The following is a 72089-nucleotide window of genomic DNA, read 5'->3' as shown; positions in this document are numbered from 1 at the left end:
GATCTCTTTTTACCACCATACAGCTTGACAACATCGAATACAGAGTTGTTTATCTTGGTCTCATTAGAGACAAAAAGAGCAAAGATATGGATTGCTAGAACCATGTTGTGTGGTCTTATGACAAAAAGATAAGCATTATTTATTAGAGAGAAAGATAGATCGATAGAAGGGGTATCCTGTCAACACAAGAAATAAATACAAAAAAGCATATAAAGGAGGGAGGTTTTGCACTGTACGTCACAGAAAGCCCAATGAAGGGCTCATCGGCCAAACCTGATGTCACATGAGTGCCACACAAAGAGAGAAAACTCCTCTGGGAAAAATATTATTGCAATGATGTTGCACTGTTTTCACGCAACGCTTGACAATTCTTGACTTGTGTGCTTTGAAAAACTGCTGCTTTCATGCTATGACTGTGTGTGTGTGTGTGTGTGTGTGTGTGTGTGTGTGTGTGTGTGTGTGTGTGTGTGTGTGTGTGTGTGTGTGTGTGTGTGTGTGTGTGTGTGTGTGTGTGTGATTATATCACTGTGTCTCTGCAGTTCTGTTACTGCTGTTCAAATTGAAATGATGACACCACTCAGTAATCAACATTGCCATTACATTCAGTTAATAGTCATTCACATGTGCAATTCAATTGTCATTAACACTATTTCCACTGAAACATCTCAAACAGAAAAATCCCATAATCGCTGATTAAATATCTCCATGGCATCATACATCCACATGCATATGCATCAGCGGATGTTTGCCATGTAAACAGAAATCCCATGATGACCATGATTACACAACAGGAAACAGCAGCAGTAGCAAGAACAACAACAACATCGACAACAATAACAACTAGATTGCATTATCACAGAAAATGTTGGAAGTGGGCTTGCCTTTTGGGGCAGAGATGAGCAGTTTTATTTTTGATATCTCTATCCCTAAATTAAAAACAAACAACTATTGAGAAAACAAAGCTAAAAGAAATGTTGTAAAAATTCATCCACCCAGTCAAAAGTTATGGGCCAAACAATTCAGCTATCTTGGATTCAGCCATCTTGAAATTGTTGTAGCTCCACGTTTTGGGGATATACTAAATGACATACATGGTATCTTAAGTTGGCTAAGGAACACTGCATATGATATAATTTTGAAAATCAACATGGGTCCGAGTGGGATTCGAACTCACAACCTCCATATCTCTAATCCAGCACTTTTGTCATTGATACTAAATGACATACATGGTATTTTTAGTTGGCTAAGGAACACTGCATATGATATAATTTTGAAAATCAACATGGGTCTGATGGGATTTGAATTCCCAACCTCCATATCTCTAATCCAGCACCATTACCATTGAGCCAAGCAGCTGGCTGTCATTATTATTCCAGCAAGACAATATCAGATTGCATTGAAGACCTGAACAATAGACTTCTAGAACTGTAGTTGCAGGTGCTCGTTAAGAACAGAATGTTGAGAGAAAGTGACAGTTGTGATGGAACCCTATATTGGCTGCACCTGTTCTGATTGACTGTATGGCAGTTAGTATGGTGCTCTAAGTCAGAGGGCAGAATCAAAAACAGTTTCAAGGTATTTAGCTTGCTGTTGTTAAAAAACTAAAAAGAATTGGCACATGTCCTGTGCACAGATTGAAGTCATAAATGTGATCTTTCAACAGTCTTTGAATGAAGTTTATAGGTTAAACGGTTCAGTCACAAATGGACCTCTTGTGGAAGATGTGCTGACCTCTTCAGAAAGGCACTTCAAGAGTCAATGGGAAAAGCCATTGGGCCAGCCCTGCCGTTTTTACACACCTGCCATTTAAAAAGTAATGGGAGTTGTGACATGATACTTTCACAGTTTGGAGACATCTCATAGAGCTCGCTAACAACGCGTCAACTAAACTTCTAGGTGAAAGTGTTGATGTTTTATGAACAAAAAAAGCTTCCAGCACTCTGATCCCTAGAGGGTTGGAATGCCTAGCACGAAGGTTCTTCGTATTTACAATGTCACAATGGAACAATAACGTTTAATACGTGAAGGTCAAGCTATTGTAAGCATGAAAATGTGTGCATTTAAAAAAAAAAAACCTAACTCTGTTTAAATGTTCTTACCTGGTATGTGGGCCAATCAGAGAACAAGGTCATAAGTTGAGACATGGAGAGAAGAGAAGAAAGTAAGACAACCGATCTGCAAAGTTATTTTGCATTTTCTGTATATTGTGTCACACAGTTATGCAAGTAGTGAGTCATGCAAGTACAGTATATCCTGTTTGAACATACAGGAGAAGTGATTATATGCGAGTGAAGGGGAATCTTTTAACAACAGTCTTCTGTGAGTTCAACTCCATAGGGCTTACAGACTGAAAGCAGGATTACATTTTGCTTAGGGCCCCATGAAGGCTTGGGCCCGCCCTGTTTTCATATGCCTTACATTTGGAAGAACACATTACACACATCGCAGCTAATTTTCACATTCTTAGCTTATTTTCTGGTAACAGCAAATGTAGAATTATAGCCCTGTATTTTAAACGATTTTAATGCTCTGCTCTGTGCCTACAAATGGCCTTCATCAGCCTGACTAAAACCCAGCAATTCAACGTTGACCTTTGCCTCTTGTCACCCAATATCCCACGGATGCTGTCCTGTAATCATTGCGATAATAGGTCTGCTGATTGTCGACCAATTTCCATGGCTTGTAAACAAACCCAAAGGCCACTGCAGTCGTTTAGCAGTTTACTTTTTCTCCTCTCACTATTCAGAAGACTATTTTAATTAGCACATTTGTAAACTTGTCATCTACTTTCCATACACAGTCTGTGCAATGGCAAAAAATGCATTGAATTCATATTTTTGCTGTGTCGATTAAGTCAGGATAACAATCTGACAAATACATACAGTTGCCAATTGGTGCAGTGAAGACACAGACTGTCTACTACAGTATGTCAACCAATTGTGAACAGCCAATAATAGTTTTCTTTTCTTTATATATTTTTTACAGTGCCCTTGAAGCTGCTTTGCGTTTGCTTAATGGGAAGGACAAGCACTTGTTATACACAGGACGTGGAACTCCAGAACTATCTGCACATAAATCACAGGCAGGAGCTCTCTCAACTCCCCCTCTCATACTTCATCTTTGAAACACAGCCGAGGCTAATCACGTTACTCAGATACTTGGATGTGCCCTCTTTCCCTGTCCTGTTCCTCACCTCCATCCGACAGCCCATGGCATGCATATCCAGTAGCTGTTACATTTCTCAGCTGAATAAATTGGACAGTTGAACAAAAGACAATCCATCACGCTCCAATGGCAGCAAAGCATCCAATGGTTAGCATTGCACTATCAGTTTTTGTCCTGTTGTGGGAGTTGTTGTGGGAGCATGTAGCAAATGTATGTGAGGCAAGAATAATAGATCTCCCATTCTTCTACATCTAGTTACAGACTAAAAGTTAATTGCTTGTCCCGCCTTGTGGATTGCAAGTCTTGTTTGGCAGGCGGCAGGAGAGGTAATCTACAAAGTCCCTTGATTGAGTTTGTGGGCTTCAGTGAATCGGCAGTAGAGATTCATGAGGTTCAGTGCCTGAGACAAAGGCTTGTTCCCGTTCTCCATAACAGGTGAAATTAATGGCACATTTGAACATGAAGTATCTGCGGTGAGTGCTAAAATCAGATAAAATCAGAGAACGGAAATTTAATCAAGATGGGAAATGTCATTCAGGCTCAGTGGCATTTTCAGCTTTGGTTGGAAAAATGTGGTTAATTCATTGGATTAAGTTTTAAAGGGACTACACTTCAAAGCAGTTTGAAATATAATATAGGGCAGTCATAATCGGTTAGGACGTCACACTTGTAACTCAAAGGTTGCCAGTTCAACCCCCAACACGCCCAAGGTTGGTGGGGGTAGTAATTAACCCTCTGGTTGTGTTAGAAACATGGTTACGTTCATGGTGTTAACGGTCAAAATTGCAAATCCAATGTGATTTAAATGTTATTCTGCTTTGTTTTAGTGATTTGTAGGCTTTTTTTCTCATCTTGCACCAATTCGTTTTATTAACCCTCTGGAGTCTAGGGCCTCTCAGAGGGTTTCAGGTCGTTTGGAACACCTTTACTTTTTCAAGTATTTCAACTAACTGTAAGCATCTATACTAATGTGGTACATATGGTTGTATTCTGAAAAGCCTAACAAAAACGAATATGAGGGTACAGTGAATGTAATATAACTACAGTATATATAACTTTGGGAGATGTAAACTAATGGTCCGGTCATTTTTGACCGAAACACCATGAATGTAACAAGTTGGGGTATCCTCCACAATTCTTTAGGAATTTCATTGTATTTCATTTTGACCATTTGAATAGGTTAGCTGGAGGATATCATGAAGTGTCATTTGTGTATGATGAAAAATAGAGAAGTTATTTAAGAATGAAGTTTCAAAACTGTCATTTTTGACCGTAACACAACCAGAGGGTTAACCAGTGCTCTCCCCCATCCTCTTCCATGACTGAGGTACCCTGAGCATGGTACCATCCTGTCGATTGCCCCCTTCCGGATGTCCTTTCGGGCCACTATTGGCCCCCTTGCACGGGTGAGGCATAAATGCAATTGCATTGGGTGTGGTGTGCATCTGTGTGCTGTGGAGTGCTGTGGCACAATGACAATGGGAGTTTCCCAGTTGAGCTTTCACTTCACTTTCACTTATAAGTCAGTGAGTTCCAAGATCTTCTATCCAAGTGAATAAATGTGTAAACAAGCCAATGCATAGAAGTATGTACTAAGTATCACAGTCTAAAGGGCTCTGCATACTTCACGTGCGCACTTTGGCGCGTTTGGCGCAAGAACCATTAATGACGTCATCACTTGCGCCAGACTATTCATACTTCAAAAGCGCCCTTACAGGCTTTCGTTAGCATTGTCGGAAGTGCCCTCTGCTGTTCATGAGAGAAACGGCAGTATCTTTCGCAACTCGCAGCGTGAGTTCTACGGATGTATAAAATAGAAAGCCAAACACGGCTGCTGTAGGGCTACTGAACGTCTGACTTGTGACTTACCACATTGAAACATATATTTTGTGTTGTAGCCTACATTGCCAGATCATTCCAAGACCATGTGAGAGCATTGTTCTGGCGGCAGAATTTATAAATAGATCGCCGAACACAACGTGCTTCTGAACAAAGTAAACAATTGTTTCACTGAACAACATTTAAGAGAGAAGATAAAATGACTCTCTAGGACATTTTATTATCCTCAAAATGGTGCAGGGTCCATTCTGTAGTAGCCTAACAGTAGTTGTAGCCTCTCTTCGCAACTCCTGCTTTGTCTGCCTACCTGCATGGTCGCTGGTGGCGCACGACAAGTTACAAAAAATGTGGGGTGCACGACGTCGCGCCATGGCAGCTCGCGCCACGGTACGTGACGTCATTTTGGGTCACGTGACGGCGCGAGTGAGGTCACGAGTGAGGTCGCGAGTGGAGTATGAAGGAGGGTAGCGCCAGTCACGACAAGTATGAATCCCCCTTAAGGCAAAGAGCCTGAAAGATGATGTGGATCAAGTTGGATGAAGTTCATCTGTGTTGATGTTTTCTGCTCTACTTGGATGACATTAAAGTGTACAGCTGTTGTGTTTTCCTATGTCTGTTGATTGAATTCCTTTTTTTAAATCGTTATATTCTCCTCCCCTTTTCTGCACTAGTTCCGTAAGGTCAACTACAAACAGAAAACAGGATTCAGTTGTAGTAATGAACACACCCCATGGACAGATACCAGGAAACAAGGTGTGTTTAAATTCACAGTTCATAACTCACCCTGATGTGCTGTGTTCCCCTCGTATGTACCAGCCCATGGGTATATCTCAACATGTGTTATTGCCTCTTTAAACTTAAAAAGTTTTGTGTTTGCTCTCTTTGTTTACTTCTCTTACATTTTGAACCTTCATGAACCGAGTGGACAAATTCATGTTGCTCTTGTGAGCTAAAGATGTGCTGTGTCCAAGTTTTATGGTGTTCTGCAAATATTTGAGGATGTAAAAAATCATTTGAGTTTTCAATTTCCAAAAAAACAGGACCTATCTATGATTTTAATTTTCTATTAGAATCCTATCAGAAAAACATTTTACAGGAACTTTTCCACAGCCGAACACATCTGAAAACAGCCCTAACATCACAGTATTGCAAACAAATGAGTGGATCTTCTCTCGTATGGGCACCCTTACAGCATGTGGAGCTCTGCCAATACCAGAGGACAAGCTTCTATACATTCGTACACAAAACACCACCACCGGACTGCCTGCTGTTCACTCCTACCTATAGGCGGTCAGTCCAGTTGATTTTCCTGCTGTGAAATAGCAGTCTATTTTCTTTGACACAAGTCAGCATAACATACAGAGTATACTGTCTCCTAATTTGTTTTTCCCCTCGGAAGGATAAAATACTTTCCTCTGAGACTATTTCTGTGACTTAGCTCAGCAGGAAATGTGTTTTCCCATGTCATGTTGTTTTTATTGACCATGTTTTCATTGACCATCAACCATTATTTCGCCTTGTTTTGTCAAGATTCATTTCAATTACTAATAATATACATTAAGTATTTATAATGTACATTTAACATCCATTATTCTCTTCAATGCCTGGCATACAGTAGACCACATCCTGCTTCATGGGACAAATTTTAATAATTTAATGTGAGCATATTATTCAGCCGTCATTTTGAAGCATTAAAAAGTTAATCAGCGCTCTAAGAAAGTAATGAACCATGATACCACTTTTATGTAAGCTTGAACTGCCCAGAGAGTGTTTGCTTTTATGCTTAATCTCATTTATGGAAGGAAGGGCCTCCTCATACAGAGAATGAGTGAGAAAGGAAATATCTACAGTTTTTGTTTGAACACAATGCTGAGAAAGAATCTATAGAAAATCTAAAGAAATCTAAATTAACCACTCTTCTTTGGCCAGGTTGAAATTACTAACCCATTCATCTGTGAATGCGTTCCTCTTAGCTAAATATATACTGTACATTAGCAGTTGGAGACCAACTCCATATACTCTCATTACTTCACCTTAGAAATCTAGCCTAACATCCATCCACATCAGTATAGAGGAACATTTGATGGGGTATGACCAGCTGAAATGAAATAGATACAAAATCTATATAAACTCTTATGGTCCACAGAGCTGCATTGATTTTCACCTTATCCCACTTAATGAAGATTAGATGTGATATTTTAATTAAGGCGTTTTGGTGTGCTGGGCAAGTGACCTGGCTCCACCTCTTCCAACTGCTATACACTAGACTGGTTTCAGCCATGAACAGCTATAATTGGCAGTACTTGTTTCAGCCCTCAAGTGTGTTGAGTCAAAATCAAAGATGCACTGTATAGGATGGTGGCCAGAGTAGATATTGCAACTATGCTGCTCAACTGTGCTGCCTATTGCCAAATTTGACTTTCTGAGTCATAATGAATACTTAGAATCTCATGTGGTGGTAAGTATTTGTAAAAAAAAAAAAAAAAAAAAAAAAGGTAACATTTGTGTGTGGCCAGCCATCTCCTATGCTTCTGTAACAGCCTCTTCCCTTTCGAAATAGCATAACATGTACTTTTCTCTCTATCTCTAGGGTAGAGATCAACAAACAACATACATGCTTCAAGATGGCAGGTCTTCTCTCTTTAGGATGTGCCCTGTCTGTTTGTGAGTAAGCGTGTTCACTGACGGTTTTACATACAAGCCTCCCCACTCCCTATTTTAACCATGCATGCAGTTCACCTAGGGCGCTGTCGAGAGAGCGCAGCCCATTCATTCTAAATGTAGTCTGCACTCCTCAGTTGGCGCCCATAGAGTGCAGTACCACCCGGAAGAGTGGAGTCTCTCGTAATACACTTAAAAAACCTCTCTGCTGTATTTGAATCAACAATGGCCAAGCATTCAGTGAGGACGTGAATTCAGGTCAATTTGCTTTAACTGTAACACAACTAATCAGTGGAGGAGCAAGTGCATACAGGGCCCCAGGGCATGACACTTAATGGGGCCCCATATGTTTTGCCAAAGTCATAATAAGGCCCAATACAGGAGGTCCCTGGGTTCCGTTGCACATGCCCTGCTCACTCCTCCTATAGCTCCGCCCCTGCAACTAATAAATATTGTATAATGCACTATGTTAACGACTGAACAGGAACAGTTCCATTTCAAATGATCATTTTCTTGTACTATATGCATGAATGCCATTATGGAGAGTTTGTCTACATGGTTGATTTTGCTATTTCACATCACCACATGCAATGTCTAAAAGCAAGTGAGCAAGTATTGGTCATGCAGGAAGAATCCATACCACATTTCGTGTTTGTGAAAGTAATGTTTTTCCCTTCAATTACCCTGAAACACTCAACGGTCAATCTCACCAAGACAGTTGATAAATGAGGCTGTGCATTTTCACCAGAAAGCAATCACGAGGGAACAAAAAACACAAGAGAAAGCGCCAAGTCAATATCCTTTACTTATTACTGGAAACGTGCGGCCCTATCTAGCTCTGAGGCAAATTAGGAGTACCGGTAATCCATTGAAAGCATGTGTATAGTGCTCTTTGCTAAGGGAAGACAAACAGGTGAATAATTAAGCATTGAGGTGATTACTAACTTGTGGTTGACCAAAGTAGTAGGAGCAGGGGCATAGCAACACATTCTGGGCCATATTGAGTGTTGTGTTTTCAGCTAACCAACTGGAAATGTTGAGTGAATATATTCCTACTTCTATAAATCCAAACAAATCCATGACAACATCCACTGTATACACACAATTTGGGTTGGTACTAGAAATATAGGGCCTTTAAATATAATACTATGTGGGGCACCCGCCATAGTATTATTAGGGTTCTCAATGACCCCGCTGGTATCTTATGATATCACTGGAAAACGTTGGGCCCTTTGGAATCACCTGTCTTCCCAACTGTTGGCACCCCTGAAGCAATTTCTTTGAGCACTTGTTGCTATGAAAGATAATCAGGCTCAATAATCAGACAAAACTGTACATTCTGTAACCTGCTAAATGAGTGTATTCGATGAAATACCTTTTTAAGCATATCATGATTTCAGAGATACAACCCATGGAGGTGATTGACTCACCTCAAGCAGCTTCCATTGACAAAAAATGTGCTCTGTAGCATGCCACACAGCAAAATATACAGACCAAATGATCCTGAATGTTTCATGAATCCTACTAGCAATGCAGCAGAACCATTTCGAAGAACAAATTGAACACTTCAAGACTTGGGCTCTGCAGTCTAGTGCTGGGACAAAATCCTGTCTAACATTCTGGCATACAGCGCTAGGAATGTTGAACTGGAACCACAATGTTATGTGGACAGTTTCACAATTGTCTGGCAGTCTTTAGGAGTTTATCCAGTGTAACGCTAAATGTAAAGTGTATTTAACCCACAACAATCATTTCAGTGGACAGCATTTTTTTTTCTTTTTTGTCAGCCCAAAACAAGGCACTCAATTCGGCAGTCTAACATTATTCATACATTGGTCATCACACTTTGTTCCCCTCAATATAACCACGCTGTATGAAAAAAAGGTCTGTTACACATGGTACCCCAGACATGTGTTAAAAAGTCAATTTTATCCCTCAACATGGGTCTGTTAAAGTCTGTGCCCTTCATTATATGTAATAATGTCACACTTGACCCACACCATATGCAAATGCCAATCTGATAAACCTGGTGACTCACAGCATCTGCAAAAGGTCTGATACATTTGGTGACCCACACCATCTGCAAAAGGTTTGATACACTTGGTGACCCTCACCATATGCAAAGAGAAGTTTGATACACTTGGTGACCCTCTCCATATGCAAAAGAAAGTCTTACACACACACTTTGTGACCCTGGCCATATGCACTGTACAGAGGCACAGTGACATACCCTTACAGTAGAAATTAGGTTTCAGCAGAAAAATCTTCCTCTCCTCTCCAACCTCTTGTCCCAAGATGCCCCCATCCACCCCCACCCCAGTGTCACATCAAGACAAATGGCACAATTTGCATTTAGAATGGATATTACCTCACCTCAAAAATGTGCAATGGCATCTTTTCTACAGCTCTTCACTAGAAGTCAAAGGTGTTTCCTTTTTTGTAAGTGATAATTTCATTTCATTTCTCCCTCCATGTCCTCGGGGTTAGGGGGAGGTTTTGTTTACTTTCTAAGTGTGTATAATTTCAGGGCATTCTCAATCTAAAAGGGAAAATCAGAAGAACATGTCACCAATCACATGTAATCAGTTGGTCGGACAAGAGTGGGCAAAAAGTCTTGAAAACGGACCAGAGTGCAGCCTGGAGAATGAGCCCTTACCATGGCCGTAACTATCATTGAGGACACAGAGGTCATGTCCTCTATAATTTTTTTCAGAAATGTAAAATGTATCTATGATGAACATCGATATATGATCAACAATGATCAATTCAGTCTGTATACGCCACCCCCATTTATCCGCAAGGCAGTGATTACTGAAAACAAACTCAAGAGTTTGACGGAAGAGTTTGAAGCATTCGAAATGCACAGTATGCAGTACAACATGCTGTATTTGATCTCTGTATTTGAAAATGTCTCGGTACGGCCCTGGCCCTTACCAGCAGCAGAAGAGGGTAATGGCCATGCTTTATGGGCCTAATTATGGAAATCTACTTTCAGATGAAACAGCAATTTCAGCTCATTTCAAGTGACTAATTAGCGCTAATGTCAGAACTGCCATTTTGTGTTCACCAGGAATGGCTCATTGTAATGAACATAAACACTACTTATCTTATTGAATTAATTTCTGAGCTATAGAAGTATGACATACACACACACACACACGACTATACTCTTTTACCTCTACTTTTCAATTGGACAAGCACCAGGCCTACCTTCAAGAGCAAGCCTCTCGGCTTCCCCTCCTCTTTAAGTAATTATCATTCAGCCCACAGATTCAGTTCAATACATGCATGTCTCATATGTAGGCTACACTTTGGAATTAGGTGCAACATATTGTTGCCTTTGTAATATTAATGAGTGAAAGATAAAAAAATACTTGAAAATATGTGAAGAACTGATCCCATGTTGCCACCAATATAATATAATATAATATAATATAATACAGGGCCTATTTTCTGCATCTCACACTTCAGGCAACAGAACCACGGAACTGGTATCCAGCCACTAGTGAGACTGATCTCCTAATCACTGGTCTCGTGGTAGCTGAGAGACACTTAATTAACGTATGGGGGAGCACCGCATGGATTGGAGACTAACAAATGCACTGGACACGGAGATTGAGAACTGAACTGTTACATGGGTGTAATAAATCATAGATTGATCCAATAGTGAGCGGCAATCTGTCAAGGTCAGGCTTCTATTCAGTATTGGGAATCACAAACAGTGTGTGTGCGTGTGTGTGTGTGTGTGTGTGTGTGTGTGTGTGTGTGTGTGTGTGTGTGTGTGTGTGTGTGTGTGTGTGTGTGTGTGTGTGTGTGTGTGTGTGTGTGTGTGTGTGTGTGTGTGTGTGTTTTCACATGCACGCTCTATGTGTTTGCATCACCCAGTCCCTGAATATATATCAAAAGCAATCATACATTAACTAGTCACGTAGCCTTTCACCTCAATAACTGCAGCTGTCAAAACTGCTAATTACCTTTGTAACCACATTAGCATTACATACCTGCCACAGGTGTTGTTAGCGATATGCATTTGCTTAATGTACGCATTAGCAAGACACAGTTCTGCATGAAAGATTGCACAGCTATTACACAATTTTCCATCGATTACACCAATACAGAATAATGGCTCATAGTTAATCGAAGCAATAATGAGTACTTGTTACATCGTTATCTTCTCCTGTCATTTGGGTGTCATTACAAACACAAAGCATGATTCACAAGGGGGTTGTGATGGCATGCATATAAATATGTCACAGGTGGCTCTCTGGACAGCTGAGTGCATCTGGCGATCTCCCCCTCCAGTTGCCATTTGATGTCCAGATGAATTCATCTGATCATCATGCTGGTGTATATTCAAATGTGGGCATTAAATATGTAAAAAAGAAAGGGAGGGAAAGGAATCAGATGGGACCTATTCATTATGTGCTGCCTGTACAAAAAATGGTGAATCCGTCATGGGACTTTGATGCTTTCTCCGTCTCCGTCTCTGTCTCTGTCTCTCTCTCTCTGTCTCTGTCTCTGTCTCTCTCTCTCTCTGTCTGTCTCTCTCTCTCTCTCTCTCTCTCTCTCTCTCTCGTTCTCTCTCTCTCGCTCTCTGTGTGCACATGCTGTGTTTGTGTGCAAAAAAGACAGAAAGGGAATGAAAGGGTGGAAGTGAAAAATGAGAGAGACAGAACAGAAGAGTGGCAGAACGACAGACACATATATAAGCAGGAGCACAGACCAGCCCCATTTGGTTAGTCAGTTAGTTGTCTGTAACACTTAACTTGACACCGTCATCATCATACACATGACATAACAGTATCAAAGCAGTGTCACGAACCAGTCAGGGACAAGTCATAAACATGCAATGTCTTCTGTGTACACACATACACTGTAAAATAAGAGCACAAGGATCGCGTCCAGTCAGCCCTGGAAGAGGTTATTAGCTTGTCCTCATATAAAAGCCACGAGGTGCTTAGGATGCTGCCCTTTGTTTGTGTGAAGCCCCTGATTAGACCGTTCCAGGGCTGGCACAGGGCAGTGCAAACACATCTGTGAGTACCCATGCCAAGCAACAAGACTGCGTGGCATGGGTATGTGAGTCAGAGGGTACGGGATATTTGGGTCAAAGGGAAGATGCTTTGTTGTGTTGCTGTGTTGTGCCTATATAATTTACACATGTATGCATATTGCACAAACAAGAGCTGAAGGGTAGCACTGGTCTCATGAGCAGAGCTAGTCTGGGTTTTTGTCTAGGTCAGTGGTTCCCAACCAGGGGTACGTGTACCACTAGGGGTACGCGAGCACACTGCAGGGGGTACTTGGAAAAATGTAATTTTAACAAATGCATGGCGCATAGTCACACTGCAATAGAAAAAGGGATGTAAAACATGAGTTAGGGGGTACTCATGGCACAATGAAAAGGCTTAGGGGGTACACGAGACAAAAAAGGTTGGGAAACACTGGTCTAGGTCACTGGCTGCCTTCCTGTTTGCTTGTTGTCTGCTGTTCTGTCTGTGTATCCTGCCCAAAGTTTTAAAGCTCTGAAACTAGATCCTGGACAGTATTCCGAATCCTTGATGCTGAGCAGTCATCACATAGCCTTGCAATGCTGCACCTCAAGGTTTATTTTGTTTGGCCCCTGAGAAAAAAAAGAGAGCTGTTTGTGGTTGCGTGGAGAATGAAAAAGCACACCTTCTGGGTTTTCTGAGCCAGAGAGATAGCACATACGCGTATATAAGATCTTGTTGTCAGTGTTGTGTCCCTGAGATTATATCTGTTTATGGTTTTATCGGTCGTGTCTTTGAAAGATCCTGGTAGTGATATGGTGTGTGCTGCCATGGCATGAGGTTCAGAGGGGGAAGCAGATTACACTGCTGCATCTCCTGTCCTACATCATCACAACTCTATACACACACACACACACACACACACACACACACACACACACACACACACACACACACACACACACACACACACACACACACACACAGACACACACAGACACACACAGACACAGACACAAACACACACGCACACACACGCACACGCGCACACACACACACACACACACGCACGCACGCACGCACGCACGCACGCACGCACGCACGCACGCACACACACACACACACACACACACACACACACACGCACACACACACACACACACACACACACACGCACGCACGCACGCACGCACGCACGCACACACACACACACACACACACGCACACGCACGCACACACACACACACATTTCATCAGCTCGTCCACATCCCCACAGCGGGACTAATTAGTGCTGAGTTTCTGTCCTGATCTGATATGAACGGTCACTCTTGGCCGGCTATGACAAAACTGACAAACATGTGGAGCACATCCACAAAGTCTGGTTATTCAGATGTCTCCACACTGTTCATCAAAAACAAGAAAAACTGTATGTCTCTTAAGTTATGACTTTGTTTTGATTTCTCTTATGTCATTGTGTGACTCCCCAGATAATAGTGTGTGTGTGCGTGTCCGTGTGCGTGTGCGTGTGTGTGTGTGTGTGTGTGTGTGTGTGTGTGTGTGTGTGTGTGTGTGTGTGTGTGTGTGTGTGTGTGCATGTGCGCGTGCGTGCGTGCGTGCGTGCGTGCGTGCGTGCGTGCGTGCGTGCATGGTTTGTTTCCTCACAACTGGATTACTGCAACATTCGGTGGTCTAAGTTCTTCCTCCATCTCATGCTTGCAACTTGTTTAAAATTCTGCTGCTTGCCTTCTCACTATGACACGCACACGAAGGCACAAACATAACACCTATTGTATGCTCGCTGCTCTTCACTGGCTCCCCATACGCTACAGGATTTTAATATTCTTTTATTTGTTTTTAAATCTCTACATGGTCTGGTGCCCTATTATTTATCTGACCTATTAAAAATTCACACACCCCTCCAGGGCGCTCCATTCAGCAGACCAACTTCGCCTGTTTGCAGTTATTCTCCCCAAACTCTGGAATGAGCTTCCACTCCATATTTACGGTAGGCTACATTCTTTTGTCCCCATGCTTAGCTGGTTTTAAAACTAACCTCAAATCCTCTCCTCTCCTCTCTTCTCTTCTCTTCTCTTCTCTTCTTTTCTCTTCTCATCTCCTCTCGGTGCCATCCGCGTCGTTAGACCATTTTTACCCGGGCACGTGCCCTGTTATGGATCTGCGGTGCCAGGGTAAAATGGGGCACAGAATTTTTTTTAAATTAATTTAAAAACTAACCTCAAATCCTCTCCTCTTCTCTCCTCTCCTCTTCTCTCCTCTTCTCTTCTCTTCTCTTCTCTTCTCTTCTCTTCTCTTCTCTTCTCATCTCTTCTTTTCTCCTCTCCTCTCGGTGCCATCCGCGTCGTTAGACCATTTTTACCCGGGTACGTGCCCTGTTATGGATCTGCGGTGCCAGGGTATAATGGGGCACTGAGGATTTTGTTTTAAATTAATTTATTTATTAACTTTATACCTTTATTTTTTATTATTTAAGTCTGACTCATCCAATAATCTACAGAATACATGCCTGCATGTTTTTCTTTTCTTACGTAAAATAGGCATATACTACACTTAAGTTACTACACTTAAGTGACACGGACGCAGCCTGCCCTCAGAATCCACTTGCCGCCAATAACGGCCCCTCGCACTCGGAGCATATAGCCGGAAAGTTGCCTGTTGGCTAATACACAGAGCCATGCAGGAGTTTCTCAAACTATCTTTAAGAAACACGACAGGCCTACTAGTTCTCAGAGTAAAGACACACTAAAACATTAATTGTAATACATATAGGGTGACCAAACGTCCGTATTTCCCAGGACATGTCCTGATTTTACGACCTGTCCTGGGCGTCCCGGGATATTTTATGAAATGATTGAAATGTCCTGGTTTTCATGTCAATGAAACATTAAAACTCCTTTAGGTAACAAATAACACGCAGGTATAATAGAGCCTGCATTTCAAATAAATTCGATGTCATCATGTCAGGGCCTGGGAACACAATTCCAACCCTTTAATTTTCCGTAACCTGGTGTGCTTCTCACTTGTAGCATGCACCACAATACGCACCTGACGTAGCAATACTACGCAAGAATATTGGCACGCCCGCGGTGGTAGCCTATAAAATTATAAACTCAAACCCATAGAGGAACGCTCAAACGGCACTGCATGGGTGCACTGGGTGTAAGAGCGCCTGTCCCGTGTCTCCTTTTCCAAATGAAGGAGCCATTAGACAGAAAACCATTCGAGCACTTATGAACGTTCATTATCGGCGAGTTGTGGGGAAACTACAGGCACAAAGTGAGGCATCGCGGCTGAGTGCATTGTGCGCAAATCAGATATTTACCAGATAAATTACCTAAATAAAATAGAATAAAATAGCAGAAAAATTAAAAAGAAATCAACTACTAGATGAAGCTTAGATAAAACGATCCAATTTTTGAGAATAACAATATAGCAGATGAAAAAAGCTGAAGAAGATGAAATGTAATGACATAGAATTTGTGTAAACACCAGCACAGTATTGCATGTGTTATTCCAAGTCAATGGATCCATGGCCCTTTCACATGATTATCGAATCCATGAACACATCTCAATGCTACACTTTAGTGATGGTCAATCTGGGTTCATTAGTTATGGTCCAGTGCCACTAGGCTATTCCAAATTACCTGGGTTTACCTAAAGATCATGTCATTTGGAATATGTGGCACTGGATTCTAAACTGATGAATTCAGGTTGTCTATCACTGTATTGCGTAACATAAATTAGAATATCCATAAATCACTAAATACATAAATATTACAAATAATACCCCCCCCCCCCACCTAAATGATCTCTGTCCATTCTTTTAAAAAATAATTGCCCATTTTTTTTTCTCTTCCTCTTCCTCTTCCTCTCTAATCCTTTTTGGTGCCCTATTGTGCCCCTGTACAGTATTGAGTACTGACGCCCCCGATCGGTGCTACTCAAAGAGCTGAGGTGACTACCTGACTCCACTCTCTCTCTGTCTCTTAGCTTCTCTGACACACACATGCATGCACGCACACACAAACATACACACAAGCATGCACCAAAAGTGTTCCATTCATATGGTGGCAATCTGCAGGTAGGCCTGTAGAGACCCCACTGCATAATTTTCCCCATCTCTATTCTCTTTGCACTGCTGTGCTGGTCAACACACACCTACAGTACACACTCTCACAGACAGACAGACAGACAGACAGACAGACAGACAGACAGACAGACAGATAGACAGACAGACAGACAGATAGACACACACACACACACACACACACACACACACACACACACACACACACACACACACGGACAGACATACTCACACATGCACGCATGCACACACACACGCACACACGCACGCGCACGCGCACACGCACACTCACAAACAGCACTAACCAACACATCACAGTACTGGCTGGAAAATCTCTCCATATCAGCGTGAGTGGGTGTCTCGTCACCTCTGCCTCTGCTTCTGGTTCCATGTTTAAACATGCTCATACACAGCCATACATGCAACATAATTACACACGTCTTTGTGTGTGCGTGTGTGCGTGTGTGTGTGTGCGTCCAAATGATTCTTGTGCATAACAGAGAAATGAGCAGTGCCTATGCAGGTCAAGTTTGCTGTTCCTTCAACAATTAAAAACATTTATATTCAATGATGCACATGAGATTGTGTATTGCATAATGTAAGTTGTAGAAATAACATGTGTTTCCTAACATTATGCATGTAACACTTTGTTCTGTCTTGTAGAAAAAATATACCATTGGGATACGGTGCAGGAGGGCAGACCATTAGCAGTGATAGACAGCCCAAATTATATCCATAGCTACACTGTTGACTGATGAGAACCAGACACTTGAACATAAAATGGTCTCAAGACAACCACTCACTGTCACACCTGACAGCCTGTCAACTCGGAAAGAACAGAGAACCAGTGAGCTAAAGAAATCAAAGCTGAAGGCTGTAGTAACTTTTATAAAGGCACCGACATGGATGAGTAAAAATAAGTGTTTTAGCACTTTCTAAGCGCTTCCCTAAAAATTCCAATGTTCAAGAGTAAATACAGTGTTTAACATTGAGCATTTTGAAATTGTAGGGCTACCTATTTCCCAAAAAATGGCAATTGTACAAAGCTGGCATGAACAACAGATATTTAATCATTGTGTTCTGGTTTTTTTATGGCACAATGCTACTGCTTGATTTCTAGTAGTACTTTATCTGATAGTGTAGCAAATGCTTCCACATCCATGAAAGTCCACTCAGTCAATTCAATATTAGCATACCACCCAGAAAGATCACTCTATATAATAAATCATTTTGTCTTTGAAAGGCAACAGCTATAGTTAACAGCTCAGATATGCCATCTCCGGGAGTTTTCTTCTTGCCGTTTTCATTTCACTGCCCTGCAGGCTCACCTGGTCCAGGGAACAAAATATTCTGTCATGTCATTTACATGTCATCATGCTGCTTATAGGAATTAGCATATAAATAAGCCGTGAGCTCATCAAGTCTGTTTAAGAGCAAACAGCAAAGACGGCTCAAGCACAATTTCAATGATTTACCCCAGCCTATACGTCTTCCATTGCTGAATGATTTCCTTGTCCTGGACTGATTTTCATTCAAAGACAAATGTAATATTCAGGGCATGTGTGTGTGTGTGTGTGTGTGTGTGTGTGTGTGTGTGTGTGTGTGTGTGTGTGTGTGTGTGTGTGTGTGTGTGTGTGTGTGTGTGTGTGTGTGTGTGTGTGTGTGTGTGTGTGTGTGTGTGTGTGTGTGTGTGTGTGTGTGTGTGTGTGTGTGTGTGTGTGTGTGCATGCATGTGTGTGGCCGTGCACGTGTGCGTACATGCATGTGTCTACTCTCAGGATGAATGCATTCATACACAATACACAACTGGGTCACATCAATCAGTACATGCAAGCATTCAACAGGTCTGCAAAAAAGGTCCATTCTTGTCAAATCCACAAGGTCTCACATAGCACAGCGGGTCTGCTGGAAGCTTTGATATGCATATGGAGATGACAGCGTCCAGAGATGAGACAGCAGCATCAAAGGCTTCCCCATCAGCAGACTCCACATACACATAGTAAGAGCCAGTAATACTGAGACTAATATGGAGAGATAATAAAGCATCATTGTAACACAGTAAATGGAAAATGCAGAGAGTTTAAAGCTAGGGGACATTTTTTGGGAACACTTTACTTGACGCCAATGTCATGACATGACGTTGTCATAACAGTGTCAAAACAGTGTCATCATGACGGTTCATAAACATTATGTCAATGTCATAAATACTGTTTCAAGGTCATGAAAAGTTGACAAAGTTTGGGTTGGCTGTACCATAATCAAGTGTAACTTCATGACAACAGTCATGAAATCTTAATGACACTGATATGATTTGTATGTCATGTCCATGACAGCTTCACGCGACTCGTATGACACTGTCATGTGAAATGATGTCTGCGTGAAATCAAGTGTTACCCTTTTTTTCTGATGACTGGAATATGGGGTGCAACTGAAACTAATCTATTTTACCCCTGAAGAAATGCATCCAATTTGCTTTTCTGTCCTCCTGTATTTTTGTTTCAATCTCTCTCTCTCTCTCTCTCTCTCTCTCTCTTTCTCTCTCTCTCTCTCTCTCTCTCTCTCTCTCTCTCTCTCTCTCTCTCTCTCTCTCTCTCTCTCTCTCTCTCTCTCTCTCTCTCTCTCTCTCTCTCTCTCGCTCTCTCTCATGCAGTCGACCATCATGCACTAAACCAAGTCCTGGGACTATTTATGAAATTCTGGAACCCCTGCACATCCTCCAGCCATTGGTGTGGCTTCCAAAGCAAAGGAATTCAGCAGAAGTTCAACTCTTTTTTTTATTTTTCAAAATTGGGTTTGACATGGCTAATTCATTTCACCAACTAATTACTGAAATACAGATGGAGGTAACACAAAGCGCACAATGGTAGGCATGAGCCTGGGGCCCCCTCATGGGGGAATTCATTCACATCAAGCGAAACAAAGCCCTAGAGATATTGTGGCTTTTCATTTAGTGCATTGAAACCAATGTCTTCAGCCAGCCTAATCTCCAAAAATTCTGTGCTCCTGGACACGGATGTTAAGGACACCAAATCCGTGTCCAGGAGCACGGATTTTGCCGAAATTCCGTGCTCCTGGACACGGAATTGTTTTCCGTGATGGGCACACGGAAGTGCTTTCCATATACTCACAGCACTGTGTTAACTCTATCATTAGAAAATACATACCAAATGCTAATCCTAAGCAAAATAATGCTATAGCAATTTAAGTTGTGCCCTGACCAAAACATTCCCTAACCATAACCTGTCATTAAAGACATTTTTTTGAGAAATATCTTTTCCAGTTGGTTGATAGGCTATCAAATTCATATAATGAATGAAAGAATACTAGCTGTGCCCAGACCAAAACAATCCCTAACCCTAACCTGTCAGTAAGAAATGTTTTTTTTTTTTTAGAAAAAAAAAAGGTCAAAGACTGTGGAAACATAGAGCTGTGGGAGTATAAAGAGAGCACTTCTGTGTGTCCATCAAGGAAAACAATTCCGTGTCCAGGAGCACGGAAAACAATTCTGTGTCCAGGAGCACAGAATTTTGGCAAAATCCGTGCTCCTGGACACGGATTTCGTGTCCTTAACATCCGTGTAACAGGAGCACGCAATTTTTGGAGATCATGTCTTCAGCACGATGTCTGCAGCTGTGCATGCAGTTCGGCTTTAGAAGTCCAGTTAGTCTGGTGAATGCTTCTCAGAGGAATATTTTATTATGGCCGTGCATGTTTAAGACAGCTTGTGCTAAAAAGCCACTAAGTTATCTAAAGGGCAAAAGCACCAATCAGCACAGGTTAAAAGTGCCCATAATGATGCAGTTTTCTAAATGTGGTAGTAGTGATGCATGGCGTCGCTAATTGCTCAAGCTAACCGCTTAAGGTAAAGATTTACTATGCACCTCAGACAACTGGATTTTTACTCATTAGCTCTTCTTTCATCTTGCTGCCTGACAATGAAAAAAAGAGATAAAATATTGATTGTAATGATTTAGCCATAGAGCCAGGGCTGCAGTGGGGTTGAAAAAAGACCTCCATTGTTGCACAACCTTCTGTAAATTGTGGGCCAGTCTCAATAAAATTATGAAAACCCTAATTGGCCCCTGATGATTTGTGGCCTACCAGAAAATGCCATATGGGTCAAATTGCGAGTCCATACTTGCTAAATGTGGCAACTGCATATTGTACTGTGTTCACAGGCATATCTTTGAACAGTGCTCAAAATAAACAAAAATTCATCCCCTAACCTATTATATGGGCTTTGGCTGTTGTCTTCTGATTTTGTTCTGAACAGTCTCAAGTCTGAAAGATGACCTCCATTAGTCAAGTGTTGTTTTATCTCTAGTAACGTTGTTGTCCTTGTTATCCACAAAAGACACAGACTTTAGACAGCCCTGTCTGAAACATGTCCTGACAAGCTGCTGTGTGTTTCTGAGCAAAAAAAGCCTCATTAAATTAAATAAATCCCAATTAATGTGCTTTACATGGTTACACCTTTTGATTAAAAACCTTGCCTCCCTTCAGGATTGCAAAAGGCCCTGGGAGAGGAATCATTCTCTAATAACACTCACTGTGGCACCTTTGTGACATGGTGTGTTATACGCTTGGGAAACCATATTCTCTCTCCTCTCTCTCTCTCTCTCTCTCTCTCTCTCTCTCTCTCTCTCTCTCTCTCTCTCTCTCTCTCTCGCACACTCTCTCTGATGAAGTACGCAAGAGACTGTGACATTGTGCAGAAAATGGTCGATGCACAATTTATCTGTGTAAATGTTGGAGATGTGTGTGGGTGTGCATGCATCCACCTGCCCGTGTCTCTGTCTGTCCGTGTGGCTGCCACTCTGTGTCTTTGTGTGGTTGAAGGAATAATATAATTTGGTTCTATCATGATTCTCCTGGACGTTGTTGTTGTGATATGTCAATGCGATGTGATGCAATGTGATACGATACAATACGTTACCATACGATATGAAACAAGCACCACTCACTCTCATTCAGCAACTCATCATAAGACACAAGAAAAAAATGGCAAATGTAGAGGCTGTTGTGACCTAACGGTTAGGAAGTTAAGTGTAATATAATAAAAATGGTATATTGACAGGCAGTTAGGTACTGTTGGGGAATAGAGGGAGTAGAGGAGGGGTATTTAATTACAATTCAAGGAGGTCTGGATAAAGCAAATCACCCCAAGCTCATTCAGAAACTCAGTACAGGACAGAAGCAGACACATTTCATACAGTAAAGATGGTGAGGCGGTGGCCAAATGGTTAGGGAATTAATTTGCAGGTATGTATTGGTTGGTGTGCATAATATCTAAAACCACATTGCTCCAGGGACTAACCAATGATGCCAATAGGGTTAGCTCAGTGTCTTATAATGTCATATACTGTAAGGTATTGTATACCTGTAAAGTCGGACACCACTGAGGGATACAGTAGCCTACCTTGTTCCACAGACGTCCTACAAGCTCAGTCAGGAGCATCAGTGTTGTTGACAAGTGCTCTTATGCCTGAACAACCCATTAACATCTTGTCACCTCATTTCTCCACAAGTTTTTAAAAATCATTTAAATATGCCCTTCGGCCACATCTGGGTAAATGTGTCACTCTCTTAAGCGTAAGGGAAGAGACTGTGTTGGAAGAGGAGGAGGAGGAGAGGGAGGGAAAGAGGAGGAGAGAGGTAGAGAGGAATCACATCACAGCTTCAGCTGGTATGAGAAGATTAGTTTCCACTGTGATGGATTATGTTGAATATTAAATAAGCTAATGTCATTATATTCTGCTGGGGGAAAAGGGAAGAAATGCAGAGAGCCCCCATGGCTACACACACACACACACACAGACACACAGACACACAGACACAGACACAGACACAGACACACACACACACACACACACACACACACACACACCACACACACACACACACAGACACACACACACACACACACACACACACACACACACACACACACACACACACACACACACACACACACACACACACACACACACACACACACACACACACAATAGTGTCCTCATGTGAAATAGTGAACCACTTTACACCAGCGTATCTGACAGTGACAAAAAATACATTCATTCACAGGAAGTGTGCAGGTGGAGCCCTGACAGAAAAGGGCAGTGATCAATCTGGCGCCAGACAAGGAAAACAAACCGTTTTATCTGATCTGCCAATGCACGGAGATGTTATTCACCACTAGAGTGTCACCGTCCTTGACAAGCTTGACAGGTCAGAAAATGCACTGTGTAACCTGTGATTCAGTAAGGGGCCAGCGATCAGTCATTAGATTATATTTTGGAACTGTCATTGATAGTGACAAGAGGATTCAATGAAGCAATACCGGCTGAGATGAAAGGGGGCTTCTCTAACCAAAACGGTGTGAGATGAAATTAAAAAAGAGGTAACCTTTGGCAGCATGCTCATTTGTGCCAAAAATAATATGCATTGAATAATTTAATCAATAATGAGCATCATGAATATTTACATAACATTGAAGGAATTAAAACCATTGACCAAACCTTGACTATGTAGGTTAGTTAATAAGAGCACAGTTCATAAGGAGGCAAAATGATTGTCAATTTCTTGCAAAAGTCTGCATTCGGAAATTAATCAAATAGTTTTTTGGCTGTTATCTTCATGTTTGTTGACACAACATTATTTGACTTATGGTGTTTTAATAATTAATTACTTAATTCATGTGGGGGGATGTGATATTACAATTTGCCTGTTATGAGGGGCAATTTTACATTTAGACTGTTTCACCAGTTAATGAACAAAGAAACGGCACGGTCTGAAGCAGAAACCTAAGGCAGGGTTTTCTCATAACATTTTTCAGAAACCACACACACGCACATATGCACGTATGCATGTATGCACGCGCGCGCACACACACACACGCACGCACGCACGCATGCACACACAAACACACACACACACACACATACACACACACACACACACACACACACACATGTACACACATAAACCCACAGCTCACGCATGCGAATAGGTTGAAATACAATATTACGTAATAATGGTCTTATCTCTTCTATCGTCCTGGTACATGTGAAGCTAATGAGGAGTCAATTGGTGCCAAAGGTGTGCAGCAGTGTGCCAGCAAATGGAAATTAAATTGCTACACTGTGTTTGAACTCAGGCCATGAAGTGACCAGTAAAATGACTTTCTGAATTGTGCAGAATGATATTCTCTATATATTAAAGCCATCGTCAATGTTTTACACTCGCACCAAGGTTGGTGAAAAATCTGAAGACTGCTGTCATTCGCTTCTTTCCTTCATTAATGTGGAGGAATATCAATACTTTGTGTCCTTCAACTAAAAATGCTTCCCACCAGGTTTGTTTTAGTCTCTGCAATTACCTGTGGAGATTCTTTAAAAGGACAACAAAGGGCCATTTAAAAGTTTACAGAGGCTTTACACTCCACTTTGCAAGATGAAAGTGGAGCAGCTCGTCTCAGATTATGCCACAATATAAAATCACAATTAATTAATACCATCAATGTCGGAATGCTGATTGCTTGTCTTCAAGAAGAACTTAATTAGTCTTTTGAAAGGATGTTTTTTTTCTGGCTGCAGTGTCCATAAAAAAGAAGTTTAGTGGTGGCACTAAATTTCGGTTTATGGTGGAAATAGACACTTTTATGTGCAGCTGAGTCTCTAAATCAGCCCTCCTCAAGCTCAGCATTTCCTAACTTATGAACTTCCTCTTTTAACAGACTGCACTGTGTAACATTAAAAGTTCCTCTGCGTTAAGCATTGGAAAGCTGTACATTGGATATTGGCCGTATGTATACACAGTTTTTTTTTCCGGATTAGGAATTCATGGTCACGCACACACGCAAGTAGGCATGCACACACACACACTGGGTGTGCGCCAAACAAGACTGATGGTTGGTGAGGACATTCTTTGCTTGGCTTTACTGCAAAAGGTTGAAATACGACACTGGGAGTCTGCCAAGCTTTTGATATACAAGGCAATGACACCAGGGGCAATAAAGCGAACGTTTAGTGGACCACTGGACAGGGGAAATCTAAAAAGAGACTTGGATAGTGCCACTATTCACACCCCCAGCCAAAACAATAGACACTAAGTCAAAAACAACTGAAGACTGAGGTCACTAGCCATGAAGTGATGTAACTCAATAGCATGGCTATGTCTATGGCTGATAACAATATGATCCATGCCAGTGCCTCCATTAGAATCACAATAAATACACATGGCGTGGATGTGGGTCACATCGATTCATTTGGTAGTAATGGCATGGATATTAGTCTGCACCATACTGTGAATCATCTTGTTTCATATCAATAATTTTGTTGTGTGGAAAATGCACATTATCGTAATGCCTCTAAATTGCTTTACTGTAATTGCACTGTAAATAAATGCCTGGATTGTCAGTTAATTTAATTGAAATGCAAACACAGCTGAAGATTCCTAATTGTCATACACTTCCATTTCAATAAGAATAATTTCACTTGTCTCACATTGTGAACATACAAATCACAACACCTTATATTTCTGCAGACACGTCTTAATGGCGACTGGATTCAGAGAGTTGGACAAGCAATGCTTTTTTTCTTCTATTGTGTAAAATTATAGTTCATACATTATTGTGAAGAAGCTAGTATAAAACACAGTAAAAAAACAGGCCAGAAGGCATTTGGTGGAACTTTGGATAGTATGAGTGAGGTGAAAGCACTAGGGGAGAGAATAATTAGCAGACAAGCTTTCATGAAGGCCCTAATGAACCAGAAAACAGGGGTGCGTTTCCGCAATGTTAGCTTTGAACTACAGATGTACTTTGTAGTTATCTACTTACTTCAAGGCGAAATCCGTGCATTTCTCGAAACCTTACTATTCCCACAGTAAGCCAAAAGTAGTGCGGCTACTTTCCTGAGTCCACACCGCTACTTACTTTCTTGGCATTGCAGTGCGTGACCAAAGAAGCAACAAGAGATAAGCATGATTGCTGAGTCATGATTCAGCTGTTTTCTCCTAAATTCAGTGCGTGAAGTAGAAAGCAATAGTGTACAACCACCACCAGCACATTTGATTGGATGTCACGACACCGTGACTCCGCTGTTTCCTCCACAACACACCTTGTAATTTCTTTGTGAAAAAACACGGCCGTGGCATTACAATCTGACACCGTCCGCACCAATAATGCAGTATTATCTGCATGCCGATTGGATTTCGTTTCATTCCGAGGTGTAATTTGTAAAATATTTGGACAATAAAGTTGTGGTTACTCCCAGAAAATCGTCTGTTAAACTGTCATATCCCTAAGAAATTTTTGCACGGATTTCATTCCATAGCCTAGTGGTATTCACGCTTGCATCCCAATGGGAAAACAGAAGCCACACCGGTTCGAATCCACATGGTTGCAGTGCCACAATTTTGGAAATATCTGGGAGAAATAGATAATTTATGTTGTGCATTACCAACACACACGTGCAGCCAAGGGAAAATGTGTTACACTGTAGGGTCCAAAACACGATTTCATGAGTTGTTGTCAACATGCTGCACACTGGTTTCGAACCCGCGTGGCTCGCGTCTTCCCATTGATAGGCAAGCGTAAATACCCCTAGGCTATGAAATGAAATTCGCGCCCAAAAAAATTAAGTACTTGACACGTAAGCCAGCGCATTTCCGGGAGTAACCAATACTTTCTTATCTAAATATTTCACAAATTACACATCGAAATGAGACGCAATTCAATCGGTATACAGCTAAAAGTATATTATTAGTGTGGGATTCATCAGATTCCAAGGATATGACGTTTTTTTTTCACGAACAAATGACATGACGTGAATTTGTGTTCTGAACACTCTCGCAGCTGTATCATCACTTTGTGTGCATGTCGATTGATTTTCATCGCTTTTGCACCACAGGATTAAAATATATTGATACATTTGTGGTCAAATATGTACTACAAGTTTAGCTAATGGGTGGAGTCACACTCTGAAGTAGACTAGCGCTGTGTGTTACTTGGGGTGGCTGAGGTGATGTCTGGACTCAATGGATCTACTCCAGCTGTACTTCAACTTCACTGTCGAGATACGGATAGGAGGCGCCTCACTTTCAAAGTCACCACTACTTCAGAGTGCACATTACTCCAAGCAGTATTTACTTTGTGTGCTATAGTCCTGGACCAGCCATGTAGACCCGTTCGCAATTTTGAGTTGGGGGCGTTTCTCACTGGAATTGAGTTAGTGGGTTCCTAGACATTAAAAATCACGGAGGTGCTCGTCCACCATAGTGCCAGATTTTTCACAATATGGCCGCCAAATATGGCCGCCATTGCCTATGACAAATATCTGTCTTTTTTACTTTTAAACTGTTCATACACATGCCATACATCAATTCTGACCAATTTTTGGAGAGGAATTCAATTCTGACAATTACATGAGGAGGATGTGTGATTTTGACCTTAAAAGGTCATTGCCAAGGTCAAATTTGCTATTCTGATGAACGTTAGTAGACTTCCATTGTAAAAATGAGAGACAAATGATCAATTATGGCATGAGGAGTTATTTGCTGATATTACTATGATTATTTGTGTCAGTATAGTCCTTAAAAGGTCAAGGTCAATGTCAAGGTCAAGGTATTTTTCCTATTCTGAAGAACTCAGCCATGTGCCTCATTGTTAAGAATAAGGAACTGCCACTATTAATGTAAATCTATAATTTCTAACATTTAATATTTCTTAACACTTTAGGGACCATCATATCATGAACATTTAATGAATAAATGTCATGATAAAGGCCTAGGCTTAAATTACGCCCAAAACACAATAAATTAACTAAGGTGGAACATTGTAACATTAATTAAGGTGGAAGATAACACATCATGTACACACCGTATTTTCTGTTTTTGTACTGAATTTGTGTATGCATGCAATTTAGTGGGATGTGTTTTTACAATGGCTCCTCATTTTTCCTTGGCAAAATATAGTCCGTGAAACTCCAGCAGCATTTTCGATTTTCACACTGTCCTGCACATTTACATAATTTAAGCACACCTTATGATTACGGTTTCAGGCATTTTAATGGCAGGAGTATGCAAGATGTGTGCTCCTGCCACCCATGTTGCTTAGGCTCATGCCTTATTTTGGGGTCCTTGGTTCTTGCAAGTATGTTGCAGACTCTATGAACTAGAAATGCCCCTCTCTGAATGTGCCCTCTTATAGCACTACTGATGGGAGGAAGAGCATTGATTCCATCACCACTGCTGTACATTTATACTCTCTGATCATCAAATATTACAGCTGTTGTGGTTGATCTGGCCCCAGCCCAGACACGCACCAAGTACTTCCCAGCCAATGTTGCATCTTGCTCGGTCAATATTTTGGCCTCTCCAAAGATAGCAAGTACTGGACTGGATCAGAAACCATGGCTGCATGTTTAGTCCCAACCTCATGCAATCATCTCCTTACAGGATATGTTCTTTGATCACAGTTTTTGTCAGTGATGCTCCAAGATGAGAGACTAATTGATGGAGGGGAAGCATTCTCCGCATCTAGCCAGTGCCATACTGCTGGCAAATCTCCTGCATACCAAGTTCTTGGAAATATGGGCTGTAGTGGAGAAGCAATGCAAATGTGTCTATCATTTGAGTCTATAACAACTTTTCTGCACTGCTTCACACGAACATCCCACTCAACATGCACCAGCAACCTGGCCTAAGCCTCATCAACGCAGTTCAAGAGCTCTGGAATCTCTTCACCATCAGCTGACTTTGCTGGTAGCACCTCATCATCAACAACAACAGGGCTGACAATGACAGTAGTATTGCCTCTGGTTTGATAATAAATCATGTCTGGAACTAACAATTGGAGATTTCACTTGTTCTCCACAGAGGCCCAGAACTTATCAAGTTGGTGAGGAATGGGTGTTAGTCCGTCCACGCCAATGATGTCAACGGCTGTTGTTGAGTTGGTACACCGCATGCGTTCACCTTCCTTCAATGACATCTCAATGTAGGAGTCACAAGATGGATGAGCTCTGGATGTCACCAGAGGGATACTGCTGAGTTGATGATGGCATTGATGACAGCACCTAAATTCTGCCAGAGGCATATGACGGATCTTTGACATGAAGTCTACCCGAACATGAGGGCAATAAGTAGACTCAGAGCTTCATTGGGTGAGATTAAGGTGAGGCTCAATTTCACTGACAAGCTTTGACTTGTTAACAACCAACAGAAGGTCACCATCTAACAGGGGTGATGCTGAAAGGACATCATGAGATCTGCTGAATACTCATGCAATGTCCATCCTCAGCAATGTCCATCCTCCTATGTGCCTCAGCTATGTCTTTAGATGAGACCAACTTCTGCTCCTTTACAATGATTGCTGGTGTCTTCTATGGTTGATCTTTGTACTGCAGAAGATTCCTTTTTGAAACAATTCCACTTATCTCATGTTCTTGGAACTAACCTATCCTGCCAGTATAAGCTGAAAACAAGCTGGCAAGCAAGCTTTGGAGACGGTTGCGCAGGCGAGGTTCGACACTCCTGTTAACAACCTGGTTGCTGAGCAGATTGTGCAGTGGAACGGGTGCATTAACGGTCACTGAGTATGGATTCTGCGGATCCACCACAAAGTCTAGCAACAATGACACATTTCAGTTGAATGTAAGGCATGGAGTGGTGCTCAGTGCATGTTGGAGGTGGCATTCTGTCCGCTTCAAAGTGGTGTTGTTGGTGAGAAAGTTGAGGACATCAGTGATCATTCTAATCTGATGGAAAGAACTCAAACTTTGCTGCAACATTAACATTGCGTGTGGCTCCTACTACAAACTGTCCTCCATGACCCTTGCATACTCTCTGAATGCTGCTCAACCTTTATGTCACCTCGCACAGCAGTAAGAGGCTACTGCAGTTACGTTCTGCAAAGATTGGCATAGGACGTTATGGTAGCCACATATTGATTTATTTTCCTTCTCTTTCAGAGACAACAGCATTTTTAATGATGGCCGTCAAATCCAGCAAAACTTCAAATAATTGGCAGAGCTCTGACTTGTCTTGATTCAAGCTCTCCACTTGCTCAATCAAGTCCTCAAACTCAAATTCTGGGCAACGTTAATTTGAAGCCAGTGAAGTGTGCAATGCCTGTACCTGTGCAAGCACTGGATAGTCTGCCTTGTCCTTGTGAGTCCAGAATACCTCCCACTGGAGAGACATGCATCAATGCATTATCTAGGCCAGAACCTTGAGGCAATTTTCCCTGATATCTGAGAATAACATGCGTCCAATGGAAAGGGCCAATACAGTGGAAGAGATCCTTGAAGTGCTCCGTCTCATGCAGGTTTCATCACACCAAATTGCCATTGATGCCTGGATCATCTGCCTGCGAACACTGGAAAATGCATAGGCAGTGTCTGACAGTGGCACACTCAGTATAGGAAAGAAGCCAGCACGCATCATTGGCACAAAAGCAGATGAGACAAGTGTGTGTACAGCAGCATCAAAAGGTCTCCTCCTGACACACCAGAGCGAATCAGGCTGATCAAGAATTCATGCTTTCCTGATAAACCTTTTGCAGTGGCAACATGCAGTAATGTTGCTTGTTTGTTTTCAGGATGCAGCAGCATGTCTGGTGGTAGGGCAGGTCGAACCACTGGCTTTGCATGATCAGGTACCTCTTGGCATGGTAAATTCCTCTGCAGTATATCATCAGCTTGGCCTAATTCTGTGCCCGACACTGGAGACTTTTGAAGGTGTCTGTTCACTGAGGCATCTGGAAACAGTAATAAGGCTGCATAGTGTGAACCCTTGGTACCAGAAAGTGATGATTTGTCAGCATAATCAGAGCTGGATGCCTGCCAATGTACATTACATTACATTACATTACATTGCACTTAGCTGACGCTTTCATTTATTCAAAGCGACTTAGTTATTATTTTTCAGGGTATTGGTTACAGTCCCTGGAGCAATGTGGGGTTAGGTGCCAACTCTAAGACCAACTCTCTAACCACTAGGCCACAGATGACCCCATGTATAATGGATGTATAATCCTCCCTTGTAAGTGCTAGGTATGGTTTTCTGTCGGTTTTTCGAGCATTCCACAACATAGCTAGCAAGAAGACTGGTCAGATCTGATTGTCTGGTAGCTTGAACATGAACCAATTCTGTGAAAAGTTGCGAGAAGGTTCTTGATGTGTGGGAAGCTTCATCTGCAATGGTGTTTGCCTTATTCCGCTTTGAATGTGATGCACAAGCATTTGAAAGAGGCAGTGAAGTTGTGTACACTTGTGATCTCTGACCCACTTCTCCTCATCTTCTAGTCATGTGTTGACTGTTGCAGTACATGTGCTGTCCTGTCCTCTGACTATGTGGAAATGTTAGATTTACATGTATAGTTCCTTTTTAATGACCTAATAGGCAAGCACATGGCCGAGTTGAAAGGAAAAGACCTGGAACATGACCTTGACCTTGACCTTTTAAGGACTATACCGACACTATACTGACACAAAATAATCATAGCAATATCAGCAACATACCATAATTGAGAATCTGTTTCTCATTTTTACAATGAAAGTCTATTGACTAATAGCAAATTTGACCTTGGCAATGACCTTTTAAGGTCACAATCACATATTCTCCTCATGAAATTGTCAGAAATGATTTCCTCTCCAAAAATTGGTCAGAATTGATGTATGGCATGTGTATAAACAGTTTAAAAGTAAAAAAAACACAGGTTTTTGTCATAGGCGATGGCGGCCATATTTGGCGGCCATATTGTGAAAAATCTGGCACTATGGTGGACGAGCACCTCCGTGATTTTTAATGTCTAGGAACCCACTAACTCAATTCCAGTGAGAAACGCCCCCAACTCAAAATTGCGAACGGGTCTACATGGCTGGTCCAGGACTACTAACATTCGAGACACAGGAGTTAGCAACTTTTATAGTATCTACTCTGCAAAGTTGCTAACCGACTAGCTACTTCCCCTTTGAGAAATCCACCCCAGGCTATGACACAATGGAGAAGCTCAACAGGTTTTATCCCTGGCACCAAAAGAACAGTCAAGATTTTAGTCAGATGATGAGTGAGAAAACAAATGTTGTGAGATTAATAATGTTTAAAGAATGGACAGGTAGATGTTGAGGAAATTGAAATTAGTGTGGATATCGGCATTCTTCCATGTCTAGACAGTTTTAATACATCCATTAAGCATGCTTCATACATGAGCGCCCAGAAGGCAATTGGTATCAGAGCACAAACACATAGACGCATAGCTTTTCATTCTCTTCTTAATTCTCAGAAGCGTAGACAATTGGTGATTAATGGTTCTGGATTAATTCAATTTAAAATGTGACTAGCATATTGCCTCTTTTCCACTGCCGGTTTTCTGGTAGGCCTACAGCCCAACAAAGCGCGACCCGGACACTTTTTGCTTTTCGAAAAAGGCACAACACAGCTCAATCGTAAAGCAAAAAGTGGCAGCCCAGTTGCACTGTGTTGAGCTGTAGGCCTACCAGAAAACCAGCAGTGGAAAAGAGGCATTAGGCACTCATATCTTACATAAAGGTTGGCCGGAGTAATCTCATATTCAGATTATGTTTTTTCAACTCAAAAATGTCCAAACGTGTCTTATGCATGGTACTGTAGTCACATCACATTGGCCTTCCAAGACCACTGGAAACTGCATGAGTGCCTGTAAGGCCTGGCTATTATCCAGCCTTAATCAGTTTATTGGCAGCATGGGCTCCTGGGGCGTAGCAGGCATAGTTGGCCAACTGGTCAACCACCGTCGTGTCAGGTGTGGGCCTTTCCCAGGTTATCTAAATCGTCTCCCTATGGTGCCACAGAAATATATCTCTTTTCCACTCTGTCTCATGTATTCCCTGTGGCAGTGTATGTGCCATGGCAGAATGAGAAATGAATGTGTCTGGTGTCCCGGGATGCTCAAATATTAATGTCAATAATAAACTGGTTCACTGGCCATGGTATACAGGCTTCCAAACAAGAATGAATATTTCATCTTTCAAAAGCACATTTTTCTCCCTCTCATTATTTTTGTTATCAAACACAAAACAAGGTAGTTGATGGCTATGCCTAAGGCAGACATTTATTTTGTTGGGGACGAAAACATCAATAAACAATTTCGCTTATAAATGACAATATTATAGTGATTGTTGTCTGGCTGTTGCTACTATTTATACGGTATGAATGGAAAACAAATGCAACCCAAAGTTCTTATATCGTGCATTTATACAATGAGGTTCAAAAGGATAAAAATCATATGGAACAACTCACAGTTACACAGTGCATCCAAGTTTAGCCAGACTTGTACCTTTTCCTATATCCAGCACTGCCCCCTTGAGAAAGGACCATCACTTGGTCAGTATTGCACTGACCCAAGACACCTGTGGTTCTCTGGAAGTCCTATCTAGACGCTATTTACCCGAATCAAGCACCCACCTCCACCAATAGTATGTTTTCCCATTGGTGGACCATGTAGTATATGACAGTTACCATCTCTTAGCTGAAAAATCTGCCCCATGAATATCCATAGGGTGCATCAGAGGAAGCTGCTGCCTCACTTCATGAATGTTCATCAGTGCTGCCCAGTGGCTGAAGTCGTGCACCTCTGTGCACAGCTGCATCAGTGTGGTAATGAGTCAACCTGCTGGTGCTGTATTTCATCAGACACCTCTAATTAGGTGGAAATCGGTTCACAACACAATAACAGAGACACAGAGATTAAGATCCAATCTGAATCAGACACAACATGTGTATATTAACCTCGTATAAAACACCTGCAGGTAGAGCAGAGACAAGATGTGGTGTTATGTGAACATGTTCTGATATGTTTAACCTTGTCGTTCATGTAATGAGTGTCATATCTTGGCCAGGTGTCAGGTACAATGACGCACCACATTGTGCAAAATACGCCAAAACCAACAAGACCCTAACCTACATATGTATTTCAAGAGGAGGAAACAGAACTGTTGCGTTTTCAAACAGCAACCTCAAGTCAAAATGTATAATTGAATAATTTGCTCAGGCATGCGTACTGCATGGTATAAGTGATCATATCTGTCTACAAATGTTCAGCTTTACATTGTTGATATTGTTCCTCAGAGAACAGTGTGCTGTGTTTGATATAATTGCTATTCCCAATATACTATAGGCTACACAATTGGCATGTTCAAGTCGTTCAATAATCTGCACTGGGCAGTTTCCTGTCTTTCTTGAAAAGCCTCTTGTCAGTTGCCTTCATTTTCTGTAGTGACATGGCTGTCTGGAAAGGATTAGGATGTCTGCCACTGTCGTCTCATCAATACGGACACCCCGGTTATCAGTGGTGTAGTCTACTGTTTATGGTGGGTATACTGTATAATTGAGCATTTTTTGAAGTGGGTATACTGTATGTATTTGTGCTATTCTAAATAATGGATCAATCAATTTTAATAGGGTATACTGAAATCCCTGAAATTTTGAAGTAGGTATACTCCGTATACCTGCGTTCTACGTATACTACACCATTGCCGGGTATGCCACTTTCGAAGGAAAGAAAAAAAAAACGAAGAAAAGGGAAAGAACTGTGATAGCCTAGTTCTGTTTAGCCTTGTTGCTGAAACGGGCCTCTCTCCTGCTAATTCCTCTTAAAGGACACTCAGCTGCCATGTGGCAGATGCATGGTGAGATCCTTCACTGGGATAGTGGGAGACAGGCTGCCTTGTGCCAAGTCGATGTCCTACATCTTTACACTTGTGGCGTGGGGAAGAAAAAAAGGGGACAGCATGAATCAAAGTGAAAGCCTTGAGGCGTTTTCTTGCACAGACACCCCTCTTGTGTCAAAACTCAGAACAGAGAGGGTCTACTTTTCCAAAACACAGGAACTATGGGAGGAATTAGTGTCAAATGTGTGTTTTTTTATTTATTTATCTATTTATTTACTTAATGTTATTTGTACATTTAATTTCCCAGGACCTCTGTCCTCTGTTTGGCTTTTAGATCTCTTGGAGAAATTGGCACAAAGTGAGATGTTTTAGGCCATGCTTGCAACTACTGTAGATCTGCATGTAAAATGTATTACTGTAAACACATCATTTCTGTCCTTTGAAATATTACTAAGGTCACATGAGAAATTGGTACCCACTGGCTCTATTAGCAGCTTTTCTTTTGATCCGCTTTACGCTTTGTACTTTGTGCTTTGTGTCAGTAATTTGACAATATATGTAGGCCTGATGTCTAAGTAGGGCCTTGCACCACAAGTCCCAAATTGAATTGATGTTGAGCTTTTCATTTAGTGAAATATGCACAGCTAGTTAGTTGGCAGATTCAGGCAATCCAATGGAGGGGAACGGAATGGGAAATGAGTGGCTGAATGAGTAGTATGACCACTATACCATCACTTATCAAGAACCTAGAGAATCTCTCTTACATAGAGAGACAAGCGCACACGCACACGCACACGCATACACGCACGCCACGCACACGCGCACACACACACACACACACACACACACACACACACACACACACACACACACACACACACACACACTTATTAGGCCTCGTTCAGCAACTGAACTGAAATGCATGGCCTCTGAAATTACAAGGTCAGCAGAGAGGAGTCGTCAAGGAAGAGAGAGTGATGTTCATCATCATCAAATTTACTGCACCTCCCTCATTAGCGAAATCAGGTGCAGTGGAGAGCCACAGCCTTGCAAGTAAGTCAGTCAATCGCTTTCTGATACAGTCAGCAGAGTTCCAGTTCAAAACATCGTCACCACAGAATGGCATAAACCATGATATTACTGTAACTGAACCAGAACAAACGGGTAAACCAGAGAGTAAATAATTATTTCCTTGGTGGGTGATCTGAGCTGAACTACACTGACATTCGTTGTTGCAGTTAATACCATGTAAATCCCCTCTCCAGTCTTTTAAAACCCAAGAAGGAACAACAGGGCATCATCCTTTTGCTTTAGGGATGCTTTTAAAAGTGTAGCTCATCAGCAGGGGTCCACAGTTGCCAAAGGAAACAGGAAAAAGAAGCAAGCAAGCACACATTAAGCACACTCTCTGTCTAACATACACACACGCACGCAGACACATACACACTCAAGAGCTGCAATAAGTCCATGTCAATACACAGGAGAGGGCATGTGTACAGTACAGTACACACTTTTAGGTACTGCATCGCTTGCAGGAGGTCAGAGTGTGACAATGGGAACATCCAATATTTGCACTGTGCTCAATACAATCCCAGGATTAAAAACCTTGATGTTGATATGAGACAACACTGCTTCAACTCTAAAGTCAATCCCAGATCCCAGAGAGAGAGAGAGAGAGAGAGAGAGAGAGAGGGAGAGAGAGAGAGAGAGAGAGAGAGAGAGAGAGAGAGAGAGAGAGAGAGAGAGAGGGAGAGACTTTGTTCTTATTATGCTTTTATTTTGCTCATCTGTGGCAAAACGCCATCCATTCCAGCATGGGTCTTTGTACAGGGTCTTCATCTGGGTTTCAAAGTGGCGCTCAAAGTGCTGTGCTCTGGCAATGGTTTTATCTATTCTGTTTTGTTTTTGTGCGCAAAGCAGGAGCCTGCACTCAGACTACTAAGCAGGGCCGTGATGCAACCTGACCTCCAATGATGGCAGAGCGACAAAGGAAATGCTGGCCTCCCTTGCATACTCTTTTATTTTCTGTGCACGTTCAATTGAAGTGCTGCAACCCCCTTGCCTCCTTGACATCCATGATGGATATAATAAAACACTTTTCAAAAGTAATTATGTGAATTATAGAGTTGTATTTACGACTCTTGGTGAGTCCCTTTACCACCAAAATGTAATTATATCCCCGAAACGCGGAGCGTCGGGGATGTAATGGTTTTGCGTGCGCCGCCGCCGCGTCCGCCGCGTCCACGTCCGCGTCCGCCCGCCGCCGCCGCCGCCGCCGCCGCCGCCGCGTAAGGTCTTTCGTGTTAACGCGATAACTTTTGAACGGATGTTTGGATTTGTCCCAGATTTTTTGGGTGAATGCTCTAGGGCAAGTTCATGAACTGATTCGAGTTTGGAGGTCAACACTTTCAAGATGGCTGAACTCAAGGTGGCCGAATTTTTGTTTGGTCCATAACTTCTGACCGGGTGGATGGATTTGTCCCAGATTTGGTGTGTGAATGCTCTAGGGTAGGTTCATGAACTGCTACGAGTTGGGAGGTCAACACTTTCAAGATGGCTGAATTCAAGATGGACGAATTTTTGTTTGGTCCATAACTTCTGACCGGGTGGGTGGATTTGTCCCAGATTTGGTGTGTGAATGCTCTAGGGTAGGTTCATGAACTGATTCGAGTTTGGAGGTCAACACTTTCAAGATGGCTGAATTCAAGATGGCCGAATTATTGTTTGGCCCATAACTACTGACCGGGTGGATGGATTTGTCACAGATTTTGTGTGTGAATGCTCTAGGGTAGGTTCATGAACTGATTCGAGTTTGGAAGACAACACTTTCAAAATGGCGGAATTTTCATTTGGCCCATAACTTCTGACTGGGTGGATTGATTTGCCCGGTAACACCTTATTTTAATGGTTCACCATTTCAGTGAATCTACCATATTAGGTACAGTGTAATAACCAATGTAACAATATTTAATACCATGTAATACTAGTGTAATACCAGTGTAACAATATGCAATATCAGGTACAGTGTAATAACGAGTGTAGCAGTATGCAATACCATGTAATATAGTGTAATACCAGTGTAACAATATGCAATACCATGTAATACCACTTACGCACAAACACATGATGTAAGTAAAACAATTACATTGTATTAAATATTGTTACACTGGTTATTACACTGTACCTAATGTGGTATATCCACTGAACCATTAAAACAGTATTACCATTTGCCCCATTTTTTGCTTCATTTTCACAATAGTCGTTTGGTTTTAAGCCTATGCACGTCATGTCACGTCTGCATGTATCATATACGTTTACGAAATGGTGGACGGGAGTGGTAGGAATGATGGGGGACTGGAAGCGTCGCGTTTCGGGGATATACCTTAAGCAGTCGAAGGCGACTGCACAGGCAGTCTAGTTTTCAGAGTAGGCGTGATGGCTTGTATATAGGCTAGCTGAGGACTGTGAAACCTGGCAGACTGTGTAAAAAACCCAAACCACATTCATCATTTATGGATTTCTCCAGCGCAATGAAATGTCAACACTTACAATGTCTGACACCTTAGGGGAAGGACATTCATGGGATGGGAAGTAAGGCAGAAAAAATGAGTTAATGATGTGTATTATTTACGTGCCAAGTATATAGAGACAGGTGGGAAAAGAAAACTTTTCATTGAAGAGTGTGAAAAAATAAAACATTAATTGGTCAATTAATGGAAATAAATTAGTTCTCAACAGGTCTTCAAGCAAGATAATTGCATCCCTAGTGTATTGTCCCCCATACTGTAATATGACTTCTGTGAAACATAAATAAAAAATAAATATATAAAGGAAAAAATAGAAAGACACTATCAATACTTGCAGTTTGATGAAGTGATCAATCAAAACACACACTATTATCTAAGACAGGGAAATAGACAGAGTGAGTTCGGAAATATTTCTTGGAGAAATGCTGTGACTGCCAGAGGTAGAGTAGCAGCTGCTGCGCCCATGGGAAAGAAATGGGTGAGAGGTTACATCCCCAGCTTAGTCCTGTTTAGCTACCGTAAACCCAGTACCATGCCCCCTGAAACCCAAGGGGAACACTGTCAACATTAAGTCCAACATCCTTCTACATGGCGACACATGGACAACACACTTATGTCTGCATGGGTCCTCTTGTGTCATTGTCCAGTGGCCAATTAGCATGCTCCATTTTGCCTCACATAGATCCAGTTGGCACGTCTGGCCCGTCCAGCGAAGCTGCTTGTTTTCCCCTCTCTTCCCGCCGCCCGCTGGTCGTTCCAGACGTGCCGACCGGCAGTGATTGGCACATCTGTATGACCAGCGGGAGGAGTATATGGAGGGGAAATCATCTGGCCCGCTGCCATTTCCCAGAAATTGAATCCCTCCTACCCATTTCACCTGTCATGTGCAGAGGCTTCTCCAGTCGGCATGTCTGGTACGCCCAGTGAAGCTGCTTGTTTTCCCTTCCGTTTCCTCCACCCGCTGGTCGGAGGGGAAAACGTCTGGCCCGCCCAGTGGAGGAAATTGAGGGGAAAACAGGCAGCTTTGCGGGCCGGGCCAGACGTGTCCACTGGCTCTATACCACACTTTAGTTTGAGAGTGGTAGTGTATACCCCTGAAACACTGATCACTTGCCCAGAATGTTTTATCATTTTATGATTGTTTAAGCTGCTTGCTGCTTAACACAAGGACCCTCGTAATTCCCAAGCTAAGATTATCATATGAAGAAGGCAAAAGAAAGCAGACAATACTTTCAGTGCTTTGGGATTTTTCCTCGCTCTCTGTCAGAGTGCTGTGATATCTGCCCTTTCCTATCTGTCTCAATTATGCAGATGCCCTGAGACCATCCAGAGATTAATGTTCATATTAGCACCCTCCATTTTCACACCACATTATGGACCACTTTGACATCAGCCGCGCCACTCAACTCCAGTTGGAAATGTGAATTAGAGATAAAGAGAAAATGGGACACTGAGATATCTGAATGGAGACTACAGGAAGAATATTGTTCTCTCTCTCTCTCTCTCTCTCTCTCTCTCTCTCTCTCTCTCTCTCTCTCTCTCTCTCTCTCTCTCTCTCTCTCTCTCTCTCTCTCTCTCTCTCTCTCTCACACACACACACACACACACACACACACACACACACACACACACACACACACACACACACACACACACACACACACACACACACCACACCATGCACTGAGAGTTGGCTGCAGAAGCGATGCAGGCCAGGGGGTTTAACATCTGCAACCAGTGGTGCAGAAATCACACCTGTGCCAAGGCCACGGCTGGAAGGGCTTGTTTGGCATTTGTAAGTCCAAGCTCCCTGACTCACTTCTTGTCCTGTCTCCTGAACTCGGTCCTCTGGGCTGTGAAAGGCACATGTCTTGCATGTCGCTTTGTGCCGTCACCCATATCAACCACAGCCTGTCCACTGACAAGCGTTTGGCTCTAAATTCTGCACTCAACAGTGGAAAAAAAACATTAAAAATTGTCCAGCAAGATGAATGAATGAAGTGGAGATAAACCTTCTACATGATTAAAATAGCCACTTTCAACTGTGTGGTGTTCAGTAAAAAAAACACATTCAGGATTCATACTATACATAACATTAAGTCATGGAAGAGTGAACAACTTAAAAAATACTGATAGTGTAGGTTATGTGGAGATGAACACTGATAATGTTGTCATCGATCCACTCTGGAAGCAGTAGCATGTCGTCCCGGAGGTGAAGGGATGCCATGCCTTCTCAATTTTCCCGATAACAACAGGCATGTTCATTAATCATTAAACTGTTATGTCTATCAAGTGTTCAGCTTTACTCTTGCACTCTTGCTGTGAGTATTTTGCAGCTGTCAGTGTTGCCAGATTTTCTACGAGAAATAAGCGACTGGTGTCCTGAAAACAAGCCCAAAAGAAGCGACTAACTGGCGTCGTGAAAACAAGCCCAAAAGAAGCGAGCGAAGGGGTGGGTCATCCATATGGGTGACCACAATGTGGCAGCTAACAATGCTTTAGTAGGGTAACTTGTAAAGATGAGAGAGAAAAATTGAGAAACATTAAGTTACACACATCCAAACACATTCAATTAGACTGGGTTGCTGTCTAACCATAATCCGATTTGATCATGGCATTAAACTCTCTTGACAGTTCTGGTGGGAGACATACAGTGATGGATCTTAGCGTGCCATATGAGTAATTATTTTGGTGTGGTGTCTGCACTAGGTATCTGGGGGATAGGAGTTATTAAGGGTGGACCCAGGTGACTGTTTTGGAGGATTTACTTAAATTGTACATTGATTACTTTTGGAATGGATTGATGGAAATGTGTTATATGTGCCACGTCTAATATTAAGTCACTTGTGTTCTTTATTCCACAGAGTAATTGACATAAATCAGTTCAGTAAATTACTCAGTCTTACTGCTTGAGTGTGAAAGCCATACCATTCATTCATAGCAACCTCATTTGAATTCGAATGTCCTTCTACAGTCTCCAGAATTTTGCCAAAGTTGGATATAACAAAGGAATTTCTTCAGTTGCTCAATGTCAAAGCTTGTGAAAGAAAAAATAAAGATCCCGAGGTACTGTAAACATGCCTTTTGCAGTGGCTCTAAATCTTCATGCTGCTAAAAATTCCAAAGCAAACAGCTCCTATTCTCCAGTGAAGGATAAATAAAGTGAGTGTGTGCAAATTGGGGCTGTGGATGACAGTGTGTTGACTGATGGGCTCTATGGAGACCTGTGAGGGTTACGCTGGAGTGCTGCACTAGAAGATCCATCATGGAGACGGAGTTTCGATCTCAGGGCTCTCAGGCATCTGCTACCACTCCTGACATGAAGCCACCTGTCCTGCCCTGATGGATATGCAAACAGCTCAGTACATATATGGGATACTTAAGCACCCAGCTGGGCTTTTTAAACCCAGACATCTTAACTTTCTCACTCTTCCCACCTTAGAACCATGCCATTCTGCCTGAAAGCCAAATGAGGCAGGGATAACCAATTCTGCCATCTGACAATGACTCGAAAAAATATCACTTCAAAAAGACGTGTACAAGTATACTACCATCAAGTCTACCATCTACCATCAAGTGGTCTTGTTCCTACCCAGGTTGTCCCATCACCGTATATTAGATAGAGGTATTAAGACATATTCTGCACTTTATTGCTCTGTAAGTGCAAGTTCAACCATCAGACGAGGTTCACAGATAATTGATATATTTTATAGGCTATACGCTCCCCTTATCCGACTATACAGAGGGAATCCAAACACTGTAAGATATAAGCAAGTCCTTCCCCATATTCATGGCAAGGAGAAACTACTCATAGCATCATCAATGTGTTCACCCTGTACTTGACTCAATTATACCCTGTAATTGAGAAAATGTCAAATTGATTCTCACCCACGGACAACTTTCAAATGGATGATGTCTAATAAAAGTCCATATAATTTATTCGCCATGCCTGTGTCTGACCTTAGCATATTTTGCAAGTGCATTTAATTACATATATTGAACAATAACAACTCAGTGAAAACTCCATTGGAATGATCCAGCAACGATGAGGAGTCCATTGATTTCTATAGTCAGGGCAATGACAGGGATTTCTCAAATCTGATCCCGTGTCAAGGCTCTGGGTATCTTAATAATGTAGGCCCTATGTAGGCCTATATTTTTGTAAATGGCACTGGTCTAAAATAACATTTTATACAGAATTATCAGCTCTCTGAAGATTCTTGTTCATATAGGCCGTCATCTACTGTAAAACGTTTCTTCAGTTCTGCTTTGATGAGAAACCAAGGGCTACAGCCAGGGTCCACCAGAGGTGATAAAAGGATCATGGGTCGTACAGTACATGTACAGTATGTAGTTATCCGTCACTTTTTGCTGTACAATATGTTCAGTGGGAGAATGCACAGTAGAGTTAATAGCATCATCATTCATCTCACTGTATTTACAGTTAGGGCCAGAAATATTTGGACAGCAACACAAGTATCATCCTTTTCCACTCTATACCCCACCACAATGGATTTGAAATAAAACAAACAAGCTGTGCATTAACTGTAGACTCTCAGCGTTAATGTGAAGGTGTTAAAATCCATATCGCATAAACAGGAATGAAATAGCAACGTTTTTTGTGTGTGTTGCCCACTTTTCAAGGGATCAAAAGTAATTGGACAGTAGGCTTCTCAGCTATTTTCCAGTCAGATGTGTGTTATTCCCATACTACACCATCACCAATATGTCAATACAAGGTCTTAGAGTTCATTTGAAGTGTTCCATTTGCATTTCCATATATTTTTACGGAATCTCCATGAGATCCAAAGTCCATCTGTCACCATCAGTGATGCAAGCCATCATAAGATGGGAAAAAATCAATACAAACCCATTTGAGAGATGGGGAAACATTGAATATGATGAATTCAAGAGTTCAGAATGTTGGAAAAAAGAAATACCAGAGCAACACCAAATTACCTGGCAGACAAGGAAGACTAATAGTGGGGTCGTATTAGGGTCAGTCATTTCAAATTGGTGTTAAAGTTTGGTTTTCACTTCCAAGTTGAAGTTTAGGGTCTATAGAACAATTTGAGTTCGAGTGTCAAACACACAGATAACAAAATGGCCTGCGGGGGGCGCTCTAAAATATATAAACTGCTATAACTTTTGATTATTTAAACCAAATGATACATATGAGGTATGTATGGATTCAGCATGAAGAGGAGAAACCGGTGAGCTAAGTATTCGATTACCAGATTAAAGACACACTATGTAATAAACACACTTTTAGCCAATGGACAGCAAAATCCGGGCTTTTTTTAAGATAAAGGGTGGAAATGCCCTCAAAGTTGCAATGAAACATCATCTATTGTTACAAGCTATTGTAAATAAAGCCTGGGATATCATTCAACTTGATTTGTTCAGAATATCCCTGAAGCACTCAGATACTTAGGATACCTATACACAAATATGGCTGCATAAAGCCTATGTTATACTTAGCACCCAACTTGCAACTTTGAGTTTATGAATTTAGGATCATGAGTACCAGCTTTTTTTTCAATCAAGCCATCATTTTATTCACAAAAAACTTTATATCTAAAAGAAAGTAAATCAATAATAATAATAATAATAATAATAATAATGATAATAATAATAATAATAATGATAATAATAATAATAATAATAATAATAATAATAATAATGATAAGGATAATGATTATGATGATATATACTATGAGGAACAACAGTTCTTCCGGCATTCAAAAACAAACAGAAGACCATAGGGCTAACATTTATCCCAATACTCCACTCTACAATAACTATGACCGGGAACAGATACAATAACAGTCAGTGGTCAGTCTTAGAAATTGCATGTGCACTTGCACAGACGTGTGCACTTTAACCCTGCCTTCATGCACTTGCACCAAGATCTGGCAGGTCTATTTGTAAGTACTAGTACAGCTGCACTTCACCTCTAGTTGGAATACATCTTTGGCAACGGCATCTTTGGTAGTGTAGTCCAAATCTGGAACTGTCCATTTGTTACCAGATTGGCAGGCATTTCTGGCAAATGCAGATAATAAGACAGAACGCTTTTTATTCCTGTCAACTGTGCTGGTAACAAATGGACAGTTCCCAGATGACAGAGATGTCTTCATAACAGCAGATGATTGTGTCTTCCATGTATGAAATAGTTCTATAGTATTATTCAATATGCTTGCCAAAGGCCTCTGCTTGCCCCCAGCAAGCATACTAATTGTTGTCCGACAGTTTATTATTTAGTATGCTTGCGGGAAAGCATACTAATTGTTCATCGACAGTTTATTATTATTCTACATTTTTCCATTCACCTCCATGCATTAGTATGGTGGCTTTGAATCATTGCAGCGTTAGAGATAGACACGGTTTGAGTGCCAAAACGAACAGCTCGAAAAGGGCTCAAGGTGGTGTATTTTTCGCTGGCCTACCCCCTTTCATTTGTTCACTAGACTCGTTTTCCTCAGTTTTCTCTCTGTTTTCCCCCTCATTGAAATGAATGGTAGAATGGTCTAGATGATGATGTCACAAACTGTGGCAGTTAGAGTGAGAGGTGACCTGTCCTGGGGTTTTTAATAGAATAAAATAAGCCGCTTCACCTTTCGACTAGGTAAAGGCATTGTCAGAGAGGTCTTGGCTCTGAATACAAACTGTGTTAAGATCATTAGCCAACTCTTAAAAATGTTTGAGAGAGAGCAGTTTTAAAATCCCCATGAAAAAATGTGTGAACAGCTCAGCGCATAGGCCTGAATATGTCCACTTTTTGACTGAACCATTTGGCCTCGAAAAGTGATCTCAGCTTTGACATGAAGAACAGGGTTATGCCATTTGTGTGTCAATATCAATTGGCAACTTGAAAAACTCTTTGAGATAAGGCTGCACATATTACTCAGCTATTCACTGCCAAACTGTCACCTTTAGAATCTTCATTCATACACGCACACATGCAGCCTTGTAGAACCTGGACAACCGTGGCCTATATGCTGCTGTGGCCACTCTATACAGTAAGTGGCCTACTGGGTATCGGGTGTTGGTCTGTCAGAGGGTTGCAGGTCCGAATCCCACCCTTACCTCTCCCTACCCACCCATTGCTGAATGGCACATGCATACACACACACACACACACACACACACACACACACACACACACACACACACACACACACACACACACACACACACACACACACACACACACACACACACACACACACACACACACACACACACACACACACACACAATGACATGCATCCTCAGTGTTTCGGATTGGAATGCGGTCTGATAAGTGTTTTAACCCTTGGTGGACTGGATGAAGCTGTCCCCATACCTGACAATTTTGACAGTCTTTTATGATTAGATTGAGACTGATGCAATTTTAAGTCGAATGTGGGCACACATGGCAAACATTTAGAACAGACTTCTGCAATAAAAGTGCCCGTCTGTCTTCTAGGATTAATTACATCAAGGTCTACTGTAATAGTATAATAATAATATTATTGATTTATTTTCTTCTAGACATATTTTTTTGTGATTTTATTTGTTAATAGAATATGGCTTGATTTGAAAAAAGATGGTACTCATGATCCTAAATTCATAAACTCAAAGTTGCAAGATGGGTCGTAAATATCACATAGGCTTTATGCAGCCATATTTGTGTATAGGTATCCTAGGTATCTTTGTGCTTCAGGGATATTCTGAACAAATCAAGTTGTTGTCTTTATTTACAATAGCTTGTAACAATAAACTATGTTTCATTGCAACTTTGAGGGCATTTCCACCCTTTATTTAAAAAAAACCTGAATTTCCCTGTCCATAGGCTAAAAGTGTGTTCATTACATAGTGTGTCTTCAATCTGGTGACCAAATACTTAGCTCACCAGTTTCTCCTCTTCATGCTGAATCCATACATACCTCATATGCTAAATTTGGTTAAACTAATCAAAAGTTATAGCAGTTTATACATTTTAGAGCGCCCCCCGCAGGCCATTTTGTTATCTGTGTGTTTGACACTCGAACTCAAATTGTTCTATAGACCCTAAACTTCAACTTGGAAGTGAAAACCAAACTTTAACACCAATTTGAAATGACTGAGAAAAATTGCACATGCCTACGACCCCACTATTTGGATGACAGACAATATTCTGTATCTGGTGAACAAAAACCCATCTCCCAACAGTTGGCCAGATGTAGAACAGTGTCCAGGTGAACGGTGGAGACATGTCCAAGGCAACAATCAAGAAAAAGATCAAGAACATTGAGGAACACTTCACCATAGGAAATACAGAGGGTTCACTAAAAAATGTAAATTATTGATTGCATCAGAAATAGCAATACCAGATTTGGCTTTGCCAAACAACGTCTTAAAAAGACTGTATAGGTCTTGAGTTACATCCTATGGGCAGAGGAGACAAAAATCATCTTGTACAAGGGTAATGGGAAGAAATGAGTATAGAGAAGGGAAGGAACTGCTCATGATTCAAAGCATACCACCCAATCAGTGAATCATGGTGGTGGTAGTGTCATGGTGTGGGCATGCATATCTGTCAATACGATTATCCCCTTGTATTTATTGATGATGAGGACTACCGACAAAAGCCATAGGATGAATTCTGAAGATTTTCAGGCTATATTATCATGTCATATTAAACCTAATGGTTCTGGACTCATTGGACAATGCTTCACAGTGCAGATGGACAATGACCCAAAGCTTCATCTGAAAGCCACTAGCCATTTCTACCCCAAAAAAGTGGAATATTATTCAATGGCCCAGTCAATCACCTCACCTGACTACGGTTGAGCAAGCATTTCACTTGCTGGAGGAAAAAACTGAAGGGAAAACACCCTAAGAATAAGCAGGAACTGAAGACTGTTGCAATAGAGAGCTCACCATAGCATCACCAGGGATAAAACCCAGTGTCTATTGATGTCTATGGATTGCAAATTACAGGCTGTAACTGACTGGAAAGTATTTGCAACCAAATAATAAAAAATTGAAAGTTTGATGTATAAATACTAGACTGTCCAATTACTTTTGGTCCCTTAAAAATGGGGTAGCACTGATAGAAAATGTCATAATTACTTCACAGTTCACTCGATTTGGACGCAAACACCCCCACATTAAAGCTGAAAGTCTGCTGTTGATGTACATCTTGTTTGTTTCATTTCAAATCCATTGGGATGGTGTACAGCACCAAAAACATGAAAATTGTGCAGATGTCCAAATATTTATGGCCCTAACTGTATATGTGTAAAGAGCTGTGTGTAATTTCATGCATTTCCTTCAGGGAATACAGTATGTTGCTGTAGCTTACACAGTGATTTGCCATTTAGATGAGGCTCAACAGTAGGCCTGTATGTAACATATACAGCCAGGGCCGGTTTTAAGCATAGGCCGGCTAGGCGGTGGCCTAGAGCGCAATGTGAAGAAGGAGCGCTCTCCGATGCGTAATTTTGCGATATGGAGGTTTTTTTATGAAGTCGCAATCAACAAAGCGTGGCGAAAGCGCTCCTCACGGCAAAACGCCCCTCAGCCAATAGTAATATCGCTTTCAACTGTCTCTGGGAAGTCTGTGAACCAATAAACAGACAGTCCTGAGAAAGGGGGCGGGACGAGTGACAGCGTTCGATCTATTTTGAATTTGGAGATTCATTCGAGAGACAGAGGGCAAGCGCGAACAGCAATGCTGCTCTGCTGGGTGGAGAATTGTTATGTTCTCATTAAACCAGTCATTGCATGATGCAGGAGTTGCAGAGGGTGTTTTGGAAGTATGTGGTTTAATCAGCAACCGTTTGTGGTAATGTAAAGCCTAATAGTTATGAGGCTACTGTTTGGAATTAGAGGGAAAAAGAGCTTTGCTTTTGATCTGAGAAATCGCTAGTTAGCATGCTAACATTAGCCAAGTATGCCAAGCAATGAAATCCAGTAAAGTAGCTGTTAGTAGCCTACTCACTAACACCCACCTGACATCATAATACATGCTTAGGTTGACCAGCAATGTAAAGTAAGACTGGTGCCATGTTTAAAACAAGTTTAGCTGCCATATCTCCTTCCATCCACTTGAATGAATTACCTGCTTGTTGTAAGCTTAAAAAAAACATTGTTTCCAGACCAGAATGACATATAGGCCTACATTAATCATGTAAGAGAACCATGCACAGCATGTTTTCATGCTGAGTGATGTAGTATTGCAGACAAGTGAGGCTATTTACTATATTTTGTATGTTATGAAATTCAAAAGCGTGACAGCTTTTCTCCCTTTCTCTCACCCTGTCTCTCCGGTTCAAACACATAGATAGCCCCCTTCTCATTCTCCTACTCACAAATGCACCACTATTTCCAGTACAGAAATGAAATTGGTTTGGAATCATAGACAGCACAAATGTGTAGCTTATTAAAATTGTTATGCTGCCATGCTTTGTGATGCTGTAGGTAGTGTAGATAGGCTATCAATGCAGACCTCCTTGGTAGGCCTATTGTCTACACATGCATTTGACATGCAAATGTACTGTACCACTCTCCTGGCATTTCAATTCCATTTTACAATTCAAACACATTGATAACCTCCCTCTCATCTGGGGTTGGGGGCACCACCACCATTACATCCAAGACACCACACAGTGAAGGTACTTTCATACGACTCAATCTGATGTGTTGGTCGGCTGTCCAAAAGAACCAGAAATCCATTTGATGCAAAACAGTTATTGTTCTTGATGCTATTTAGTTAAGCTTACTACTGGTATTACTCTTGTGTTCTGTAAGGTATAAAAAAGGGGGGGGGGCGCCAGAACTCAAACTCGCCTAGGGCGCCAAATAAGCCAGAACCGGCCCTGTATACAGCCTCAGGGTCTAGCGGTAGTACTGAAGAAAACAAACCATGTGTGTAGTGAGCTTTTAATGTCCATATGTGTGAGCTTGTACCTGCATTAAATAGGCAACTGGCAATCTGATATTTTTCCATTATTTAATTAATGTAGGTGTGATAATTATTAAATAAAACTCAGAAGCTCAGATCTGCCTTCTCAATTCCGTAATGTGTCTATGCTCACCTTGCAAAACAGTGTCAAGGCCAACATTAGACGATAATACATAAGGTGAGAGAGGCTATTCATGGCGATGAGAGAGAGAGAGAGAGAGAGAGAGAGAGAGAGAGAGAGAGAGAGAGAGAGAGAGAGGGAGAGAGAGAGCGAAAGAGAGAGAGAGACAGAGAGAGAGCGAGAGAGTGAGAGAGAGAGAGCGAGAGAGAAAAAGAGAGAGAGAGAGAGAGAGAGAGAGAGAGAGAGAGAGAGAGAGAGAGAGAGAGAGAGAGAGAGAGAGAGAGAGATACCATAGACAGGAAGAGGTAGAGAGAACAGAAGAACAGGAATAACTAGAAGCACTCAGAGAGCGCAAACCTCCGCCAAGGAAACTGCTTGATACATTTGACTATGTTACACCCAAAGTCTTTTTTGCCTTATTTTTGTGGAGTCCCCGCAATTCAATTTCTGGTCACTAGGGGGCATCTAGATGGTGAAGAATCTTTCAAAAAGTCCTGGTTCCGGATTTTTTTGATCCGGATCACCACCAGAATTTATTCACTTGTTCCTTGGATCATTATCAACAAACCCACAAAGTTTCGTCCAAATCTGTTGATTGTTTGTTGAGTTATGCTGCTGACAGACAGACAAACAAACAGACAGACAGACAAACCAACGCGACCGAAAACATTACCTCCTTGGCGGAGGTAATTAAGAGAGTGAGAGAAAGAGATTGTGTGGGTCTGGGAGGTGAACACACACACACACATACACACACACACACACACACACACACACACACACACACACACACACATACACACACACACACACACACACAAGCACACACATACCATTCAAGTTCCACTGCTGTATGGCCATGGACAGCCTTTTAAATGTGATCACATGCACAAAGAGGAAGAGAAACCCAGACAGGTACGAGGTTAGTTTAATTACCAGCCTACCACTCTCACTACTCTTCTAAATCAGGCTCAAGGACACACAGTGCGGGACTTTCTGACATGCCTTTTGTGTTGATAATGAAAACCGACCCATTCGTATTTGCTGAGCAAGTGTAGAAATGTAATGAAACTTTGCACTTATCTTCATGGACACTAAACACAGTAAGGGAGGCCCATACAGACTTTTAATGTGTCTGCATTTTTGTGTCTGCCAAAGAGATTTTGTTTTCAGTCGCATTGGTTTGTCTGTCTGTCGTTCGACAGGATAACTAAAAAATGTATTAATGGATTTTGATGAAATGTTGTTTAGTTGTTGGAAATGACAATTGGAACAAGTGAAACAATTTTGGTGGTGACACAGAATGAAAAAAAAAAAGATTCTTCACCATTGCGGGATAGGGCAATTTTTGACATTCCAGTTTTGAGCTCCACAAAAACAGGGCAGAAAGACATAAAAATAGAAAGTAACATAGCCATATTCTGTTCTATCAAACAGAAAAGTTTAGTGATTATCGGATGTGGATTCTGGATATGGTTGTGAGTTATAGTATAAGCAGTATAAGCATAGGCTTCCACAGTGTACAGATGTTATGCCGTCAGTGACCCCATGGCCTTGGCGGAGCTTTGCACTCTCTGAGAGCTTCTACCGGTAGTTATGAGTGTGGATATCGAAAAGTTATGAGTGTGGATATCGAAAAAAGAACTGTTTTAAATTCGAATGTATGTATACCGAATATTCCAAACTCGAGTCCCATCCCTATTCAGCACCACGGAGAGCGTTTAGCGTCCAGCCTCCCTCTCCACCACTGCGTCAGAGAGAGTAGAGAGAGAGAGGTTCCATTGGCCCATTGTTTCCGGGTTCTATTATTGGGGGGAAATCCCCCGCAGACCTAGGCAGACCTGAGAACTGTTCTATTCAATGCTAGGAGTATTATGACACGCCCCTTTAGGCAGACCGGAATCTGGTCATGTTAGGTGCCCATAGCAACCTATTACAATGGTATATCTCTATACTTAAAGAATCTCTGACTGCGTTACCTTATGCAGCAAGAGGGAGAACTCCTGATGTCGATCTTCTGATGGAGCACCTCATGCTGCAGGGCCTCTGATATACAGTACATTATGTGGTGTGAATGCATATAAAATTGAACCTCAAAATGGCACTTGATGCATATGGTCCTGTCATCTCGCGATACTTTATGTGTAACACGAGACGAAATATTTCAGTACATCATTTAAAATGTCATTCTACCCAATATTGGTGTGAGTGACAGCCTTTTTGGCAATCACAAGCCTTTCAACTTTCCAGTGTAGTCATGGGCCCCCACTTGTACACCTACATTTTGTGCAGTCATGCTGCAGAAAAGAGACATCTGCTGAAGAGGAAGAAGAAAAAAAACACTTTGTGACACTTTTGTCAGATGACACTCTATTCAATCATGCTATGAAATGCACAGTAATGGATCATTAATGAGTGATTTGCAAAACGGAAATGAGAAAGGGAAGGGGCATCTTCTTTCTGTACCTCATGCATTTCTCTGAAAGTGCCTGTCAAGGGAGCAGGCAATGGAAAAGGAAGAAAAGGTGGCAGCAAAAAGATTTATTTTCTCCACGTGCACCTTTTCCTGAGATTATACATCTCAAAAAGACATCAGTGTGGTGAAGATCAAAATGAAGCTGCAGAGGGGAAAAAAAAGATGTGAGGGATGTGAGGTGCAGACATTGAAGAAGATCCCTGCCAACGCATCACTACCAGTACGTAGTGAAATCAGCTCTGCGAACTCAAATTTGTAGGCAGAAAAAAAGAAAGTGGAATAATCCCCTCTGCAATGTCGTGGAACATCTGGAAAAACTGCTTAAAATGTGGCTTCATGTAAATGTAAATTGCAATGAATATTCATGTTTTTTTTCCCTCTTACTTACGCAAACTTATAAAACTACACTCAGAAACATGATCAAATTAGTTATGAAGGGAAATACTCAATGCTATGGAGTATGTTGTCTTTAGCTAACTTTCACTTGCTTTTTGCTTCATTTTTTTGACAGTGCTATACAAGACATGAGGGAACATAGAATTATTGATGATAAAAAATGCTAAATATCAATATTGGAAGTATCTCTTTCAGTGAGACAGCTACATGCAGCCTATATTTCACCGCAAGAGAGAGTCTGGTTAAGTCATTCAACAGCCCACATACATACAGTACACTATACATAATAGGCTATACACAGTCTAAGGAGAAAACACTTGAATCTGACTTTTTTTCTGCCTTCTTTTTGTCATTTTCCTTCAGCATGAGGCTCTGAGACTTTAAGTACACTCGTTTCATGCGGAGCTTATCCTCATATTTTTCCTCATCTCCTCAAACAGCACATGCAATCCCCTTTCCCTCGTCCTCTCTTCCTCGTCTCTGCTGCAACCACTGTTACCCCCATGGGAAAAAAGGCAGCCAGCATTAGTGGTGTGGATCGGCACTGCCCTCACGATCCGATTCGATCACGATTCGGGAGGTAGTAGATCCGATTCGATTCGATTCTATTAGATCCAATCCGATTCCGATCCGATTCGTTTCTACAATGCATTGCAATGCATTACATTTCTACTGAACGCAAAGCAAATTTTCAGCCATGATGAGGAAATACAAGTAGTCAGATACTGAGCAACAATTTATTGGCTGTTTTCTGTATCAGTCTGTATCAGTCTTGCAATGTTTTGAAGTGTTTTTGTTTAATTTAACATTCATTTGCTCCCGAAATATCCATGGAAGTAATTGAAACTTAAAAAAATTGCCGGATTGATTCTGGAACTTGCCGGATCTGGATCTGGATCGTCCATGCCCCGGATCGATTCGGATCGCCGAATCGATCATTGTTGACACCACTAGCCAGCATACAATATGGTAAATGTAGCAGCATCCGCCTGGCGATTACCAGCCAAACCACTCGTCTGAAATGTGACACTTATCCATATCCATTCTCCATATCCACCCAGGGGAACACCTGGGAAACCAATTGCATAACATCTGCAAGGTGATATGGAAGAAATCAATCACTGGCATCCATGACCGATATTGCACAGTGGAGTTATGGGCTTTTTTACCGCGCTGTTTTTTTCAAATGTACTTTTGGACTGTAGCATTAAATCAGGTATACCTACAGTATGCTTCTTTTCCACTGCCGGTTTTCTGATAGGCCTACAGCTCGACACAGTGCGACCCGGCTGCCACTTTATGCTTTACGATTGAGTTGTGTGATGCCCAATTGAAAAGCCAAAAGCGGCGGCCGAGTCACGCTGTGTCGAACTGTAGGCCTATCAGAAAACTGGCAGTGGAAAACAGGCACTAATTGTAAAGAATGGTAAATGATTCATACACAAGTCGATTAGAAAAAAAGCAACAGAGAATATACAACAATGATAACATTATATCTCAAATTTTACTAAATGTTTTGAAAATCAGTGCAACAAATGGACTCCCACATCCTAAATGTATCTGTTCATATTTCGTGTTAAAATGTACTTATCTTAAATCCAAGGTATGATTCCAAAAGACATCATATTATTGTATTTTAATGTCTTTCATGAGAAACCCACTGGACTACACATGCACAGTGTATCATGTGTCTGCCCACATTCATTCCATTGCCTTTTTATTTATTCTTAGTCATTTTACTGCTGGGCGGTGCTTGAACCCCTTTGCAATTCACTGCACATTACTGGAGGTCCTCCATACATGCAGATAATTACGACTACCACTCATTTTCTCAGATGCCAATTTACCTGACACATCTGATTTTGTTAATGAGACGTTATGATGTGTTGCCACGTTAGAGTCCTATAGTAAATGACATGTTAGCTTATTAGTATTCTCAGCAAGCTGTCAAATACTGTAGGACTGACAGGTTGTTAATTATTCATTCGGTCTCACACGGTTGCATGTGTTATTTAAGGCCCACAGCAAGCATGTCTCCGGCCTTCTTGAAGACTAATTTCTCTGAAAAACTGAATCACAACAGCATACAACACCTCCGATTATGTCTCAGTCTTTTGTTGTGATTGTGGCAGATGACAGAACGCTTTCAATCCAGCAAGGAATGATTAACAAGTACTCATTAGTCTTAGCTCACATGCGTCTGAGAGGATCTCACTATCAAGAAAGAAAAAATGGAGACCTGCCAAGCATTTTATTTTAGCTTACTGAAAAATGTCTCCACAGGACAAGACAAAATATAATTTCCTTCATTATCACTCTTGTTTACCTTAACATGCATTCATCACTTAAACCACAGAAAGACTTCACGCCTTATGCAAAGTCTGTAATTCTGCAATAGCTGGCTGGCTACCAGTGAAGACATTTAATTTATGCCTCTTTTCCATTGCCGTTTTTTCTGGTAGGCCTACAGCTAGACACAGCTCGACTCAGCCGCCACTTTTTGCTTTTTAAATAGTCATGACACAGCTCAATCGTAAAGCAAAAAGTGGCGTCCGAGTCGTGCTGTGTCGAGCTGTAGGCCTACCAGAAAACCTGCAGTGGAAAAGAGGCATTAGACGAATTCAGTGTTGTCACAATACCATCGTGTCCATCCATCAGCTCTCTTCTTTGTGTTCATATTCAATTTTGCCGCTTCCACACCTCACCCTGTGCAGAGTTTGAAATTCACAAGATGTTTTTTTTCTCCATATGTGCATTTAAATATTGTTTTCCCTTCGGCTGACCCAAGACAAGAGGGGCCGTGTCCTAATATAACTGTGTCTGAATTCCGATGGACTTGTGTTGACGACCTGTTATTGTGGTTGGTCACATTCTCTTCTCTACAGTAATCATCTACAAGTGCTACAGTCCTCCTTGTGCCTTCATTTACGCTGCTAGGAAACACCCTACTGTATGTGCTGAAGTAGCCTGGTCTTGAACAGACAAGTCACCCATACGACACTCACAAATGCAAACACTCATCTCTGACAACACTCATTATACAGCCAGGAAGAGAATGAAAGAGCGAGAGAGAGCGCGAGAGAGAGAGAGAGAGAGAGAGAGCAAGAGAGAGAGAGAGAGAGAGAGAGAGAGAGAGAGAGAGAGAGAGAGAGAGAGAGAGAGAGAATAAAACTGTGACAGAGTTGGAGAGAGGGAGTGGGATATAGGGAGAGACATAGAAGGTGGTAGAAAAAAGAAGTGAGAGATGAAGGGAGGATGACAAAGATAGAGAGCAACACTCCTGCCTATCTACAACATTTCTGCACAAATGACCGCTTTGTTGCAGTAAAACATTTCAGCTCATCTTCAACAAAGGCTCATTGACAAAAGTAACTCATGATTAGGCTACTTCAAGTGGAGGATCGGGTATAGGCCCAGATTGCCTGTCTTTGTTTCAAAAATTCCTGGCTGGGGAATAGCCCATGTTGAAATCGAAGCAAATGTCTTGCAACTTGTATTGTGTTGCAAGGTCTGACAGGATCAAGTGGCCATGTTCACAGCCGACTCTTTGCTTTCATGATGATTTGATGACATGTCATGCACTGACATTACAGTCATCTCCTGTAGCTGCCAACAGATGTGCCCATGCTGGGTTCAAAAAAGTTAACTCCTTGACACATGCTCCTTCCAAGGTTCATTGTATGCTGGCACAAATCCATACTTAAACTCATGAAATATTCAGATATGCAACATTCTGGCAAGTCTTGTATAATGCAACACAATATGTGTGGGGTCAGAGGGGTTCAGGCAATGCATGTCCTCTCCTGTTCTCCAATCAGATGAAATAGCCACAGCATATGGACAGCTGGTCAGTGTTAATGCACTGCATATTGTTAAGATAAATGAACAGACTCCCACACACATTTAAGAGGTTGGCAGTAAAGTTCATCAAACAAGCTCATTGAGGACTGGACTGAGAGAAGGGCTCTAGAGGTCAGGCCCAGGGCCAGGTGTGCTGTTGTGGTAGAGCCACATCACAGTAGATAAAATAGAAGTCTGCAACTGTTGCTCCGCTTTGAAGGTTCATTCAAGTCATACAACTTTTCGACCCAACAGGGTCTTCATCACACTTCTTTACATTAGCCATGCAAATTCTATGCAAATGTGAGCTGTGAGAGTGTTCTTAGTTACATTATATTAAGTTGATAGATTAATAAAAAAACTAACTGGACAAAAGAGAATAGTATGTGTTGTGTACGAACATCAGAAACTACTATTTCAATTCCCCCATATCCAAGTGGTTTTCTTAATTATTTGGTTTTTAGCGTTTCTGCTAAGAATCATATATTTAAGCCATCACATCATTCTATCTGATTTGCCTTATCTCGACTAAAGTGGTGTGGTATAGTGCGTTGAATCCATCGCATTTGCCTTTGCTATGTGCCACTTAAATTGAAAGTCTGTGCACCACACCATTTGGGCTACTTTTTAAATGAGTAAGTAAAACATTAATCATTGATGTGACACAGGAAAGGTAAGACGAGGCCATTCCAGGCCAGCAGATTTGTCAAGTGTGTCTGATCCCCTCCTCAGACAGTTCCCCTATGATTTATCCTTGACATTTAACATCCCCCAGCCTGCATTGGCATTCACAATTAGCAGATATGGGTGAGCAACCATTGTTTATTTTAAGAATAAAGTCCTACTTTCCTTTCCTTAATAAAGTTCCTGAATTCCCAGCTCTCTGGTACCTGGCTAAATGTATTTGATGAAATCCTTGTTTGATTAGAGGTGTCTTTCTTTTTTAAATTGTATACATGCCTCTATCCATCCCTACCAGTCTTTCGAGGCTCATGACATGAAATGTCTATTTATCTGTCTGTATTTTCATCTGTCCATCCCTCCATTGATCCCTATTCTTCGATGCTCCAGGTCTCTAGTATCTGACTAGCCTGTCCCGGGTCCTGGGTGAGCCCTGTGTGCCGCAGTCCTGCTATGACTCTGATGCTCAGGAGTCCTCCCCCCTGCCAGGCTGGTGGGCCAGTGGAGCCACTACCACATCCCCAGGGAAGAGGAGCTGCCATGCCGGGCAGCTGAGCTGAGTAATGAACCATCATGCCTGGATGGCTGGGCTGGGCTTGGCTGAGTTGCTTTGCTGGCCTGTGCTGAGCTGGGCTGTGCTGAGCTGGGCTGTGCTGGGTTGTGTTGTACTGTGCTGGCAGACAAGGGTAGACAAACCCTTGGTGTCACTCTCCAATGGTGACAGACTGCCTAAATACTATCTGTAACTTACTCCTCAACTGCTTCTTGCAGGAAATTTTGTTTTCTCCTTCACTTTTTGTCCTTTTAGTTTTTCATGGGTCTTCTCTTTTTCCTAAAAACATGTGTGATTCGTGGAATAAGGCAAGTCGATGTGGGATGGAGTGAACTGGAGTTGTATTCTGCCAGAGGTATCTCTCTCTCTCTCTCTCTCTCTCTCTCTCTCTCTCTCTCTCTCTCTCTCTCTCTCTCTCTCTCTCTCTCTCTCTCTCTCTCTCTCTCTCTTGTTAACTTATGAAGGAGAGGAATAGATGCACTTGGGCCAGGAAACATCTGTCAGAAGGCTGCTTAAAAATTAAAATAAAGTAAAAGTCAGAGGAGGACCTTTCAAAAGCTATACCTTCCATGTATGTTGTCACGTCATAGTAAAATAATTCGTATTTCTGAAGCTCAGGAGCGAACAGCCAAACACACAGTCACATAAACACACACACACACACGCTCGCACGCACGCACGCACGCACGCACGCACGCACGCACGCACGCACGCACGCACGCACGCACAGCTTTTGCTAAACCCAGGGCAAAGACTTAACATGACCCTCTATACTAATACATGCAATGTAATGGAAACCAAATTCTGGGCCCGAGACAACTGACCCCTTTGCCCCCCCTTGTCAACTTCCCGGCACACACACAAACTAAGGCATAAAAAGACTCCCACCACCTTTTATCAACCCTCTCCCTTTATTGGGTAGATCGAATGCGTTCACGGCTGTTTGTGATCAGTTTTTGGAAATGACTAATCAACATCATATTTGTCTTGATGTACTATCGCCTCTTGCCTTGATGTCTCCACCAGTTCACATTGTGATGTGTGGGTTGTGCATTTTCCTTTCTATTGATGCTTTGAGGGCAATTTCTTTAAAGCTTCATGTTGTTCAGATAATGTGCCTTCTGAACTGTGTGGAGACAGAGGGAGAGAGATTGAGAGAGAGAGAGAGCGCGAGAGAGAGAGAGAGAGAGAGAGAGAGAGAGAGAGAGAGAGAGAGAGAGAGAACTCTAAATGCCCTTGGAGTGTGGTAGTCTATAAACAACGGCAGCTGGGACACAGACATACTGGACGTGAACAGAATTGGATGGGCCACCCCACATGAACCCCGTCCATAAAAAGGATGTCCCGATTTGTTTTCACCTCTATGGGATGGGGAAAGGGAAGGAACGGGGAAGACACATGCCAGCCCTCATCATTGATGCAGGATGTAGATGTTTCACGATGCTGCTGGTTTGGCATCCATCCAGGGATTTTAAGACACATCTACTGTACGTCTACACATTTGCTGCATGCTCGCTGGAGATAATTGCCTATTCAGATTATGGCTCATATATATATATATATATATATATATATATATATATATATATATATAGAGAGAGAGAGAGAGAGAGAGAGAGAGAGAGAGAGAGAGAGAGAGAGAGAGAGAGAGAGAGAGAGAGAGATCCATGTATTGAAAAACTACTGTTCATTATCTAGATGATGCAAGTTGCGTTTTACATTTGCCTTATACACTTTCATAGTATTTCATAAAAGTAATCCAAGGAATCAAGTTGTGAGTTTCTAAACACTAAGATTTCCTGTGATGAAGAGCTTAGTAAGTCTGCCATATTTCTGTCGCAGCATGAATTGAGTACTGGCATTGCAATATACCAGTGAATTAGTCATTTTTTGTAATAGTAAGCTGTTGCATTATGATTCTGTAACAGCCTATAACAAAAAAAAATCCTCACCAAACCACTTGGGGGGAATGGCTGACATCTGCAATGTGTTAAATACGTGCAATGATGCAGCGTTTATTCTTGTCTAAAATTAAATGCATTATAAATTCTTATTATCAGGTGATTTAATGTTAATTTCTGCCATTAGAAACGGTCATATTCTCCCATCTGTTTCCCTGCCGTGTTAATCAGTGTTTGAGGTGTGAAGCGGGCTAATGAGATCAGACAGGCGACGAAACAGACCTGAAAAGCCGGACCACACTGCCAAGAATCAGAGTAATGAAATAGCATTAGAATAAATGCACTGTGCACATATATCCTCACACTAACAGCACACATTATGTGTTTGTCTTCAATAGCTATTTGTCACAACAAATTTGTAAGCCTGCATGTTAGATATTCTGTTTCCCTTGCATAATTTTTCTTACAGCATTATCCATCCATCCCTCCACAATCCCCCGCAATACTGTGTTCTGTAATCCTAGTACTTCAATTGGCCATTTTCTTGAAAGATATTCAAGGATGAAAATGTAACGATTACTGCATCAAGCATTACCACCATCATATATATGCAATTACACACACACACACGCACGCACGCACACAAAGAAACTAATTACTGCAATTACTGTAAGTGCTATTTCAAAGCATTGCAAGCAATTGTTGCAATGATCACAGAGGCTGAGAAACAGACAACTGCAGCCACACAGTATATTGTTTATCCCAAAACCACATGATATAGGCCTACAACTACATCATAGTCATGGCATGGTATTTGTCTGTTTGCTTAAAAGACTTTTCAAATGTTCCTGATCAATGGTCTGTCACTCATCAGCCTTTTATGTGACCCTCAGGGATCTAATCATATGGTGCAGAAACAGAATACTAATCTTGCTGCTTTGACTTGCCCTGCAAACATTTTATTTTAGCTGCTTTGGATGTAACAATTTCCTCATTTGCTGATGGCAAAGAGTCATTAGTTTAGCCTAATGAGAAGCATCACTCCGAAAACATTGCATCAGACAACTTTGCCAGACTTTGAATTGGTTTTCTAAATGTATGTAGGCCTATTCTGTGCAGTGTGTATTTTCTTTATCATATGGCTTTTGAGAATTCTGATCTGATCAGCCTATTAGGAAAGTCCAAAAACTTAATTTATGGAATGTCTTTTGTTCACTGAGCATGTGTTCATATTCTATAAATGATTGCCATCTAACTCTGAGATATCCAATGTTTGTGCTTACTGTTGATTATAAATAATGGTCCTTTCTGCTTGGTCTATTGTTTATGATGATTGTCCATTATACACGTCAGCAGTTGTTCCCAGAGCATGAATACCAATATTTCAGTTCTCTGATTTCAAATGTTTTTATAATTGTTATTCCAAAAATGACAAATCCAAAACAGTTTGTATAGAATGTGTGTTTGAAACAAATGCAGAGATGTCTCTCAGTTGTGGGAAAATAATTTCAGACACGCTCACATAGATTTATATGCAAACCTCCTAGTATTTTCAGTCAATTATCTAAGGAGCTGTGATTTATCAAAACACAGTATTTGCATGTCATGAATTATGCTAGTCATGTTAAACAAGTTAGATTAGGATTTTGATTGTAATGATCAAAATTATGATTTTTGAAACACTCTTTTTAAACATTATTTGCCCATACAAATGGGAAATACACACACAAGACCCTGAAACACACACACACACACACACACACACACACACACACACACACACACACACACACACACACACACACACACACACACACACACACACACACACACACACACACACACACACACACACACACACACACACACACACACACACACACAAGCAGAGTGGATTATTGAAATTGGGAAGGCCAAGGACAGCAGAGATATTTTTTATTATGTGATTTTCAAAAGGAACAAATACTGTTTTTTTTGGGTTTTTTTTAAGTTGAGACACTGCACATTACCACATCCATATAAACTGGCTAGCACAGACATCCACAGATAAGCTTGCTGGGCTTGTCAGGTCTAAGTCCCAGTATTTACTGTATTGCATAAAAATGTCCCTGAGATGTCGTATTGGATGGAAAAAATAAGCATTGTTATTCTGAGGAGAGCAGGACCAACTTTACTGTTGCCATCTGAAACTGCACTCTGGTAAACAAACCCTCAGTCCTTCATCATAAGCATCTACGCTGAGCCCTACGCTAAGCACACTCACAGCACTTCAGCTACTAGGAATTGTGTTTGGTAAAAAAAAAAACAAGGGAACATAGTGCACTTCAACTGTGCAGGACAATTACCTGACAGTTTAAATGCAAAAGTTTAGTGCATTGATCATTGGTCTCCAGTAGTCATAGTGTTAAGTAAGATTTAGAGGGAAATTGCTGCAAATTCCTTGTTTTCTCTGACCCATGTTTAAATTAGCCTGGTACTGTGACAAGAATAAGGGAATAGAAATACAGAAAACCTTGATTATTTTGTAACCCTCAGATGGGGTAATATGAAAAGATGTGTGTGTATGCCTTTAGGCTCTTTTCCACTGCCTCTGTGTAATGCTGTGTAATAGCTTCAACATTACTTTCTGTCAGCCATATAGAAAGACACATGATTGCTCCTCAGGCCAGCAATAGACTATGGGAAATGAATCTACATATGAGCAGAACAGGCACCACTAAATACCCAGACAGACCCAATACCCAGGACAACACAGGGGAGTTGCTAACTGTCATCTCTCTCTCTCTCTCTCTCTCTCTCTCTCTCTCTCTCTCTCTCTCTCTCTCTCTCTCTCTCTCTCTCTCTCTCTCTCTCTCTCTCTCTGCTATGTATACCTCTTCTCTGTGGATCTGATTGAAATTCTGCTGCTGTTGCGGCAAGTGGAGAGAAACGTCCTTGACAACAGTCCTCCATTTGGAGACATAATTACTTTCAGATCATCCAGTTGAGCTCTATAAAAGCCAGACTTTCACACAGTACACATCAATGGTCTATCATGTGATCGTTCTTGTTTTAGCTAGTTACAGACTGATACAATGAACACACTGAATCATTTGTACAGACATCACAAGAACTCTGCTCTTTGTTATAAAACAGAGTACACCTGTGGCATATTTTCTTATTCCTTTGTCTGTTAATGTTAAGTTTCACCTATTATTAATAAATGCTTGTAAACATTTATGAAGCAAACTGTATGCAGAGATGTGGGTGGGAAGGTGGGAAACAAATTACTCGTACATCACAGTCAAGATTTTCTGTGAATAAATGACTGTTAAAAAGAATCTGTTTTATCATCGCAAGGGCTGTTGAATACTAAATAAACAGAAAAAAAAGATCGAAATAGGCTACATATCTAATAAAGTTCTCCTCTGAAGCAGAACCAGTATGTGGCATCCTCACACAGACACCCCTGAAAAGGCTAGTGCAACATCTCTGAGTTGGTGCCTCCATTTTGATGACTTCATTTTTAGACCCGTTTTTAGGTTTTGCTAGAGAGAAAAATACCCCATACCCCCAAACACCTTCTATGTAACAGAAACATGAACATCAGTTACACCTCATAGCACACCATTTTCCATGACCTCTCAGTGTTTGTGTAGATCTCTATCCAACATTGCACACACGCTACCCTTATATATTTTTAGGCCATTCTTTAGGCCATTCTTTACTAATCTGCTATTCTGATGTACTAACTACAATTTCCTGATGGCAGCCACATAGCCGTACTTACAGCTGCAACAACACATGACAAATTGGCTGGTATATTTATCACATTTGTCAAAATTGCACTTTTTTGGTAAACTGCTGACAAATCACTTTCACACGCCATCAGTACAGACATAATCCATATCTTAATCATTCCTCTGCCTTTTACGCCAACTTCCATTGATTAATCCCCTGCTTAAACAGTATTTAGCAGTGTATTGATGTGGAATGAGAATCTAGAGAGCTGAAGTGTATTTGGAGGCTTAAACACAAGCTCTTCGCTGGGTTCTGATGCGCTATTTTGACAATGATGTGCTATTTTGACAAAAAATTACCTCTTTTGACAATGTGTGTGTGTGTGTGTGTTTGTGTGTGTGTGTGTGTGACAGATCCGTAACCCATCACATGATGGTGAAGGCAGTTATTTCTATTTTTATGCACATCATTTTATGACTGTAAATCAGTATAATGTAAAATATGGGGTGACTGCTGAAAGACACAATGTGTGTGAGTAGTCAAGAGCGCTGCGCTGTATGTTTTAAATTGTCTTTGATTCGAATTATTTAATATCTTAATGTTAATGTTTTTATTCTCTTTGACTCTAACTCTTTCTTTTTATTTTATTTTCTCGTGTGAAGCACACTTATTTGCAGCTATGAAATGCACTATACAAATAAACTTCCTTTTCCTCACCTTGCCTGATGGCTGTCCAAATCTACTCAAACTAAGTGGCAGTTTTACAACACAAAGTGGTGCCTGTGCATAATTAACAGCAACACCCCCCTGCCTCTCCAAAAGCACACCAACAAAATAAAAAGACAAACTACATATTCCAATCATGTTTATTTACTCTGGGGTCCAGCAGAAGCCATATTGACACAAATGACTACAAAGCTGAATAGCAAAAAAGAAAAGAAAAATCGGCATGCATTGAAAAATGAAATATGAATAAAAAATATATATTGCAATACTGTATGTCCTTGCAACAGACACACGTTTAATTGGCATGTCTCATTCTCCTGGGAGTATTTTTCAGAAAAAGGTGGAGACAACCCTGTACACTGTGTGGTCATGTCTGAGTGGGACAGAGGCCACCATGACACAGTGTGTTCATGTTTGACTGGGACAGACATCAGCATGGCATGGGCATGAGCTCACCTGGCATTCACAGGTGGAACCAACTGACCAATGCTGTGTGTTTGAGTCGGACACAGACTGTTGTGTGGTCGGTCATGTTGGATTGAGACATAGAGTGTCATGGCCTGGTACCAACCCTGGCGGAAGCAGGTGGAAACCAGCCTGTTGCACTGTGGGGTCATGTTTGAGTGAGGCAGTGGGTGCCATGGCATGGGAACAACTCTGTACAGTGTGGTTATGTTTGACAGAGGGTACCGTAGCATGGGTGTGGGCTCACCTGCCATTCACCCCTAGCACAGGACAGAGCCCCATGGGTCGTGGATGACTGGTCTCCCCATGTCCCATCAACCCTGTTATTTCCCCCTGCAGCCACCTCCACTCCGCCCCCACCGCAATCAATCAATGATGATTCGTTTTCCGTGTGTTTACTGGTCAATTCACGGGAGTCTGTGAAAGCTTCACATTTGATAAAAGGACAAAGGAAAGTTACAGACGGAACCTTCAACTCTTTAATTGGTTTACTGACCAGCGTAAGATTGCCTTCACAGGTCTTCAAGGACTCAAAGAGACAGTAAGCTTTGTATTTTGTGTTTAGGCTATTTGTGTGTTACAATTTATTTCATGTATTGTAAGGGATTTTTAATAAACATTGAACATTTTCTATAACATATGTCTTGTGTTGAGCGTTTCCCTAACCTCCAATGTATCAAAATGAAAAAGATAGTCTGAGCTGTGTTTATCAGGTTTGATCATTGACATTTGAATGGAGTGGAGTGGAGTCCTTACTTTTGAACAAACCAGATTTGATTTGAAATTGTCAAAGATTCTTTCATTCCTTTCTATGTGCTGCATGGTAAGTTGGCCTGGACCCCAACAGTATATCCTCTGACACGGAATTTCTCATTAAATGAGCCTCAGCTACAAGCCTTTCCAAGAAATTCTCAATTCTCTTTTCATACTTTTCTACCAAAAAAGCGAAAATCCAGCACAAATGAAGAATTAATAAATGAAAATCCGATGCCCATTGAACCAGCTTAAGGAAATTTCTTGCCAATGAAAGCTTAGTAAGAGGGTAAATGTCAAAAATCCTTTCCTCCCTTTTCCTGAGGTTGCCATCTGTGCAGATGCCTGTTCCAAGAGGAAGTTTTAACCGATGCCTCACATGATTTTTTTTTAATGAAAATTTAAACGAGATAACAGACAATTAGTACATGCACCAATTCATATTCATGACTACACCACAGATATTTGGCGACAACACTGTGAGTGATGAAATTGTGAAGTGTGAAGTATACAGTATGAGTGTGTTCATGTGCATGTGTCCATGTTTGCATGTGAACATGTGGACCTGGTTGTACTTGTATCTGTTTGTGCAAACAGTCCACACATTGGTGTGAGTGGCCATGTGAGGATAAGCAAACGTGTGTGTGTGTGTGTGTGTGTGTGTGTGTGTGTGTGTGTGTGTGTGTGTGTGTGTGTGTGTGTGTGTGTGTGTGTGTGTGTGTGTGTGTGTGTGCGTGTGTGCCTGCGTGCCTGCGTGCGTGCATGCATGCGTATGCCTTGGGCAATTCACAGCAAAGCCAGCTGAAAGCAAATGATGCATTAGGCCACCGACATCCTGCATCCTGCACCGACATTCTGCAGAAGGACAACCATATAACATTTCCACCATGAAGATGCCAAGCATGCCAAGTCCTTTTACTTTCATCCTGGCTGAGACAAGGTGAGTGACGGGCATGGAAGAGCATACTGAGGTGCAGTATGCACACTAGATGAAGCAAGGGGTGGAATTTTAATAAAGCCTTATTAAAGGTGATAGATGTGGGTACACTGTTGGAGCCTTCAAAGGAGAGCCTAGGAAGTTGAAAGAAGAGAATGCGAACTGCAGCCATATTTGGTTACATTTACATCCTGGGTGTGGACACCATTCTGAGCTAAGCCTGCATGATCTTTGTTCGAAACTATATATGGCGAAAATGTTTCTATGAAACTGGCAGCATAACACATTTGCAAATTATCATATCATGCTTTTAGGAAGCAGAGCATAGTAAAGGTTCAGAGAGAATAAATTTAAATCCAACCCTTCGGATGAGGGCACTGGATCATTCAGTCTAAAAAACTGTGAGGTGGTTGCCCCAATCCCCCCCCCCCCTTCCATACCTCATTTAGCTTATTAATTAGCCAGTAATCCTTATAATGACCTTTATAGAAAACTAATTGAGGCATTATGTTATGTGCACACAGAGACAGTTGGGCATATCCTTCTGTTTAATTCCTATTTCTCAGGAGAAGAACAAGCTCATTTTTTAACTGTATAGCTGAACACACTAGCTTAAGATTCTTATTCTCACTGCAGCATAAACTCAGGAGGACATGCTATCAGTACAGTAGCATTCATATCTAAATTTGAGTCAAATACAAATATAATTTTATTATAACTGGCCTCGCTTACAAATGAGACACTTCAGTCCGATTTAACTCACTTTAAATCTGATTAAAACTTAATTCCGCTCTAAAAATATAATAAAAACACTTACCAAACAGCCTTTAAGTTTATTTTGATTTAAACTGAAGTCCGATTAAAATGGGTGGTTTATTCCTCTTTTAAATCCGATTAAACATGTTCCTCTGTCATGTAACCTTTTATTCAGAATTACAAGAAGTCCAGTCGTTCCATTCATGCTCGTTGGCCACACGATGGCGCCAAGACCCTGTGCTCTTTGCTGGTGAGAAAAAACATGGCGGCACTTCCTATTGATTTCCTACATGACGTTTTGCTTAATGTAAAGTCCCTAAGTGACTACAAATGTTGTGGCTTCCATATATTGATGTAAAAGTGCCCCACAAAGTATTGAAGTACAAGAAAATTACTCCACATCACTCTTTGACCACTCATTTTTCTAAGCTAGGTGGGTAAGCTAACTAGCATTTTGAAAGAACCAGACCTTAGGGCAGTCCCAAGCTTTGAGTGCGTCTTAATATGCGACCTTGCCTCCTCCACTTGCCTCCTCCACTTGCTTCTCGTCATGATGACATCACTGACAACAGCATTATATTTCAATATCTTGCAAAAGCTCAATTGTAGAGTCTTTTTCTCATTTGCAATTGGGATGGTGAATGAAAAACAGTCCCTCAAAAGTTGTTGTGGCTAGTCTGACAGCTGGGAAACTTTATCGTTTTCTCCACGGAGGAGGGGCCAGCAGGCGGGACGAGTAGACAAGAGCAAGTGGAGGAGGTAAGGTCGCATATTAAGACACACTCTTTGAGTCCGACTAAAGGCGTTCATTTTTGGCCAGATTAGCCTGGCCCTGTAACCTGTCCTGGTAGCCCTGGGGGTTCAGCGACCACGCCCCCATGCCTTATTTGGCTCGCTCACCACGTGCATCCTCAGTCCAATCGCAAAGCTTTTTTTCCCCCAGACATTTAATCAGAATTAAGTGAAAGTGCCATGTAGGCTATACACATCGCAAAATAACTCTTAATCCGATCTATTTTAATCGGATCTATTAAATCTGATTCAAAAACATCATGGAAATGTAGCCACTGATGCACTGGCATATAATTTTCTTATTGTTGCTTTACTACCAACTGTTTATAAAACTGATTACACAACATCACAACATCACAAAATCACAGTCATTTACATAAAAGTGCCGTGAAAATTGTAAAAAGACAAAGAGATGCAAGGATATGACGTCTCTACAAGGAGAATGACATTTCTGGGCAGCAGACAATTCTTCTTCAAATAATTATATTTCCGGAAAGGGGATAGATTGGCCAAAGATAGCCTATAAGATCATGCACAAATGCAGGTGGTTTTATAATTATGATTCCGTAGTGATTAACATATTACCTCTCTCCAAGAGCGTATTTTAGTGAGTAAATTCTTATGAGGACCAAGACCAACCATATTGTCATGCTAATGATAAAAGATAAAGTATCTTCAGCACAGTCAATTTTACATGAGAAGGAGATCTAACAAGCTGCATCTGAACCCATGTCTTCAGACAAGACTTTGTACTCCTTACCTGTTAAGATTCACTTTTATGAGTAAGTACTTGCAGGCATCTTTGTGTTTTGATGGAATTAGGGCATATGAAGATCAAGGAACTGCTGTGTCATCACTGTTAGTTGTTCTGCCATTACCATTAATACAAATAACAAACAAAAAGAAATTAAAATTTAAACGATGGTAAATGCTGAATCAATCTTTTCAAGGTTAATGTTTTGTTTTTAAAGATATTTTTTTTGGTCTTTTGGACTTTATTGGTGACAGGGCAGTTTGAGAAAGACAGGAAACATTTGGGAGAGAGAGACGGGGAAGGGTCGGCAATGGACCCAGGTCGGCATCAAACAGGGGTTGGCCGCGTATACAAGTGCCCTTCCTTCTAACGGTAGGGCCAATATGTTTTGCTTTTACCATAATGGGAAGTGTAGTGTAGGCCTACACTATAGAATGGAATGTAGAAAACATAGAAAACATCTCCACAGTTAAAAAAAAGGCTGGTTGAAAAAAAAGGTGAGTTAAGGAGGAGAGGAAATTCTGGTTCTTCTCAATGGCGCTCCATGGCAGTTAAGCATGCTGATGACTTGAGGTAAGAAACTGTCTCTTAGTTGCATGGTGTGGGTGCTCATGCCTCTGTATCTGCAGCCAGATGATAGTAGGGTGAAGTGTGTGTAACTGGCTGTGTGGAAAATATATGATCTGCTCGGGCTTACCTGAAGATTATATGTACCATATGTTCCTACCAGGGTGCTGCGTTCCTCCAGTACCATCCGTTTAGCCTTGCCTTCATACTCACACAAGGCGATCTCAGTCCAAACAGATTTCTGTCATTGCCCGAGTGGTGGAATATGCTACCAACAGGTGCTACAAGAGCAGGGTCATCATTCTCAACCTCCAGGAAGGTAGTGAAGGCTCATCTCTTCTGAGAGAGCTTCCCTGCGTAACAAAACCTAACTCTACTCAGCTCTAATCTTGGGTACTAACCTGGAGTACATTTCATTGGTCGTCCACTATTTTTTCTGCTCTCTATCTGTTCTACATTGCTTGTATACTGGCCTCCCTTAAACATTGTTAGATATGAAGACTATGGATGTTGGGTAATTCAGCTTTTATAACACGCTAACACCTCATACATGGGAATCTGGTTATACATTCAAGGCCAAAAGGTCAAAAGTTATGCTATCTCTTCTGATTGTGTAAACAAAGGTAGATGTGTTGCTCAACCTCTCCATGAGATATTGGAGTAAAAGTCAAACGTCTTTAAAGCCCAACAAATAATTCCTACTATTTCCATTTCAAGGTTAATATCAGAGAGTCCAATATAAATAACTAAATCCAGATCCATTGGCCATCCTGTCCCACATCTAATAAGCCTTTGGTATGAAGGTGTTTCAGCCAGCACCACATGTGAGGTACTTAACTGGCTGGAAAACTGTAAATGTCTGTCTGTCCGTCCAAAGTGTGAACTCCAGCTGTTAGGTACTCCCTCAAGTTGAGGCATAACCTTCACTCCACTGAGGTAACACGTGACACACACACACACACACACACACACACACACACACACACACACACACACACACACACACACACACACACACACACACACACACACACACACACACACACACACACACAAACACAAACACACACACACTCACTCCCCTGGGCCTCTCATGGCTGTGACCCCTCCATCATCGCTCTCAACTGTGTCCACAGGAAAGCGCCAGAAAAATGCTTTCTTTTTATCCAACAGGACTCTTATTCAAGCATAACATAATCGTGTCCAATTTCTCACATGTCCACAAGGGCAAAAAAGTGAACGACAAAAACAATGTTTTCTCAGATCACACATATACACCAATATGCAGTTACATAAGCCAGTTTAATAGTCAATGCAATTGACAGCATAGCAGTGGAGTGTTGTGCCCTCAGGACGACAGTGTGTGTGTGTGTGTGTGTGTGTGTGTGTGTGTGTGTGTGTGTGTGTGTGTGTGTGTGTGTGTGTGTGTGTGTGTGTGTGAGGAGAGAGAGAGAGAGAGAGAGAGAGAGAGAGAGAGAGAGAGAGAGAGAGAGAGAGAGAGAGAGAGAGAGAGAGAGAGAGAGAGAGAGAGAGAGAGAGAGAGCGCATCCAGCCTCTTCAACATTCTTGAAGTGATGACGGTGTTTGTCCTCTTGTTTGGAGTGGAACAGTGAGAGCTAAAAAGCACACAGTACAGCACCGCAGTAGCAGCCTCTCATCAGGCATCACTGACTGTCGCCTCCTCAAACTCATTCCTTCTTATGTTGCTCAGCAACTCAGACAGATGCTGGCATTTCCTCTCCTCTAATACCAATGCTTTCTGAACATTTAAAGATTAATTATTACACTAGCTGTTGACATCCAAAGACTTGTTCTGATGAACTATTTTGCCATTTAACATGGAACAAAATCCTCTTGGCCTTCCTTTGGTACATCACTTCATCTAGTCAGGAATAAAGCGCAAGAGGAAAAGAAAGGAGCAGCTTCGACAGATATGACAAAGGTACTGGAATCCAAGGCTTTCAGGTGGCCCTCACTCAGGGAAAAGCTGACACAAACATGACACAATTTATGGTGCGCTAATGTCCCTGTGCCCTCAAGCAAAACCTCTAACTAAGATTTAAATGGATTATGCTAACACACACTAGACAATACACAAACTAATAGCTGACGGTGGACTATTTGGCCTGTGTGTTTGTTCATCATCACTTTAAATGTTTGCAGGATGCTGTATAGAGGAGAGTTGGGTTTGAAGAGTTTGCTGGAGGACACAGGAGGAATACAGAGCACAATATCTCATCTCTCTATCTCATACCACTCTTCTTGTCACAGCACACAGTCTGAAGGAGGATTACTGTAGGTGGCAGCTTATGGGATTTTTTCCGTGTCAATCCAGTGGGTTGAAACAGGATGTGTTCCATCATAACGAGGGCGTAAATAATCAAACTAACAAACAGATAAAGAAAGTAGACACGGCCTGACACACTGGCACATTGCTCCTCCATCAAGGGTAAATTTATCACAGCATAGCAAGATGAATGCAGAAACTGTTTGTGTTTAAAAGACCATGTCACGTGTAATAGAATAGCAAGCACACTCGGACCTTCATGCAGTAACTAACAGTGAGTGTGTTTTTACGACATCCCAAAGGCCGAATTTTGACATTCTAGTTTCTAACTTTCACAAAAACACGGCAGAAAGACTTGAAAAAATCTGGGTGTAACATAGTCAAAAAACAGCTTCCTTGAAGGTCACTCTCTCTGCCCATTTGGTTAGCAGCATGTGTTACGGTATCTGCAGGGTGTTACGGGATCTGTCTGTGTGTGTGTGTGTGTGTGTGTGTGTGTGTGTGTGTGTGTGTGTGTGTGTGTGTGTGTGTGTGTGTGTGTGTGTGTGTGTGTGTGTGTGTGTGTGTGTGTGTGTGTGTGTGTGTTTGTTTGTTTGTTTGTTTGTTTGTTTGTGTGAGAGAGAGAGTGTGTGTCTGTGCGTCTGTAGCCAAGATAACTTCAACATTTTATGAAAGTCTAGAATAAGAGGTCAGACATTTCTTTCTGGCTGGTGAACTCTCGTTACCTTCATATCCCACTTCCTCCGTGTCTTCATTAAGCTGTGCCTATGGCCCAGTGGCTCTTATCTTGTTACACTGACTGCACTATGTGTTAGTTAGAGGAGCGTGCAATGCAAGTCATTACACCATCTGCTGGAGGTTCAGTGGGATATGTTTCGTGGATAATGGAAAAGCACTTTCTGCACACTAGACAAGATGTTCTTCATGAGCACTCTGCAACAGAAAATGTGCAACTGGTCCTCAGCCTCTCACCACAGCCCCCACAACCTTTGCCTCACATATCACCCTGGACTGAGGCATCATAAGGTAAAAGATGTCAGACGTTGCGTTGGTTCCTGAGTATCCTTAGTAATAAAGCCGTGTGAAACCCGGAGTTCAAATCCGGAGTTCAAAAGACATGAACACACACACACACACACACACACACACACACACACACACACACACACACACACACACACACACACACACACACACACACACACACACACACACACTCACGTACACAGTGTAAACAACACAGTTCACGACCTACACACCATCCACTCGCATCCACTACATACTATGCAAGATACACGAAACAGAGTGACCCCTGTTCTATCAGTATTCCCCATGCAATATGACAACAGCTACACATACACGCAAGATTTACTGCAGCCAATCAGATGTCACGCAAGCCCTAAGAACGCGAGCCGATGAATGAAACCGAGGCGCAAGGATTGTTTCAGTCTCTTTGACAACCATCATCTGAGCCAGCCACTTGCTGTTTGAA

Source organism: Engraulis encrasicolus, chromosome 8 (genome assembly GCF_034702125.1).
Source record: "Engraulis encrasicolus isolate BLACKSEA-1 chromosome 8, IST_EnEncr_1.0, whole genome shotgun sequence".
In the NCBI taxonomy this organism is placed as follows: domain Eukaryota; kingdom Metazoa; phylum Chordata; class Actinopteri; order Clupeiformes; family Engraulidae; genus Engraulis; species Engraulis encrasicolus.
The sequence above is the reverse complement of the archived record's forward strand: the minus strand, read 5'-3'. Positions refer to the sequence as shown.